A 70283-nucleotide genomic window follows, 5' to 3' on the forward strand; every position below is an offset into this window, starting at 1 on the left:
CATAGCCCGCTTGGCGAACATCGAGGAAGCGGCTCTGAAGAAGGCGGCGGAGACCACCGAGATCCTGCTGGACCACGAAAAGGAGTGGAAGCTGGCCAAGTGCATTCTGCGCTTCCCCGAGATCCTGCAGAAGATCATGGATGACCTTCTGCTGCACACGCTGTGTGATTACCTGTACGAGCTCGCCACCACCTTCACAGAGTTCTACGACAACTGCTACTGTGTGGAGAAGGACCGGAAGACAGGTAAGAAGGGACAAGTGGGGTGGGAGAAGAGGCGGAGCTAGAGAAAGAGAGAGGGAGAGAGAGAGAAGCAGAGAGCAGCGACATGACCGGTGTTGTCTTTGCCCGCCCCTTACAGCTGAGGTGGTGAAGGTGAACATGTGGAGGCTTCTGCTCTGCGAGGCCACTGCCTCCATCATGGCTCAGAGCTTCGCCATCCTGGGCATCAACCCCCTGGACAGGATGTGATGTCACCGCAGTAGCAGGGCTCCCTTTGAGCGACGACGAAGGTCCAATGTTAATCATGGGAAGCTGCCGCCCGCCAGTCATCTATGAACAACGTAGTCTCACAGATGCAACCGCAGCGAAATATCATGCTTCTTCACCCTTCTTTTCTTTTTTAAAATTAAAGAACCAAACTGAAAGCCAGACTCCACCCACTGTGTCTGTCATGTTATTTAAGGGGGGAATTTCTGTTTTAACTTTTTCCCAGTCATAAACTATTAAATATTCTATATCCTTCTCTCTCCCTGAAGGTGTTCAGCTGCTGAGTTTCCTAAATTCAGCTTCAGGAGTGTCATCACAGTCACAAGCATCACATCCTCAGTCTTAATTACATTGATCATTAAAAAAAGTTCATTTGTTATTCAGATAAAATCAATCATTGACTTGAGAGCTGCACATGTCTAGCAACCACAGCTGGTGTAAAAGTAGAACAATGTTTTTTGAAGTCGCATGGAGGCAGAAGACTCACAAATTATCACTAGGATGAACAACTCAATGTGACGGGAGCCTGGCTGCAGTGCAAGAGGTTGATGGTTCAACTCTTACCATGATGATTTCATTTCTAACCTCAAGGAGAGAAGACTCAAATGACGATGTGACTCCATCAGGACAAATAGAGGAAGCACTGAGAAGACCAGGAACAGAACCAGGGGCCTCAGGTACAAAAGATACTTACGCACGAAAACCCGACGTACGCACGGTTCCACGTTCACGTTCAGATGTACGAAACATTTTTTGACTGTGGAAATGTGCTGTGCTTCACGTCAAGTCTTCAACTTGCGTACGTACATTTATACCCTTGTTGGTCCGTTGGCGACACTTACTGGTTAAGTCGGGAAAGGACTTCTGAAGCGGTTTCCAATGGGCTTTGACAAACAACACTTCTTCAATTCATTTATATTGATCAGTACCAAAGCATGCGCGCACATGGTGGTGTGGAAAATTAAGCTAACAACGGCAGCATGGGCACTATGGAGGACGAGGTGAATAGAGCAGTTCGCCACCAAAGAAATTTAAGAGACCATCCGGACTTCACGAGCGGTGTCAAGTTCTGAAGGACTCTGCTCCGAGGCGCAGCCCTTCAGAACACCGTGTGACAAGGAGCCGCAGTGCCAACAGCTGGCGACCACGCTGGGGTTCCTTCCAAAGAGAGCTGGCAGACCGATTGGTACCAGTCGACCCAGTCCAACCATGCCAGCTGTGTGTTACAGAATCATCCTTGTGTCAACCAGGTAGATCAAATTCCCGACAGTTGATTAGATCGACGTTAAAGCACAATTTGCAGCGAGAGGCTGATTTCCAAACGTAATCGAAGCCATCGACTGCACAGACATTGCCATAAAGGCGCCATCACACAATAAAAAAAAAAGTCATTTAATTTTTTTTCCCCATTTCATTCCATGACTGTAGATCGTCAGTGGTGCACACATGTAGCTATTAATATTGCAGCGAGAGATGCTGTCTTCAACGAATGACTGAGTGAAGACGGTCTCCAGCTGGCATGGTGCGCGATGGTTGACTTATTGGTGAGTAAAAAGTGAATTAATTGTCTCGATGAATCCCCTGACAAAAGTAAAAGACTGTGAAGAATTTAATATTGGCCTAACTTATTTTCGATTTTCTTTTTGTTTTATATTTTATTTGTATTTGGTTTTATACTGTCTGACAATATTTTGTCTCTTAACAAAAAAGAGGCGGTTGTTGTTGCCCATTGCCTTTAGGTTTTTTACGATAACAAAAGTTGTCAGTAATTCATAGCTGTATTTGAAACATCTTCACAATAGTATTTTTCTTTTAAAAATGAATACAAAACAAATCAAAACTTGCTGGTGTGTGTGTGTGTGTGTGTGTGTGTGTGTGTGTGTGTGTGTGTGTGTGTGTGTGTGTGTGTGTGTGTGTGCACCCTAATTTCAGCCTTAACCCTAACCCTAATGCCATACAAGTCTATGGGGGTCAAAGTTCAACTTTGTTCTAGAGACATGGGGCCACTTGCTGCTTCACCAGGAGCCCTCAAGAAGCGCCCACGCTAAATTTTTTGGGCCTTTCAAGCACATGAGGAACCCCAAAACCATAACCCTAATAGCCTTAAGCGCAACCCTAATGCCATGCAAGTCTATGAGGGTCAAAGGTCAACTTTGTCCTAGAGACATGGGGCCACTTGCTTTTTCATCAGGAGCCCTCCAAAAGCGCCCACGCCAAATTTGGGGCTTCTAGCGCGAGGAACCACGATACTCTAACCCTAATTTCAGCCTGAAGCGTAACCCTAACCCTAATTTCAGCCTGAAGCATAACCCTATCTCTAATTTCAGCCTTAAAGGTGACCTATTATACTAATTTTTGGGCATTTGTATTCGATTTCTGGCCCCTCCAGAGCAGCAACACACGATTTTCCGCGCTGAAAGTTTTGTAGATTTGTTTCCTTGTATTTACTGCATCCCACGAAAACGGTCTGTTTTACTTCACTCCACCCCTGGGTACGCCTCCCGCCCAGCCCGCTCGCTGTGATTGGTCACACTCTTTGTCGCTGCCGAGCCTCACTTCCTCAGTTTGCCGGTGCGGTGCTGGAGTTGAGAGTAAACGGCAAACTTTACGAAACCGTCACAATTTAAACACTTACCGTCGGGAAGGCTTCACCCTTTAACAGCAGCTTACCGTTTGTATTTTTGCAAGACATTTTAATAGGGCTTAGAATGATTTTGTTTCATAGTGTTGACATTTATCAAAACACTGTCCTAGCAGAGAAAATATGGACGCTGAAATGATCACTTGAGTCATAGAGTCGTTTATTATTAGACAAGAATATCTGCACAACTTAAGTCCACACAAAGCACAAAGCAGGAAGAGCTCTATACAACCGATGTTAACATGCTGGCAGCGTGAAAATCACTATAAGGAGCGGAACTTGCGAGTCAGAATCGCTGCCTCTTCCGTTTCGCTGCCAGCGAACGCAACACACGAGCAGAGCACGGAGTTAGCGGTGGAGGCATTGACGTCAATGCGTTCCGGAAAAACACTCCGTCAAACAGAGTGTTTAGAACCATGCCCAACAACTTGCAGGGCTCACGTCCAAACACATAAACCTCATTATTTGACGATTTCGCATTGTTTGACACTAGTATTCAACATTGTACAAGTATTTAGAGCTCAGAAAAGTGGAAAAGCATCATAGGTGACCTTTAAGCGCAACCCTAATGCCATGCAAGTCTATGAGAGTCAAAGGTCAACTTTGTCCTAGAGACATGGGGCCACTTGCTTTTTCATCAGGAGCCCCCAAGAGACGCCCACGTCAAATTTGGGGCTTCTACCGTATGACAAACCCCATAGTTCTCAACCCTATTCCTACACCCAACCTTCACACAAACCCTAACCATTACCCTAACCCCAACCACAATCTTAGCCATCCCCAAACCCAACTTTGACCTGACTCTATCTATTTTCGCCCCCGTTTTTTGAAGTAAGCAGCACTAAGCGCTGCTTGCAAGGGCATTGCTGTTGCTCTGATTTGGCAATTTGCATGAATTTCCTTCTTCCTGCAGGGAGTCGTGGCAGTGGCGGCGTGACGTCCTCGCCTTGCCGACACAACTATTTTAACTTCGCCGCGTCGCTCCGGGTCTCCCGGCGTTTTATCGCAGGCGCTTGCATCTGATCTGCAGATGAATCAGCGAGATATGTAAATATGGCGCATGTAAATTAGACATCATTGAGACAGGGAGGCTGCGAGAGCTGATTTTGTGTGTGTTTTAATCTTTTGCTCTCCGCCGTCATACTTCCTGCAGAAAAAAAAGAGACAAGGAACCGATTCAGAGCCAGATAAACATTTTAATCTGGTGATCAAAATTAAATTAGTCTTCAGATGCATGAAGCCAATATGTTTAGACATTAAATTCAGTTAAATAATCTGAGATATGATGTTTACAGTCAGTCTGAAAGTGCTTGAAGAGGTGAGACTCCCAACAGGAAACAAATACTCTGAAATCCAGGAAGTCCAGGGGAAAAGATGTCCAGGAAGCTCAATGGAAGGCTTCCCGGGCTTGCCGCCCTGACGGGTCACATGGCCACTGCGGTGGAGTCCTGTGGAGAGGTAGATATACGACTCGGCCTTTCAAGTTCAGCCCTGCGTGTCCAAAACTAACTGTCCAAGACTCAAGCAGTCAAAAGACGAAGATTCCTAAAAGTTTCCTGCTGCTCCAGTGCTGTGGGGTGAAACTCCCAGGTGGGCAGCCTCCACGTGTTTCCTCTTCCTTGTGTGTGCTTGCTTTTTCCTTTTGGTTGGGGAGGGGGGAAGTATTCGTTCTGGTTTACCTTAGACGTTGAGTCTCGAAAAGCCATTTTTTTCCCAAGCTGCCGGCTGTCCTGAGGACTGAGGCCTGACGGATGCAGCTGAAAGTTACTAAAATTAAGGAGTCCCAAGAGAGTCTCCACTTCCCTCCTCGCTGGGCCTACTTCCGCTTGTGGTGGTCAGCTGACAGCTATAGTCTATCAGACACTGCTCTCTCTGAAGGAGTCCCGGATCGCCAGCAGACCGGCGGCGAGGAGATGTCCACCCTGTCTGCAGTGCCACTCCGGAGAGCGACCCCTAGAGGAGGAGGAGGAGGAGGCATCATCACATGACCGAGAGAAGAAATTAATTTCCTGTCCCCTGGTCCGTACGCTCTGGTTCGTACCTGGTGTCTGTGCGACAGACGTGTGTCAGTCGGGTCCTCCCGCCACTAGAGGGCTCCAGCAGGTAGAAGCATTGGTGGACGTGTGTCCGGACGCCCTCTTGTGGGAAGTCCTGGTGCTCCGTGGACATGGAGGACAGACATAGCGGGCCGGAGGATGGGTCTGCTTGCCAGGTCCTGACAGGAAGTGAACAGGAAGTGGTTGTAGATTTTGTCGCTCATCGGTCTCATTCACCTGCTGCTCAGAGGTTGTGATAGACTTTTTTGTTAACGGTCATTTTAACTGACAGCGTTACAACAATCCTGTCAAAATCTATTTTACGCAGTCATTTAAAATTATTAATCAAATAAAATTATTATAGTCATTGATAATTGATTTCAGCTCACTTTTAATCATTATTCAGTCCATACAAAAAAAGAGAGCGCTGAGACACGCAAAGAAGTCTCTGCGCCGTGTGTCAGAAGGGACAGTACAATACGGTCATTGCCACCAAGTGGTCAGGGGTGTGAATTGCAACCTGTCAAAATTACCGTTAACCTTCTGATTTTTTCGTCACTGATGAAAAAAAACAAACATCAATGACGGGCAATATTCCGTGAACACGACCTCTGCTGCTGCTGCTGCGCCTCCAGAACCTGAGGAGCGTCCGGAGGCTCCGCCCCCCCTGCTCACCTGAGCAGCAGCTGCTCCTGCGGAGGCCTGGCGCCCGGACCGCGGCACGAGTCCTGGTGGAGGGAGCGGTAGAGCTCGGCATGCTGGGACAGCGGCCGGACCACGGCGGCCTGGCGCAGGCTGCGGTCCCACAGCCGCTGCTCCCTCAGCAGACGCTGCAGCAGCTGCGTCGGCGGCGCCGCCACCTCCACGCAGCCACGCCACGCCCACAGCGGACAGCCGTCGTCCACCTGAGGGCAAGAGGACGTCAGCGAGGATGGACAGGATGGATGTGTCCTGATAAAGCCCAGACGGCGGCGCAGCCTCATTTCCTGCTGTCTCAGACTAATAACACGGCAGCAGATAACATCAGCACACATTTCTAAAGTTCCATTTTCCTCTTTTGTTTCATCTTTTTTTTTTTTTTTACTCTATCCGTGTTACATTTTTTTCCCGATCGTGCTTCTGATCTTAACCTCCATTACTTATTCCTTGGATGCTGAAAACTGGTTCTGGCGGGTTACTTTTTTTGTAGCGGCGCTCATTTCTCTCCGTTTGAACGGGAGTCGAGAAATCACCACAAGGGGGCGCTGTGTCACTGCTGCTCTTCTCCATCCTGCCTTCTCTGTGAAGAACTTCCTGTTTACCTTCTTGAACGCCAGCTCCACGTCCGGTGGAGCCGGGTGTTCCTCCCAGCCTCGGCTCTTCTCCAGCGCCTCCTTCAGGAGGAGCCGAGTGTCTCGCTGCAGCTTCCTCCAGGCCTCCTCCTGCTGCTCCTCTGCTCCTCCTCCTCCTCCTGCTGCTGCTTGCTCACAGGGGGATTCTGGGAAACCGCGCGCGGGCCAGAAAGATGGCAGCTGCAAACACACGAGCTCGTTACTGACGGAGAGTTACCTCTGACTCACAGGTTTCTGAGTTGCTTTTCAAAGCCCTCCCCACCTGAAAGAGCCTGTGGGCATCGCCGATCATGCAGGCCAGGCCCTGAGCGGCCGCCAGGTTCTCGCTCAGGTCCTGCTGGTCCGGTCGGCCCAGGCTGTATTTCCTGTGACCTGACCTGCCAAAATAAATGTGACAAACCAGGTTAACGGCGCTGAGTTTAGACAGACTGCCTCTAGTGGTTTTTCAGAGAACTGCAGCGCCTTTAAAAACGAACAAACAAAAAAACACTAACAACAATTTACTTATTTGGGTCAATCTGGGAGGTTTTTGTGTTGGAGTGGTGGGGGAATGGGGGCGGGGGGGTGCGTCACAGATTTACAGGAAATAGGTGCTGGACTAGCAGACCACCAGCAAGATGTTTCGACCTAATGTGCGACGGAGTGGCTTCTGCGAGAATGAACTAGAGGAAATGCAGTGGCGTGATGGGGGGAGTTGAGTCGTTTTCCGCAGTTATTGTTCCCGGATACAAAGAGCAGCGTGGTTTCTGCTCCGACTCATCTGTCACAAGGCGGGAGTGAGCTTGGAAAAAAAAAAGTGCTGATTGTGTTCCCAGCATCTCCGGCATCTCCTCCAATCCTGGAGGTCTGAAGGCGGAGGGGTGGGGGTATGGAGGGGAGGGGGGGGGACGACGACGACGACGGCCATGGAGTTGCAGGAGAGAGGAGGAGGAGGAGGGGGGGACATGAGGGATGAGCGGCAGACAACAGAAAGATGGAGGGGTAGAAGAAGAAGTGTTTAGGATGGAGAGAGAGAGAACACTTGCGCGCACACACACACACACACACACACACACACACACACACACACACACACACACACACACACACACACACACACACACACACACACACACACACACACACACAACAGGGACTATTTTCTTCTGGTGTCACTGTGCAGAAATAAACAACTCCTGTTGACAAAACAAATGACTGTCAGCAGTTCAGATAAGCTCCGCCCACTCCCCCTCCCCCACCCCTGTCCGCTCTACCGTTTGTTCTATGAATGGCCTCATTTCCTTTCACTCTGTAAATATAGAGGTGTTTTATATCTTTTATATTCTATATCTTATTTTCTGTAAATATTTATGTTCTATATTTCTATTAGAAAAAAAATGCATGTGTAATTCTAATTTCTTTCGTTTTCTTTATGTCTGTGAAGGTTCTCGGTCATCTTACAGTAGGAGGGTGAAGTTGGGGCAACTGGACGTTTAGGCTCTCATCCGAAAGGCCTCTTCAGTTCCGTTAAGTGCTGAAGAAGCCTTTCGAATGAGAGGTGAAACATCTTCAAGTCCAGTTGCCCCAACTTAACCATCCATCCATCCATCCATCCATTTTCAATACCCGCTTTTCCCTGCCCTCAGGGTTGTGGGGATCTACAGGTGCCTATCCCAGCTGTCATAGGGCGAAGGCAGGGTGACACCCGAACTGGGTGACGAACAAGCCCCAACTTAGCACTTCTACTTAATTTGTCTTTCTGCGTGAAAGCCACCAAATTTCCCGATGCTCTCATTATGACAATGAAAGACCCTGAGTCTTGAATCTACCTGTGCGGCGCCTCGCCGTCCCTCCTCAGCCCGCTGAGGTGGAAGAGGGAGGGCGCCAGGCAGACGGCCAGGTTGGTGGGGGTCATCTGGTTCTCGTCCATGCAGGCCACCACATCCTGCAGGAAGAGCAGCAGCATCCGCAGAGCCTCGCGGTTCTCGTCCGGCAGCAGCGACACGGCCGCCTGCGCCGCCGCCAGCTGCTGGTCTTTGGGCAAATCTGCCAGGGAGGGAAGAAAAGAGCCTCAGCGGGGGAAGCTCGCTGGCTTTCTTTTTTCACGGCTTCACCGTCGCTCTCACTCACACTGGTAGACGTGCAGGAAGGTGTCGCTCAGCCGGCTGCTGAAAACCGGTTCGGGCAGGTCCCTGAAGTACTGCTTGACCAGGTCGGCCACGTCGAAGGCCGACTGGTGGTCAAAGGAGACGCCGTCCGGGTCCGACTCCACCCGCTCGCGCAGGACCTGGATGCGGGACTTGACGCCCGACTTCCTGAACAGACCCACCTGGCGGGACAGGACAGCGGAAGTCAGGCGATCGGATGGAAAAGTCCCTGCTACTAGCTGGTTGGTTTTCGTTTGACGGCTGCTACACTTTTCTCACCTGGTCCAGACATTCGTCTCGCAGGTAGAGGAGCGCCCTCTGGATGCAGGGAGGAAGCGGCTGGCCCGTCTGTTGGGCGCTGACCAGCAGAGGGACGGCAAAGACACGGCGAGCCTTCGCCTCCGCTGGCTTGGTCTTCCGGGACACTTTCGGAACAGTCCTGCAGGTCAAAACACGACAGGCTTGTGGCTAACGGCTACTATGCTAACGTTGAAATTAAGGATATGCAAGAAAAAAACAAAAACTGGACCAGCCTTGGGCAAAAACAGGATAAAACACGTTTTTCCCGCAATCCATTTTTACGCTCAACATGATGTTCACAGAAAGGAACTGGTTTACACTTCAGAGGTTCCGCTTTGTATCAGGGAATGTGACCTCCAAGAGCTCTTCGTCTGGTTTGCTCCCTCCGGCCGAGGCCCTCATTTTCTGTTTGTTTGTTGTCCCCCCCGCCCCCGTGATAAGGCGGGAAATGCCGCGAAATGCCGAGAGTCACCTGAATTAGACAACGACTCTCCGGCTCTTTTCAACTTGACCAAGAAAACGCACGTTTGATGGTGAAATTTAAAGAGGAATGTGTGAAAGGAGTCATTCTGGCATTGTGGAGAATATAAATTGCTTTCCTCCCCGCGGAAAAAAAAACGTGTGTTTATCCAGACAAACGGTGCTGCGAATCTCAGAGGTTTTCTTTTCTTATGCTCCAAATTAATTTGTTTGCAAATTTGTGCAGTGCAGGAGGCGAAATCTCATTACACCCAAAATCAACAACAACAAAAAAAAAGAGTGAAAAAAAAACCCTCACAAAGTTTGACCTCAGATGCCTCCAATCTCGCTGGCTTCGGACACGTTAGCGCAGCAGGATTGAAAGGACAATCTGCACGTGAAATGCTAACAACAAAATGTGGCTGCAGCTCAGCGGCTCACAGCTAGCGGCTAGCAGCTAGCGGCTAGACAGGCGTCTCACCAGCTCCAGCCCTGCTTGCTGCAGGGCGAGTGGTTGTCCATCAGTGCTGTCAGTTTGAGCAGAGCCAGTTTCTGCAGCAGCCTGAACTCCGAGGCGGACAGACCCTCCACGCCTGGGCAAGTGGACGGGTCCTTCTGGCTGAGGCGGCGGCGGCGCTGGCTCCCACTGCTGGACGCACACAGAAACACAGGCTCTCAGCGCCAGGTGAACCATGCAGAGATTTTACCTCCGAGAGGGTCTTCACCTGCTCCGGGTTTGTTGAGATCTGGTCTCCCGCTCCTCAGCGTCGCCCAGACCCTTCTCACAGCTCCTCTCTTCCACTTCCTCCTCCTCTTCCTCCTCGTCTGGATATTGCACCTCCAGGTGCACCTGGCTGGGGGAGGAAGGGCGGAGCGAACCCATGGAGGAGGAGGTGGAGCCTCTCTGACAGTCGTCCTCGGACAGGTTCTCTGACCAGGAGGACACCAGCTGCTGCAGGTCGTTGATGCGCTCCAGGATGCCGTCCAGAGCCGAGAAGACGTCTTCACCTGCCAGCAGACGACCCACCTGGGCAGCAGACACACAGAGAGAAGGCAGCAGCTGAGTTTGGTGCTTGAGGGGCGTCGTCCACTGACTGCTCAAGTTCCATAAGTGTTTATTGAATTTCTCAGACAGAAAAGAACAATGACAAAAATTGTGTTTTTCTTGCAAATTATCCAATAGGGGGACACAAACAAGCAAACAAAACAGGACAAGATACAAATATTAATATCAAATTCTTTGTAGGTCAACCATCTTATACACATAGTCTAACTGGGCTGGTTGCAAGGCTGAAGCCAGGCTGCTGACAGCAGGCCATCCAGGTAACAGGACAATGGGGCAATTTTATCAATAAACAATATAGAAAGGAAATAAAACCCCAGTATGAAGTGAATGCAGTGGGGTGAAGCTTCTTTTACATGACATTTTAAGGAGGTTCTAGAGGGGATGCTCTCAGTGAACACCTATTTTTTCAAACGGGGGCCCTCGTAGCTTGATTTCCATCTGAGCAGAGTAAACCTCGCCAACGACGTAGCAAAAGCAAGAACATCCTCAGTCATCGTAATCAGTAGCGATGGAGGAGAGGAAGCTCCACAAGGTGAGACTGCAGAAGTTCAAACCCACCTCAGACTCCTCCCTCGTGCGTTCAGCATCGCTGTCGCCACCGTTGCCACCGCACGCCAACCGCCGCTCGTCCGGCACGTTGTCGTAGACGCTCATCCGGTGGTCTGGCGAGGCCAGCGGGCTGCGGGTGGCGCCGCCGCGCTGCCGCTGGCAGCCGCCGTGGAAGCTGCCGGTCCGCCAGTTGACGGCAGTGTCGTCCACCGGGTGGGGCAGGTGGGGCGGGTGGAGCAGGTGAGGCAGGAGCGGCAGGTGGGGCGGGTGGGCGTGGTTGCTGGCCAGGGAGGTGGGGAAGGTGCCCGGCTTATGTCCGTGGGGGATTTGAAAGTGGAGGCCGTTGTTGTTTCTGAAGACCTGGGGGGGCAGAGAGATGGAGACCTGGTGGGACCTACGGTCAAAGGTCGCTGATTCTATCAAGGGACTGTTTAGATCAGCGTTTCTCAACGTAGGGGTCAGTGGACCCCTTGTGGTCGGTGAAAGACTTTTGAAAAAATATCTTTTGACATTTATCGAAATATGACTATTGTATTTAAATGTGACCACAGAGGGTCACGTGACTTACTTTTTCTCTAATTCCGTCTGTTTCACCATCGTAAGTCATTGTATTTTAATAAAAGATCAAGAGCCACTTTCCATTGCATTCGCTGGGTGGGTGACCCGAGACTGACCTCCTGACCTCCCAGGCTGCCTGCAGCTCCCGGCCTGCTGTCGCTGTTGGAGCGTTTGCAGTTACTGCGAACCCTGGTCACGGGGCTGGGCGTGCTGACGATGCTGCTGCTCTCTGATTGGGCGTTGCTGCTGCTGCTGCTGCAGCCGCCGCTGTTGCTGCTGCTGCTGCCGCTGCTGCTGCTGAGGGTGTGAGGTGTGGAGGCGTCGCTCTGCACGCTGGACACACCAAGGACCAGCCGACGGGCAAATTGTAGGAAAAAACGTCAGAAGATACGGTGAGGAACCCACTGAAATGGATTATTCAGTTATTCGAATATTGTATTGGAAAACTTATACTTAAACACTGGAAATGTACATACCATCCTACATTATTAGATTGGAAAAAAGAGATGGGTTATTATTTGAATATGGAACGGTCAATAGCGACCGAAAAGAGTAGATTAACTCCATTTAAAACTATATAGGGAAAAAGAAGCGTGAAGTTTATAAAAACAAGACAACTTGGCCTTTTCTGTTTTATGCTGTTTTTGTTTCCTTTATTTATCTATTTTATTTATTTTTATTTCAACACAGGCGTATATGAGTTTACAATGATTGTATTTTGTATTGTATGGTGTGATGTAAAGATGTGGAGGTTGAACGAGACTGATTTTCCATCCATCCATCCATTTTCATTCCCAGCCTATACTGAGCTCAGGGTCACGGGGGTCGGCTGGACCCTATCCCAGCTGTTACGTTTTTATTTTTTAAGTGTACTTTTCGTGGTTGGTCGTACATGTTGTGGGTCTTTGTTTGATTTTGGTTTGGTGTCGTGTTGTTTTGTGGGTCGGAAAGTGTGTTGTTGTAAATGGTTAGAAATCTGAATAAAATCCTATGAAAAACAATCAGAGCAGAGCTGTGGATGGTCACCTTGGGGGTAAGTACGGCCGCTCGTCCCGCTCCTCCGCCTCCTGGACCAGTTTCTGGCTCCGACTCCTGCTGTGGGCGGAGCTCAGCAGGCTCGCGGTGCCTCGCAGTCTCCCCATCTTCCTCAGCAGGCCGGGGGTCTTCCTGCGGGGCGGGGATTTCTCCTGGGGGTCCGGACTCGGGTCGGACGACGCTCTGCTGGGCGAAGGCGGCCCGCTGTCCAGGGAGAGGGTCCGGTTGGAGGAGCAGCGGCTGGGGGAGGAGCCCCCGCTGGCCTCCCGCTGGTCTGTGACCCCGCGACCCCGGGGTCGGCGACCTTCGCTCTCGCTGCTGCTGGAGCTGATGACGGAGCAGACGTCATGGCGGTCGTCGCACGGGACGCTGTCCTCCTGGGAGGCGGCTCGGCTCTCCGACCACCGGGGGGCGTTGGCCTTGTCGCTGCTGAGGCGGAGCCATCGCCGCGTCCGCCGGTCGCAGCTCCAGTTGGGACTGATGGCGCAGAAGTCTTCGCAGTCGTCGGCTTCCTCTGCCTGGAGGCAACAGCACAGGTAGTGAGTGCGTTTGGCAGCGCATGTAACACACACACTCACACACACACGCACACGCACACACACACACACACACACACACACACGTACTCACCCTGTGTTTTGACCGTCGCAACTCGAGCTTCACTTCCGCACATTTGTTCAAAGTGTTCAATCTCCTGGAGGGCCAAACAAACAGGAAGTGGATGGTGGGTTGACAGGAAATCTACAGATACCTTCAGATTCAAGTTTTTCAGAACGATTCTTATTTTGAAAGTTGTCTGAAACACAGAAGTTGTGAACCAAGGAGCAGCACACTTTATTTCTGTTGTCCCCAATTTTTTTTTTTTTTTAGGACATTTGGGGAGTTATTATCTATAATTTTTTTTGAATGAATTTAAATTATCATGATTTATTATTAATTATTTTTTTATTAAATATATTGAAATTTTCTTTTAATAAATACATTTGATTGAAGTTTATTTTTTAATTTTAAGTATTAAAATCAGCGTCATCGTTGATCAAACCTGCACAGTGAGTCCAGCGAGTCCTTGTCCAGGAAGTCGTGATCCCGCTTGGCGTCCTCCAGGTTGACAGGGAATCTGCACTCTGGAAGACAACCAATCGTACGTCAGCTTTCCACTGAGTGCACCTTTTTTTACACAGGCGGCTTGGCTGTTTTTATTTATTTATTTATTTTTACCTCTGAACAGCTGCAGGTACTGTGGAAAGCCGGCGGCTCTCAGCCATTCACAGGCCTCTCTGACTTCAATCTCTGCAAACAGGCGACAGTGTTTGATTCAATTTGAAAATTATTTTCACGGCTTTGCTGGCGACAAAGTGGGCAAATATTTGCACTTCATTTGCATTCTGTTTCTAGAGTTTAATTGTGTTTTTCCCGAAGGACAAAGCAAAGAGAAACAGTGGCAGAAGAAAAGCAAAGCATCTAAGCGTCTGTTTTAATTAGCGCTAACCGCTAACCGCTGTGTAGCCGTCGCTCTTATGGGGCAAAGAAAAAAAACACTTTAAGTTTTTGTATCAGTTGTGCTCTTTTTCGCATGTATTTTCAATGCTAACAAAGGTACAGCTAATGTTGCTGCTGTGTCATTGTGAATTGCCAAATACCTGAGACACACGCAAACACGCGCACACACACACACACACACACACACACACACACACACACACACACACACACACACACACACACACACATGAGAAAAAATTGTTTTGGTCCAACAATGCCCAACTGATTTACTTGTGACCTGATTTCCAGCCGGACCCAGGACTCCAATCAGGAACTAAACCCTCCACACCTGTCAGAGGCAACAATACTTCGGCTAGCCAGTGGCAGTTGTGCTCACTTTACGTAAGTGTTTCCAGTGTGAGCGGCTGCTTCCCCTTCCTGCCCATTGCGTCCCTGAGGAGGAAGTCATGGTTTGGACCCCTCGAGGCTTCAGATAAGAGATCTGGAGCGAGAGAATAGCAGCGCAGCTCCGCCCTCTCAGTGGGGAAGCTCTGTTAGCGTGGATGCTAAAGGGACGCACGTTTGTGAAGGTACTTTAAAGGCTGGTCGGGTGTGTTTCAATAAAATTGGAAAAAAAAAAAAAATAATAAATTGAACTTGTTTGATTTGTATCTCTTCATTCTGTGAAAGACACCGTGTCACAGCTAACAGATACTTAGAACAAGGGATAAAAAAAAGCGCTAGCAGTGCTTCGTCTGAAGGCAAGAGATGTCTGATTTTCTCTACTCTGTCACCTCAATTCGTCTGACATTAGCCTCCCACCCCAACCTCTCCACTCCCCTCCTGTCACGTCCAACCATTTCTGTGTTTTTCCACGTCAGAGCTTCTGAACCATTTTTACGGCTCGCTTCACACGTAGTTTAGTGACTAACAGAAGGAAGAGACAAAGTGGCGGCGCTGCGGCGAGAGCATCTCAGAGGGTTTGGGCTGGTGTCAGAAGATCGGTGAGCTGTCAGAACAGAGGACAGCGTATTGCACTTTCCGCCCACGTCCCCCCCCCAACCGAAGGTTCTTACATGTCGCCAAGAGCCGAACGTGAAACTCGGGAGACTTGCTGGTGTTTGTAGCGTCGGTACGGACGTCTAATGGACTGGGTCCCCTGAAGAACCCTGAACAAACAGCTGGAGAAGCTGCAGGCGATTCGCTGAAAAATGTATTTTCGGATCGTCATAATACCACTGCTAAGTATTGATTATTCATACCACTTATACATACATATTCAAGTTTTAATCAGAAATAGCTAAACAATCAGTATTATGTGGGAGTTACAAAAAACTGGTTCTGTTTGGAAGAGAATACTCTCAAACTACAATTTAGTCTCTCCAGGAATAAATATAATGTATACATATGTGTATATATGAACTGTATGTATATGTATGAATATATATATATGAATACATATACATATATATATGTGTATATATATATATATATATATATATATATATATATATATATATATATATATATGTGTGTGTGTGTGTATATATATATATATATATATGAATATATATATGTGTGTGTATATATATATATATATATGAATATATATATATACATATGTATATATGATAATGTATGTCATGTTTTTTTTAATATATTCGTGGGAAACCAGCTGAACAGTGATATTACAATCAATGCAAAACGTGTCTGTTTAAAATGACAAATTGGCTTCAGCGGCGGGCTGTGGCTGCAAGTGTCGCTACTCGTGATGTTTAAATCATGAAGACTCTCCCAGGATGAAACACCTGCACGACAAAGAGATTGTAGGTCGTGTTCGCAGTCGCGACCCGTCGACGACCTTGCACACAAAGCGCCGACCCTCATTAATTATTCGTGAGCTAAAGTCGTCAGAAGCCGACCTGTGTGGAGCTGCTGGCATCCCAACAACACGGCGGGCACGACCAGCGGGGTGCGCTACAAACTATCAATTGACAAGATGCCCAGAAGAAAGCAGTGAACTTAGCCCCCTGTTTGCAGCTTCCAGCTGAAAACCAACTCTTTGCCGGTGCTTCCACATGTCCTGAAAAGGACAAAAGACACAACAACAAAAAAACAACAAAGAAGGTGGAGCAACCGCCTGGCTGGGGAGTCAGGGAGGTTAATAACTGGGGAGAGGGATCAGTGCCCTTTGTGACATCACAGATGGGACGGACATTTTCTTATTCCTAGAAGTTCATAGGAAGTGCCAAGACATTGATGAAAAAGGAAAAATGATTTGGACCGACTGTCTATAAGCTCACTGAGTTCAGATTAGAGACTCTAAATCTTCTCCAGAGGTGTTTTAAAGCTTACTACCAGGGATGTGGTCATGTGATCACATGCTGGAGAGACACCTACACACAGTCAGAGCCTCCACAAACACACTTTCCTCCAGAAGGAACGTTGTGTGGCCCAAGCCTTCCGACAATGTAGTGCTCAAGGACGGCGACAGACCGGCCCGGTTCCAACCGCTGGTGCCCCAGGATGATAAAGAACAACCTGTGATGGTAAAGTTGAGGAACACTGTCATGCAGTGGTGCCACTAGAGGACCAGTCTGGTACCTGTACACCTTCTGTCCCTCAAACCCTCCTCCAGGACCCATCCGAGGTCCCTGAACCTCACTTTGAACACCATTGGCTGCGGCTCCACACTTATACTCACTGCTGATCAACATGTTTCCCCAGAAAAAAACTTCAGCAGTCTTCCATCTCAGCAGGTTTGAAAAAACAACAAAAAAACAAGAAGAAAAAGAAAACAAAAGGTTGATTTCCAAATGTAATCCAGTGGTCTTTATGAATCCCGGCTGCTCTCAGAGTCCAGCGGCGCCCGTCATGACCACTGCCGTCCTAATGAAGTCATTGTTCAACACTTCCCCTGCAACGCCCCTTCCTGTCACCGCGGCTCCACCTACCCCCCAAGACAGGGGGAAGAGGGCGCTTCCTAAAAATAATCTGCTTGTCCGTCTGACCATCCATAAAATAAAGACATTATCATGCAACATTCCTCTCCATTCTGTTGACCTTGTGTGTTTGCTTACTGCATCTACGTCCTTTTTTTTTTCTATCCCCCAAACAGCCTCAGACTCTCTCTCTCTCTCTCTCTCTCTCTCTCTCTCTCACTCGTCATTGAAGAGTTTGGCTCATTTGACTGAAATAAAAGTCTTGTCATGAAATTAGTCTCTTGGCTCCAAAATTTGACGCGCTGACTGGTGGATGAAAGCAGAGCCCAGGGCCTGACCTCTGGCTCTGCAGACAGGGAGAGAGAGAGAGAGAGAGACAGAGAGTGCATGTGTGTGCGTGTGTGTGTGTGTTTCTTGCTGTGTACAAAGGTTACACAAGACTGCATTTCCTCTTCCCAGTCAAGAGCCTCGCAGGCGTCAGAGGAGGAAGAATCCAACAATACTCCCAGCGGATGGGAGTTTCAGCCTATGTGTGTGTGTGTGTGTGTGTGTGTGTGTGTGTCTTGCGTGCATGTGTGTTGGAGACTCTGTACTGGTATTTCCGATGCAGCAGGGCAGGAAGTGTCGGTGCGTTACTCCCTCACAGAGCAGCAACACAAGACACGGCAAGAAGAAAGCACTGCAAATCCTAAAGGAACACGTCCAAACTGTGAGTGACTCGCGGGGAGCCGGTCGATGCTGTTCGGTTCCAAGCGGCTCAGTTTGAGTCGCCTGCCGCCAAGACTCACTCTGCCAAGGAGGCAGAAAGACAGACAGAGAGAGAGAGAAAGTCATTTACCTGACGGACATATTTTTCCTGAACCCGCCTAATTGGGACTCCTAAACGAAATCAAGGAGAGACTTTGTGAAGTTCTCCTCAGGCGCCGACTTGTATCAATCAGCGAGTTGATCCGTCTGATCCAATAGGAGCCGTTCAGCTGCGGCGCCGCTCATGTAACAAGCAGCAATGGCTGCTGGGGGATTTCCCAGTGATGGATGAGCTTCTCTGCACCATCTTGTTATCTTCTCCTGGACTTGCTCCGTGTTTTTTTTTTTCTTTTCTGAGAGCCAGAAACATCGGCGCTCCAGCTCCCTCTGATGATACAGCCAGTTTGAGACGAGTGTTAAAACGGCTGCCCGCCAACGCACCTGTGTGCAAGGTGAGCAGCATTGGAAGGACACCGAACGTACTCAGGAGAGGTTGAGATCTGAAGGAGTGAGGATCGGCACAAGACATAAAAACAGCTCGGTGTGGTGAAGGAGAGGGCGGAAAAAATATGTGTGGCTCTCAGTCTTTTACTCTGATTTTCACAACAGGCTTTAGTCGCCCCACAGTGACCAGGACCTGGATAAGCAGTTTCAGTAGCCATGCTAACAAACACTCCAGCAAAATGTATGCCCCTTTTAAATATAATGAAGAAGATTTTTAGCTTCAGCAAAACATGAAACGACATCCAGGCAGCACCGGTACCAAGTTTGGTGCTGCTGAAACTAAGCATTGTGAAATTACATAACTGTCTTTTTTTCCCAACAAAGTCTGCTTGGTTTTGCAACATTAGCCTCTGCCGCAGTCAATCTCTTCAAGCTGCCTAACTTCTCCTTCTCGCTTAATGCTAATTGTCTCTTTATAATTGAACTGTTTCGCATTAGCAATGTCTCTTGGGCAGATGAGGCAAACACATTCATTTCGACCTTTGCGGCTGAAAGCCCACCGCTTCTTGATCTCAAGTTTTCTGGACCTGATGGTTACTGTGCCGGTGGTGTGTCCATGTGCTCTCACCTTGATGGGTTTCTGTTGTGGTTCTGTTGGGTTTAAAAACTTTAGTTCAGACTCCAACACCACACAGACTGCCATCGCGAGGTGAACAGCAAAATTGCAAAGTCAGCATGTTTGATTCAACACTGACTGGAGGGCCACAAGTTACAATTAGTTAGCGGGCCGCAGTTGGCCTGCAGGCCATAGTTTGGACATCCCTGGTATAAAACTTTTATTGAGCAGAGTGGCTGGGCTGCTCTGTTGTGTGGACAAACACTATAAATAAAGAGTTCTCTGTTGTTTTGTTCCGGGCTGGGGATGGAAAACTGGCAGATGCTGCCAAGGGTCAGCGGAGCCTCTGGCACCAGGACCGATGGCGTTAATAGCCGAATTTCAACATAATCATTGTTCCAAACCCCCCCCCCTCCCCCCGCACTCTGAAATTCCAAGTGTGACAGTCGGGCTGTTTGTCCGACATCACCCTCCCACAGGAGTCCAAGTGTCCAAAGAAACTGCACACATTTCAGCTTTGAGAGTTAATTTTTTGGACCCCAACAACTGAATATATTATCAGGCGTCTCTATATTTGCCAACTAATCCATCTGGTTTCGAGCTCATAGAAAGTGTTTGGAACAGGAGGCAAAACCTGGAAGGTGATTGGTTGATTGATTATCGCATTCACACAGACCACATGGAGCAGCAACAGCCCAGAAGCTAGCTGCTGCTTGCTGCGTACCTCAGCCGTTGGCTAAACTTCTTGCCAAAGCTCGCTGGCGGTAAAAAAAACAAATACTCCCCGTCAAGCGCAAAAACCTTCAGCCCCGTTTTTTCCCTGCTCTTCTTTTATTGTGAAAATGTCTTGCAGTTCGGATAAAACTGCTGCCAAAGTGGCAACCACGCTAATCTCTTTAGCGGCACCGTATACTGTTTACATCGCCTAGTGGCTTCTCCTGCCTGTTTCTTTATTTTTTTTTCTTGTAGGAGTTGCTTCTCTTTCACACTTCCCACTTCCCTATCTGTGGAGGAAGCTGATGGAATCCACCTGAAAGCTGTCTGGACTGTCACTTGGGTCGCGGATGCATAACCCTTGTACGTCGTCATCAACAACTTATCCAGGGTCTTTGTGGAAGTCGAGATTGCACTCTAACGTCGGGGGACGGTGGGGGTGGAACTAATGCATGTGGCTCAACAGTCAAGTTGAGTCTGTGTGCATTGCACTCCTGGAAATGGCGGTAATGTATAAATACAGTGAAAATGACAATCACTGAAGGCGGAGAACCTGGAGAGAACCCTAAGGCCCTGTTTGCACTTGGTCACTTGTAACTGTTTTGGGGGATTGGCTCACAAGAACGGATCTCGCAGCATCTGTTCGCACGTAGCATTAACATGCGTCTCGAGCGTGCCACTTGTGATCGCGTTACACCCCCCCGCCGAACCTATGCAAATGCAACATGCGTCATTTCCGTTTTTAACCACTAGGGGCAGTAAAGCGACGGCGAGTTTTACATGAGCGAATAAGCGAATAAGAATCAACTTCCTGTTTGCGGACTATATCAAGTCACTCATTTTAATTCTACTGCAGCTCGTGCGTATGGATCCGAACGAGGAGTTAACGACTGGTGGGACAGAGTGGTGACCACTTTATTTTCGGATCAACAGTGGCTGGCAAATTTTCGGATGCAACGTCGCACATTTAATCACATATGTGGGAAACTGCGACCGCTGCTCCGCTGACAAAATATGCTAATGCGGAATGAAATTTATTTGCATCCTAATAAACGAGTCTAACAAAAATGAATTGTTTTGGCTTCCTGTTTGTAACTTTATAATGACGACGCCGGGAGGTGGGGCGCCGACCAAGTACGTACACGGGAGAGGTGAGTGGAGTAGGCGGTCGTTAATGTGGACTGAGCTCGCATTCTGTTCACACGTCCGTGACGAATGCGTTTTTATGCGATGCGACAAAATTCAGATGACAAAACGGATTTGAACTATTTGCACTTGGTTACTTCGTGTGTTTTTTGCCGATCGGAATACGAAAAACGCATGAAATGACCAAGTGCAAACAGGGCCTAACAGACAGACAGGGAGGACATGCAAACTCCACACAGAAAGATCCCAGGCCCGGAATCAAACCATGACCTTTGTGCTGTGAAGCGGCAGCGCTAACCACTGCACCACTATCATCGCCCCTGATGATGTGATGTGACATGACGCATATTATGACTGTGACATTCCAGAGGCATGATAGGAAGCGACACTACTGCACATGCTCTGTGGGCCCCGTAATGTGGAAGTAACCTGGAAGTGATTTCAAAACAGTGGCAAATTAGCTAGCTAGCTTAGCCAGCAACTCCACTGAAATGAAGGGGCCATCATAATAGACGCTGGGGACGCTGGTCATACCTGGAACATCGCAACCCCTGACCCCCGGAGACATCCTAAATCCAAATTGCCCGAGCCGCTTGATCCAAGTCACATCATTCAGAACATCCCAGATGAGAATTCAGTCCAGGATTTTCACATTTTAACTCCAGCACAATTTCCGTTACCTCATTGGCCAGTGTGTGTGCTTTTTTTTTTTTTGGTCTTTCAGGAGATGAGGTGGATGAATCCAGCTCAGAGGGCAGGGCCACTCGGTCAACGTCCGTCTGCTCATCCGCCTTTCTTTCTTTCTTTTCCAGTTAATGTGTTTGCGGGGTTTCCAGAGCTGATCAGCGAGGGGTTCAGTTGTTGACTGGCTGGTCGCTGGTGAAGACTTACTGGCATCCAGTTGGCAGACAGAGTGGTGGGAGGAAAACCCCCCCATCAGAGGACGGAGCTGTGGGATTTCCTCCCTCTGTCTTTGTCTGGCAGCTGTGTGTGTGTTTTTCGGTGGAATTCTGAAGCTGACGGCGGCACTCTGAGGGTAAACAGCCTGGGTCTCATCTTGCTTTTTTATTGTCTTTTAATGTTTAAAACCCAACAACTTTTGGCTCCACTTGTTTGCATTCAGCTGTTTGCGACAGCAGCGACATCTCCAGCGAGCCGCTACCCTCGGGCACCGATGAAGCTCCACCCCTTCGTTAGGTGTTTCAGAGAGTGGCCTGGGAAGGAAATTCCTCCGTGATTAGCCGAGTCTTCCTGAATAGCTGCATGATTGCCTGTCTGGCTGTTTGGGAGTTTGTCTGAACTGCCGTCTGATTACCTGCTTGACTCACTTCCTGTCTGCTGCCTTTTAAAAATCGCCTCTTCTTTTTTTTTTTATCTTCCAGCCGCTGTTGCTGTTGGGAGACAGTGGGTAGCGAAATACTTATCTAAACATCCAGTAGGGGACACTCTTCCTACAACATGTTGAGACCAGCGGTGTTTCTAGCCATCTTCTTGGTGTCCTACACGAGATCCCAAAACATGGAAGGTACATGTGCAAGTAAACAACAATATACAATGCACTCAAATTTGCATTCCTTGTGCTATTACAACATCACAGTACATTATATAAGAGTCGCATCAAGAAGGTAAACAACACACAGTTCTGTTTTTGACTTCTCTCACACAGCTGCTGGCTTAGCCCTGGCCCCTTCGCCTCTCATCATCATTTGACTTACTGACTGACTCAATCCAAAATAAAAATTATATAAATAATCCATATGTTGCTTAATTTTTTATAATAATTTATTTAAAATAATATAGACAGAATAATTACACTCACACCCTCCCAAAATAACAACATGAGGATTAAAAAAAAAAAAAAGAATAGGGAGGGGGGGGGGGGGGTATGTTGCGCAAGTCTGGAATTGCCCCGGTTCAGACGCTCCAAGAGACCAAACAGGACAACCAACAGTCGTCCGACAACAAACTCACACTGAATGTTCAAATCTAAAAAACGACTTGGATGAACTGACTCGTGTGCGAAAAGCAACCCTTCAGTTCTGCTTTCACCGAACAAACGATGCCAAACTTCACGTGACGTAAATTTCCCTCAATGTTTTTTAATCTCACGGCCAGTCGGAGCGACGCAGACGGAACTCAAACCCTCTGGCGGGTTTAAAGCTTGCGAGGCGTTGCTTTGTTCTGCAATCGATCTCAGCCGACATAATGAGGTGCAGTGAGAGCCGATGGAAATGCAGAACTAATCCCCGCCACACGGCGGACCGCTCTCCGCTCTAATCTCTCTGACATTCTCCCTTAATGCCTGACTCGATGGTTCGGAAGCCTCGCAGCACACAGCCGGATCGATGCAAACAGCAGACTTCAAAAACTCTCCCAGTCCTTCCGTTAATTCTAACAAAGGCGTTGTTTCTTTCTTTTCCCTTTTCTGTCTTTTTCTCGTCCACCAGAGGTGATGAAAACCCAATAGTTTCAGTTCCCATTGGCTACCACGAGGGGGCGACGGTGAGAGCGGACAACAAACATGGCCAGTCCGGTCAAGCCTGTAAGGACGGGATTGATGGGCGGAGCCAGAATTCCTCCCGGCCCGTAGCGCATGAATTCATTGAATGTGGAAAAGGTTCAGTCTGGATTCCTGCCGCTCCGGTGATGAAACCTGAGCGGACCAATCAGCTGCCTTCCTCCGAAGAAAGGACAGAGGGCGGAATCATTGGTAGCAACTGGAACAACATTTATTCAGGAGAAGATGAGCCAAGAAGCAAAGGTTCTTTCTCCACTTCTGAGAAAATCAGATAAAATCCCAGAGGGATCTATTGCACATTGACAGACACAGGCTCGATTGGACTCTGAGGCGACACCCAGTGGTGGGAGGCTCACACTACAATCCCGAACAATAATCATCTGTTCAAAGATTTATGAAAAGATGAAGACCAGGTGGAGGGATGAGGCTGATCAGTGAGACTTCAAAAACTCTCCTAGTCGTTCCCTTAATTCTAACCAGGACGTTGTTTCTGATTTTTTTTTATTTTTTTTTAAGTCCACTAGGGGTCAGGATTGTCCAGAATTAAAAACTTTGAAACCGAAAGCTTGCTCTGTTTGCTTCATTTCAAATGATTGACATCAACGCAGGAGATTAAAAGGCATCAGAGTTTTCAGTACCCGTTGGCTGCCACAGGGGGGCGATGGTGACACTGGAAAACAGCGCCGCCAAGATGAAAGTTAGAGGCGGGATTCTGATTCAGATTCTGCAGCATCCTGCGAAAAAGGTCAGAACTTGTTTGAACGTTGAAAAAAAAATCATCTTGTCGAGATTCTGACATTGAAATGGTGCCGAGCTGAAGGCGAATGGAAGGAGGGTGGCGGGCATGGGGGTGGCGAGACGGATCAAAAAGTTTTAAGAGGACCTGAAACACGACTAAATTTGGAAAATATGAGAAAGAGAGTGAGAAAGAGAGATATAAAGAGAGCGTGTGAGAGAGAAAAGCAGCTTTTAAAGCTCAAACTAAGAAACATTTTGCCGTGAAATTGTCCGTCAACACGGCTGGAAACCAGGCCAACGCCCCCGACGGCGAGAAGCAAATCAGACACGCCGTATCTGGGCTAGCGCTTCGCTAACAGTGACTCGGTGGAACCGAGTGATTAGTGCAGTAGACGAAGCCTGCAGAGATGACTGTGTGTGTGTGTGTTACAGTGAGTGAACCAGATAAAAGCCTTCAGACAATGTTTTTTTTCTTCTTTTTTTTTTGCTCTGACGGCGTGTGTCAGCAATTCCTTCGCATTTTACGTGGCAGAAGAAAAAAAACAAACGTTGAGGATCGCTAAAAAACAAAGGGGACAGTTGCGTAAAGAGTAAAGAGTAAAGATGTTTCCCTCACTGGTCCAGTTGTGCACTGGAATCTCCAATCTTCCAGTCCAATCAGGTTTCAGCTCTGACTTGCCACCGCTGAGGGCGGGGCCTCCGTTGGTGACTCCGCCCGCTCATCGACCTCCCTTGAGTGCAAGCTCTTTACCTGACCCTTTGATTTTCTCACCAGCCGACTCGTCAATAAAACACCCGACTGGCTTCGATTGAACATCGTCTGCTTGGGTCGTCTCAACATGCGGACGCTACTTAACCTGCCAGGCATCAACTGAGATTATAATCTGAGCCTCTGATCTGAAACCGATCCGACGCTCTTCTGTATGTTTAGACTGATTGCACCCACCGACAACCTCCCAAAACAACATCAATAACATGTACAACAAGGAACTGGGGAAGGAGAATTTGGCACCCTCTCCACCAGGGGGCGACCTACGTAACCTCATATGCCACATTAGGTCTCGGAATGCCTCTCCCTATGGCAGTTGTAACCTAGATAAATATAATTGGTGAAACTGGGTTGATTAATAAGTGAAATAAACAAATGAATAATAAAAAGCACCAAAAATATCTTAAAGTAGTTTAAAATTATTATTATTATTATTTTTATATATATATATGTACTGTTGCCGGCATTTAAACTTATTTACTGGTCTGTGGTCTATTATTACTTAAATATCTTCCACAATCACTCACCCGAACCTGGAGCTAATAACCTGCTCATTCTGTGTGCATGTTACACAGTGGTCAGTGAGCCAACATTTTAAATTCAGACATAGTTGCACATTGATATCTATTGAAGAAAAAAAAAAAAAAAAAAAAAAAAAAATCGATTTTACAGTGAACCTTTTCATATGGTCCCAAACAAATTTTGCTTCAACCTGAATATGGAACAAGAAAAGCTTAATACTGTACAATGAACTTCAACTTAACATTGCACACATGCAAAATCAAATTTAAAACACAAAAAAAATTTCATTAAAATAAATACAATGTCAATAGAAATCGTGTCCCTCCTTTTATTTGCAGCCTTCTGATTAAAATGTCTACAGTAACCTCTTTTCAAGGCTAATAATCCAAAAATAACAATAATAAACCAATAAAGTAATAATATCCTCCAATGAACGTCCTGTCTTGAATGAGCGCGCAAAATACACAGCAGAGAATTCTGGGATTTGCGGTATATATGTGCTGTATGATGGCGCCGAGGCCAGCTCTAGTAGTGGGTTTGGTATCGCCTCACGGGCAAATATAACGATACTGCGGGCCAAATTTGCCCCGCGGGCCAGAGTTTGACACCTATGCCCTAAGGGGACGAGGGGACTGCGAGGCCGCTCATCCTTCATGTGAGAAATCTTCCCGCAGACACACACGCCCCAGTCACCAATTTGTAGAAGTTGGGGAGAAAAACATGGAAGGCGCCGCTGTCAGGTGACAGGTGGGAAGAACTGGCAGACACGACTCCGGCAGCTGGTGGAAACGCTGACGCACACGCACCGCTCCATCACTCGCGCCGCACAGGATCGAGACGGCGGCAGCAAACTGGATTCTGTCAATTGGCTGGAAGGCTGAGACTGATGGGCGGAGTCAGAACCCCAGTCCACTCCCCCACCTTGGAGTGCTGAAATTCATCGGATGTGGAAAAAGTTTCAATCGACTAAAATTCCAGAGGGATTGGTTACACGTTGACACACATCGAGTCTCGATTTGACTCTGAGGTGACACCTGGTGGTCGGCACCCAAACTGCAACCCCGAACTACACAATCATCTCTTCAAAGGTTTGGAAAAAGACAAAGAGCAGGTGGACGGATGAGGCTCATCAGCGAGACGCAGACAGTTCGTGATTCTCCCACAATTTTTTTTTTTTTTTTTACTTTTCAAAAATAAATATTTATTGCACTTATCTGCAAATGGAAATGTAACAAAAAGAAAAGGCTGCTTTTTTTTTTTTTTACAAGTTGGGCACACCATTCTTATGGGTCCACAATGGGAACAAAAAGACGGTTTTTAGCTTGACTGCAACATCTGACACTCAACATAAAAACAATAAACTTCAGTCTCTTGTCTTCTCTTATTCACACAACTTTTGAACAAGTATTTTTTCATGTCGCCTCTGCCAAGACCCCAGCAAAGTTTGTCGTGATGCATTTTGTGGCGACGTCTGAGGTGGTCACACAGATTTGTGTTGCTACCATGCGATTCCGCGACTGAGGCAAAAATAAATACTGTCTTTTGACTTTCACTCTCTCATTTTAATCACAAAAAAACTGAATGAATTCAGATTGCAATTTTAATCCCATGATTTGTGCAGTCCTGCCTCGCACCACTCTGCTGTAGACTCACTTTAAAGTTGTTTCTGCAGCTGAGACTTTCTAAAGATGCAGTTTCAGTCACCTGACCGAGCATCGCAGGAAGGGCTGCGTCTGCAAAACAGTGGCAGGGGGGGGGGACGCCTGATTAGACTCTGTCTCCTTGCTGGGACCTCTTGTGTTCCTTCTCCACCTGAGCAGGTGGCACGATGAAGCTCAGTCAGTCGGTCAGGGAAATTTACCGCCCAGGAGCAGCGGTCGCCGCCGCGCCTCTGAATACCGCTGAACAAGCATTGTATTGGTTTATTTTTTTTTTTGGAGCTGGCGTGAAAAAAAAAAAAAAAAAAAAAAACAGCTGACAAGAGGCAATATGGCGAGCAGCCGTCTGGCCGTTTGCAGATAAATGCATCTCCTCCTTTCACGGTGAAGCTTTTGGAAAGCCCTGAAGAAAATGAAAGTGGAGGAGAGGGGGGTTGATGAGGTGGAGGGGCCGGCCGGAGTCACTTTGGCTGAGTGGGATGATGAATGAGCGGAATTTGCTGCAGAAGTTTAGCGCGTTAGCTCGCGCACGTCTACAGCCACGTTGTTTCCAGCAGCAGTGACTCTCTGCGCCACCTGCTGACTGACGCCGAAACGGCAAACTCCTCAACTGCTTCCTTCTGTTTCTGTTGTCCGTGATGTCAGAAAGGGCTCTGCCAACTTCTTGCATCTCTGTGGACCAACTGACTCATGTTTAACAGCTGTTCACATACAACCGTTCCACCCTCTGTGACTGCTCCTCTTCCGAGCCATTCCACCAACGTGTCATTTTCCTCAGCAGGAGGTTGCAAACAGTTGAGTGAGAGTCGACGTCATCCGACTCAGAGACTCGGAGTTCAGGTGACAGCGGCGGGAGGAAATTAACTACCACGCGGTTTCCAGACAACTTTGCCGCGTGCACTTTTGAACTACACAAACAATTTGCGTCTGAAGCTTTGCCCCGACGCCACGACAAACAGCGCAAACAAACAACCCTCACACAAACGTCCCACCGGCCTGATAAACAACCGCCGGTGGACGCCAGCGTCCAGATCAGCTCCTCCTCGTTTTCATCTCCTCCGTCCGCACGCACAAACGACCGCCGGCGCCGCCGCAGTCGTCCGAAATAACGAGCTCGCCCGTTAGCCGCTAGCTCGTTTGTGCTTTTTGTGCGACGCTTTGAAAGGCAAAGTTCAGCCGCAGGCGGACAAAACAAATGATCCACCTCCTCGGGAGCCTCACGACGACGACTCAGCGGCTGAAACCAAACTGTGGCAGTGGGAGGATTTCGCTTTACTTGCTGCTTGCTACACTTTCTTCCACTGGACACCTGCCCTGTGATGTCCCATGGGGCCACTGATGACCTCATGCAGGTGCGTGACCTGTGCGCCCCCTGCTAGAGTGGTTTAGTAAACACACCACTGATTGGAAAGTTCACTTTTAGCGACTTTTAGCAGTGTATGAATCTACGCAATGTATGACTTTATGCTTAGCTTCGTACTGATCTGGGAGCTAAACGATTGACTGACTGATTGATGAGGGGCGGAAATAAATACTTCCTCCCCCTCCTTATCGTATATGTAAAAACTCATTACATTTTTTTTTCAAGTTTTTTGTCATTTTATTTTGATGTCTGTGTGATTATTAGTTTCATTTTTCTTTATTTTATGTATCTTAAACAAAATAAACTGAACTAAAACTAAACTAAATTTAAGATGATTTTTCTTTATATTTTATTTAGCTGCTTCCCGCCGAGCCACTCTTGACTCCACCCTGCTGTTATGTTAGATAACTGAATCCAAACTCTCCGTGTTAAGTTTTCCTCCTTGGGAACGGGAAGTGATTTATTTTGTCGGTGAGCTGCGACACGTCAAACTCGTCGCCGCCGCTCCGCCCCCGAGAGTCACCGACTTTACGCTTTTGATTTATCGGCCGCGGCTTCTCCTCCTCACGAGCGCGTGACATCAATTCAGCTTTACGGCGCCATCTATCACCACGTGGCATATCAACGATGAATCAGAGCGGCGGGTAATGAGGGGGCTGCTTACAGCCATTACAGCCTCGGCGGCTCCATTCGACCTCCGACCTCGTCTGGCTTCGCTAGGTCCGCCACTCGGCGACTCAATCACACGTTAATAGAGTTTAAATGTGCAGATCGAGAGGCGCCGCTTTAGTTTTGATTTAGGGGGCGTCGCTCCCGGGAGAGAACCGGCTGAAATACAACTTTATACTGGTGCTGCTTGAAATAAATCAACAGTGTAGCGTTTCTGTTCCTACACCTGTAGACCGGACGCCCAAGTCGATATTGCCAAACAGGGGTGGGATAAAAAAAAACTCTAAATAGATCAAAGAAATAGTCAGCTACTGGTCGATTCAGTACTTGGGTGCCCCCTTCTGACAAAAAAGGTTGACAAACTATTAGGGCGGAGCCTTTAAAGCAGTTTCTGAAGTTATGGCATTCAAACGCACACACACATTTTTTGAAAGCTTGATGATGATGGAAAAGCCGCAGACAGGCCGTGATGACTGTAATAAGTGCAACAATCAGCGCCATTATGAAACGTTCATTTAACAGCGAGCGAGCGAGCGACCGACACACACACACACACACACACACACACACACACACACACAAGCACAACGATCAGTTAAAGAACCCCTCCCCCACTAACCGCCGCCGTCGGAGCCTCGTGCACACGACTGAACCGGAGCGGGAGAAGAAAAACGTCCCGGTTGACAGCTACTCATTAGCAGCTTTTAGCGGCGACCTCGCACCACGGCTTCGCGTTATTAATAACGAGGGAATAAATGACACGCTGCCATCCGAAGGCCGTTCCAGGTATCGGCGTCGAGCTGAAGGGGTGTGACGGATGTTGAAACAGAGCGAAAAAAGATGCGGGCGCTAGCGAGCCGCTGAGAAAGAAGTCAAATCCACATCAGCCGCACTATCATGAACACAGGATCTAGAGGTAGTTCAGCAACAGGATGTTAGAACTGTTGAGTACTTGAGGGAAAGGCATCTGCAAAATCCAATTAACAAAGTCTTAATTTGGAGCAAAATCGTTTAAGAAAAAGAACATTTTGCCGTTGAATTACCTGAAATAAAAAAAATTTGCGTTGCAATTTATATCATCTGATGAGATTCAAAAACAGTCGCGTGACCTCGAAACGTGAGTTTGGAAACTGCTGCAGAGCAGAAAATGAACCGCCGCTCGTCGCCATAATTGGCTTTATGGTAATTCTGTTACTGACAGAAAGCGACGGCACCATCGACTCGGCAGCCCTTTTAACCGTTCTCAGTCTTTTTAACAGTGTCATTAGCCCGAAGCCACTTCTTTTTTTTTAATTAAAGGGCAGCAGTGCATAAAAAAACAAGACCTTCCACGATCTCAGTGCAGAATCATGGAGGGTTGAGAGCAGCAAGTAAGGTGAAGGCCATGTGACCACCAGGGGTCGCTGTTCAGTTTTACGATGTAAGTCTATCGAAAGTGGATTAAGCAGAAGTAGTAGAGGACGGACTTTTCTCATTCCTGCGGTGACTGACAGGTCAGAGAGGCTCATGATTTGTGGGGAACATTAGGAAACAACTTTATTTTGTGCATTAAAAAAATTATTGAATTGAACCTTTTTAGAATGCCCAAACTTTGGTTGGCGGGGAGAAGCTGCGTCTGGCTGGGCACTCAGCAGGACTCTCTCCCTGGACTCCCACAATGGGCCCATTAACTGCTAATAGAAAAGCAACTAACTGCAAATTGAGCGTTGGCCAACAGAAGGTTGAAGAGCGACAGACAGCGAGAACAAAAAAAAAAACTTGCTCAGTGATTTTAGTCTCTGAGGACACCAACCAGCACAGCAGAGTGACTCAGTAAGGTGTGGCAACAGGAGGTCTTAGTGCCTGTTGTGACATCACAGAGGGCTGATTTCCAGAATTGTGTTGGTTGTAGGTCTCAGCTTCTTCTTCTTCTTCTTCTGCTGCTGCTTGCTTTAGTTGATTAATTTCTAGGGAGTTGGGGGTTGGGGTGGTAGTGGTGACGGTAGTGGGATTCTGTAGAATGTGGGACCTTCACCAACAATTAGGTTTGCTCCGACCGCCAAAGCTCCTTTTTTCCAAGCAAAACATACATTTAGCTATATTTCCCCTTTATTTTTCACAGGTAAACCACTCGTCCCTCACTCGTCCCTCACTTTGGCATGTTGAAACAGCCCAGGTTGTTGATGTCGGTGGAGAAGTCCTGGAGCTTCTCGGCAATTTCGGCCTGCAGGTCATCGTACTCGCTGTTGGACATGTCGTCCAGCAGTGGCGTCAGGAAATTGATGAGGCTCTTGTTAATCTCCATCTGAAGTGTTTGGGAGATCCGGGCTTTGACGTCTTCAGATATCATTCTTTCTGGGCTGTTTTGAGTCTTCCTCTGCTGCCGGCTCCTGAAGTGTGTCGCCCGGTCCTGGGCCGTCCTGGCATCCTCCTTTACCTTCAGCACCTTCGCGGCATGGCGGACCATGGCGGTGATCTTCTGCGGGGACGTCATGTACTCGTCCACCACCGAATCCGAGGTCTGGAAGCCGGCGGAGAGGTCAGAGTCTCCTGCCAGGGAGCCCGGCAGGCTTTCGGAGCTGACCTGCTCCACCTGGTCCTGGAAGCACTGAGCCTGGAAGGAGATCTGGGACAGGACCTCCTCCAGGCTGGGAGGGAACTTGAGGCCTGAGTCCGGCTCGTGGATGTTCCTCAGAGCCGTCAGGACGCTGTTGGTGACCGATCGGATGGTGTCGAGAATCAGCTCTGACAGCAGCATCTGGGAGTCGTCGTCGGGAAAACCGGCTCTCAGCAGCTTCATCTGCTCCGCTGTGATCCTCTCAAAGAAGGACCTGATGAGCAGCTGACCTTTGTGTTTGAACTCGATGTACCGCTCGCCGCTTCCCTCCATCTTTTCACACTGGCTGCGGTCCGGAGATGAAATGGTCTGCCTTTGAGGTTCTGGTCCCACACTGTATTGGTCCAAACGTCCGCTGAGTCGCACATTTGAGCCAAAACTTCAAAGTCAGTGATGTCCGTTGGATTCCGCAGATTAAAAGCCCATTTTCTGCGAAAGAAAAAATAAGCACCGCCCACTCTCAGCTCCGACGGAACACCTTGATCTTCTGTAAATATCACTTGAGGAAAAGTGACGGCCTTTAATGTCTTTGATCCAAGGTAATTGGTGCTAAGCTCCGCCCCCTTGCCAGACGGATTTGCAAAAATTAGCATTTTTTTTCTTCCAGACAGCAGAAAAGAATGTGCCCAGCTGCCACAGCGGGTAACACACCAGATTATTATCACGTCCAATTTTAAAAACGTTGACATAGCCGACAGCAGTGTCACCCCATAGCAGGAAGGTTGTGAGTTTGATGCCCGGGTGCTGGGGCCTTCCTGAGTCTGCATGTTCTCCCTGGCTGTGTCCCCCTACTCACTACATTATGCACTATATTGGTGCTACGCCATTTTGTAGTGGTGTCCGACTTCGAAGTCAACGGTATTACTACACCACATACTCCACTCAGTGTATCCCACAATGCATTGCTTGAAGTAGTGTACAACCGATGGTCACTAACCCAGCAATATATTCCATCATGCATTGTGCTCACGTTGACCCAAAGGTAGAAAAGGCGACAGGAGCCTAGAGTTATTTTTTTTACAATATGCTTATTATAATGTGTACAAAATATGCATGTACAGTATGTGTAAATTAATTAATTAATTAATTAATTAATTAATTAATTTATTACCAATCTGCCGACCTGACATTTTAATAATGTGACAGTGATTACATTATTAATGGCACCAAGAGTAGTGTCTGAAAGCTTTTTTTTCATTTGGCCAATGAGTGCACTATATATATAGCCTTTGGCGACATATAACTAACTCCCTCTGGAGGGATGAAAAAGGAGGGAGCGCAGGAGTACTAGGTAGCTGTTGTAATGTCGGGAGATTCAGGAAAGACGTTCTTGCGTGTTTGCTATTTAAAGACCCAGTGATTTTGGCAGCATCCAGTGTTGAGAAAGGGTATTGCAGACAGATTCATGAGTCAGCTTTTATTTCCATCCATCCATTTTCAATACGCGCTTCTTCTTCCTGCACTCAGGGTCGTGGGGGTCTGCTGGAGCCTCTCCCAGCTGTCATAGGGCGAAGGCAGGGTGACACCGTGGACAAGTCGCCAGGTCATCGCAGAGCCACACAGAGACAAACAACCATTTGCTCTCACACACATCTACAGTCAATTTAGAGAGTTTCCCATTCACCTCACATGCCTGTTTTAGGACTGTGGGAGGAAGCCGGAGAACCCAGAGAGAACCCACGCAGACACGGGGAGAACATGCAAACTACCACACAGAAAGGCCCCAGGCCCCGGAATCAAACCCGCACCCTTCTTGCTTTGAGGCGAGAGTGCTGACCGCTACACTGCCGTCTTGCCCCGTTTTATTTCCATTGGCTTAAAACATCTCAACACATACACATGGACTTTATAGTCAAATTCGAAACCACATCAAAATCTCACAGTGCCCGACACTCATCCCCAGAACAACCATCACCTCCAGCAGAGTCCCAACTCTCTGCGACGGCGACAACTACGACCACGACAACGACTTGCTCGGCCGTCTCCCTCTCCCATTTGTGCACACTGCTCACACGCACAGTCAGATGTTTAATGGGAGCTGCAGGGGGAAATACCCAGCCTGGGGCTGATGGGTCATTTGGAGGGTGTTGTGTCCCGGATCAGTTCTTTTCAGGCTGTCAAATCGCAGGCAGGCAGGCAGGCAGGCAGACAGACGAGTAGGCAGACAGACAGACGAGTAGGCAGACAGACGCCTCCTCAGGCTCTATGACTCCGCTCTCAAACTGTCAACGGCCGAGCCGATGTCGAACGGTTCTCAGTGACACTCAGTGTCTATATTCACTCTGCTGTGTACTGCTGTGTGTGTGTGTTCATTCACGCACGTGCGCTCATCACAGAGCTCATGCGGCCAACCGAGCCCAGATCCTCCTGCAGGCCATAAAAGGACTTTGGTGGCGGCGTGAAGACAAACGTCTGGGCGGGATTCCATCAGCGTCCATCAGCTGGACGGTCCGCCGCCACCGGCGCCACTGCTACTGCTCAGAATTACGAGCCGCTCGCTGCCACCTTTACAGTCCACCTGGCACGCCTGTTAACAGCACGTCTGAATTTACAGGAAAGAGAAAACTGTTTTTTTTCTGCTTGGTGAAGGTGAGAGTGAGAGTTGAGAGTGAAGGTGAAGGTGGAGATGAAGGTGAAAATGTGGGTGAGGCGAAGATGAGGTGGAAGATGAAGGTGAGGGTGAAGGTGAAGATGATTTTGAAGGTGAAGCTAAAGCTGAAGGTGAAGATAAGGATGAAGGTGAAGATGAGGGTGAAGGTGAAGATTAGGGTGAAGATGAGGGCGAAGATGAGGGCGAAGATAAGGTGGATCTCTTCCTCGGAATGTTTCCGTCTCTGCCACGTGTTGTAACTCCTCCAGGCTGCAAAGTCACACGTTAGCCTGATTAACGCAGCAGATCCTCCTGAGGCCCAGTGTTCCTGGAATCAAGTGTCAGGTGTGATAAATCCCTGCTGTGTTCCAGGGTTTCAGGTGTTTCCAGGACTTCGGTGTTGGTGGAATATTAGTATTAGAGTTTGTCACGCAAGTGAAAATCATATGGCTTGATACGGCTGGCGTATCCTAATGAGTTTCTGAGAGCTGCTGAAATCCTGATCATGTCCCAGCAGTGGCTGTAAGTCTAGATTCACTTCATTCTACTTCATGCTTTTTTAAAGCCTGATAATGAGAAAACAAACCTCAATCTGAGGTCTGTAAATGATCTGCGGCGACACGCTAGTGTTTGTTTTCCAAAGTGCGATCACCAGCGATCCCTCCGAGACCCACTTCACGTTTTCTTTTTTTTTTTTTTCCAGACGCTCATTTCCTCCAGGTTACTTCACAACTGCATAGAAATCCCACAGCAGCTGTTTTCGAAGAAGCGGGGAGGTCAGCGAACTCATCACTCTGTGATAATGAGTTTGCAGGAGCCGATTTGTCTCGGCGAGATCAGAAGTTCCCGGTTTTCCCCCCGGGAGACCCGGAGTGTGCACCTGCCGTGTCCGGCTGATTCTCCCGGACAGGAAACAACACCCCGTCGGAGCGGAAGCCCCGCGGATGGCAGCGATCGCTTTAATGTGAGCATGTTAGCGTAGCGTCGTGCTAACGGCCTTCCAGGCTCCAGCAGCTCCTCTTTGTCCTGCATCACTTGCAATGCTCAACCTGTTGTTCCTGAACAAACAAGACAACAGGGCAGTTTCCTGTTGCTCTGACAACCGAAAAGTTACACACGCACACATAGACACACAAAAGAAAACAACAACCGTCAACAACAAACAAACCCAGAAACTGGAAACAACTCAACTCTCAAAGGTCCATTGATTGACGTTGGTTAGGCCACATGCCATAATACTGTAATGTTCAAAACAACAACAAAAAATATGTCATTTCCAATTTGACATAAATCAAAATCAATAGTTGAATCAAACAAAACGTGACTGCTCATCATGAATCGTCAGGGAGTGGGTTAAGAACACTTTTCTGTTGAAATATTTACACAAAGTACCACGAGGAAGAAGGAAAAAATGCATTTCAGGCAACACAGCTGCATTCGAGGTTCAGAACACAAAACACAAAATATAAAGTAAAGGATTAACATTCCCGAGGACGACATGTTATGATATCATAATATAATATTGTAGACCACTGCTGTAAGGCCAACATGAATCTCCAGGACCAGTACTCCAGACCAGACTCCTGGTCCAGACCGGTGGCTGACTGACAACAAAGCGCTAACACGCTTAGCCGGCTGCAGCCAATTGGCCGCCGCATTTGCGCAGAATCAATCTGAAAACTTTCAGAAATAGAAATGTTTTGGGTCTTTGTGCAATTCTTGTCCCGTCAGCGGCGTCATTTATGATTTATTAATAAAGCCACCAGGGTGCGCCAGGAGGCGCCAGCAGAGGAACGATAACGGCCTTTAATTTCACTGCTGCAACGGCGAAAAATGAGTGAATTCATCCAACTCCTCTTCTTTACGACGTAAAAAAAGAAAAAGAAGACATTCAGCCGGCTGGTCACGCAGCAGCTGTGCCGACCGGGTCGATTGAGGTCCGTTTGGTGGCAGCGTGACTTCCTGCCGGCCGTCTCGCCCACACACACACACAAAGCTCGGGCCCAGCATTGTCCCGGCTGATTCGCTGCCTCGGCGTTATCATGTGTCGGCCGAGCAGATTGGAAAAGAGGCGAGGAAGAAAATAAACAGCTTCCTCCCTCTTGGGACGCGGCTATATGGGGAGTTACTCAGATAAAATGAAGACCGGAGCTCTTATAGATATTGAAATGAGCATCGGCCAGGAGGATTCTCTCATTGCGAAACAAAAAGTGGCAGGAGGAAGAGGGTGATGGGCAGAGTGGAGGAGGGGCGGGGCATCCGAACTAAAGTTGGCCCGAAACAGGAAGTGGGCCGACGACACAGGAGGGACCAATTAAACACAACCAGACGAGCTAATCAGCTTAAAAAAGGCGCTTCGCGGTTCCGTCTGACAAGTCTGAAATAAAAGTGGGTTTTTAATTTCCCGGCGGCTGCAGCGGCATCGACGACGGCGGCGTCTGTTCTCCAACTTCACAGGCCGTCTGAGAGGAAGGCGGTGACGGCGGCGGCGCCCGGACCGGTGAGACGCTGCAATAAATTCATTTCCAACGGACAGCGGTGAGATCTAACACAGTCTAATGCCATCAGCTGCGTTTCTGGAGCTTCTCAAACAAACCAACCGACAGGCTGACAGCCGTGGCGCCTGTGGAGGCCTGCAGCCGCACAAGTGGATTTAAAGCTCCTGCATCATTCAAAACCACTTTATCAACGTTTTGAAGTCGACCCTTCCGCACTCGCTAGCTGCACTTTTCACAAAGACTTCGCTAACAACACCCATGACCGGCACCGACAGCACTTCCAGGTGGATGACTGCACCCCCCGGCCAGGTGTTGGCTCTGCTCTCTGGGTCTGGCCTTGGTTTTTGTTCCCTTTCTAAAAGGTGTGGAAGGTCCAACAGAGCAGCAGTTTTAGTAGGAGGCTGTAAACAGATGGCTGATGCTAATGTTATGCAGCTTTCTGGAGATCAAGAGAGGGTTTTTTTTTTTTATTATTTGGGATATTTGATCTTTCCTGCGAAGAGTCATGCAGCTCAGTACGTGGCTATAACTTGGGACTGTTAGATAACTTTAGATCACTTCCTGGTTCTCTCAGCTATCAACAATATCTACAAAAATAAAACGCAGATAATAATATATATATTTACCTTAACTTTTAATCCCTCACAGACCCGAAGTTGACATTTTTATTTCCTTTTACTGTAGATGTTTCTGCAAATCTTCTTCTTGAGGATGACATTTTAATTCTATTGCCCCCTACTGGCCGGATGCAGCCATACTTATTACACACTCATTTTCTTGCTCCTGTCATGATGAGTCTGTCCAGCCGCGGGGCCTGGATGGGTCTGTTTGCCGAACCGAGGCCCATATTTGGGCTGCAAGCTATGACAAGGTTTCAGGACGGAGGGTAAATATTAGGATGGCAGAGACGAGGCAGAGCGAGGAGAAAAGCAGAAGCTGCCGCGGAGCTTCACAGAGTGGGGAGACCAAGACGCTGATGGAAAGGACGGAATTCTCAGCCAGCCACAAGTATTATTATTAGTATTCCAGCACGGAGAACATGTCTCAGTGGAACACCTGGACCTGGTTCTCCAGACTCCAGGCTCTTTGAACAGCTTTTTAACAACATGGGTCGATGTAAATTTATTTTTTAAAAAGCGGTTCACACTGTTACAATTTGTTACCAGTTTTTATTTATTTATCTATTATTTTTTAAAACAGCTGTTACTTTCATACATATATGTAGTATAGTTGAAGCTTACATTGATAAGCTTCATCTATAGTTTTCATCCTGAAACTGCAGTGGAGCAACAACCAAGATCAATAACTATACTACTACTACTAATAATAATTATTATCCCCAAGAGGACCAAAAAAGCAGTACCGGTATGTTTAGCTCTGTCTATGTCTTTAGCCTCTTGCTGGAACTGACACTCTGTGTGGCCGTACCTCACGTCTTGGGTGGGAATGCAAAACCAACAACAGTCTGGCTGGGGGTGTGGTAACTCACCTTGAAGATGGTATGGGTGTCCTGCCCTTTGTGACCTCACAAAGGGGCTAATAACCAGAACTGGACTCACCGCACAGCCGCCGCTCCCTCACGCTCCTCCAGAAGGACGGCCGGTGGGGGGGCTCCCGCACCTGCTCGCTGAAGGACCTCTGCAGACCCGAGGTCTTCGCTGCCACCACTGCTGCTGCCATGTTCCATCCACTCAGGGTCACATGTTCCTGCCAAGAGGGGAGAGCTGTTGGCTCCTCACGGAGAGAATCCAGTGCAGAGTGATGAAGGTGGTGGAGGAGAGGGAGGCTGTGTATCGTGTTTATATTAGTGACACACATGGAATGTGTGTGTCTGTAGGAGAGAGGGAGAGAGAGAGAGGAATGTCTGTGTGTGTGTGTGTGTACGTGTGTCAGGAGTGGGAGTGGCCTCTAACTTGATCGGTAGACGTAACCAGCTCAACTTTGCGTGGTGACGTCATGTCGCTGCAACAAATATCTTGCAACTCCAAGCAACAGTTGAGCGGTTTTGTGACTCTCACCACCTCGAGTCCGTCAATCATCTCCGCGGCGCCGGAAGTGGTTTGTCCCAGGCGGACGCACACGCTCCTGCTACTCCCCCTGCTGGTGAGAGATCTTCAACGTGTTTGTTCTTCTCTGGTTATTAATTTAATAAACAACTGACTTTTGTCTTCCAGCTCTTTATCTTCCATCTCAGACTCCAGTGGGGAAGACTGACATGATTAGTTATTTAAAAAAAAAAAAAAATACAAATACAAACAAACCCCCTCTAGATGTGCAAACAGGTGGCTGGATAACCCAAATGGCACCAACAAAATAAAGTATGGGCCAATGAGAAATGTCCATGAAAACAATACAAGACACAAATGTGCTGGGACACAAGACACTTTTGTTTTTGTTTTTTTTTAATTCTCTTTGTACAAAAACTTAAATAAAACCTAACAGTTCTCCACAGCAGCACAGCTTTTTCTTCTTCTTTATACTGTGAAAATCTTCAAACGTAATTATTTTCATCATCATAACACAGAACTCAAATGACGAGAGATAACAGAGGCCACTCAACATTAACGGTAAGATCGACCCCCAAGTTTAGCGTCACGTTTCAACCAAATTAGTTGATCAAAACCAACAGACAATAAACGAGAGGTTTTCCGTGTCTGGGGACACACACAGCTTGAACATTAAAATGAATACACATCCATTTCTGTCATTCAACAAAATGTAATCACAAGACAACCGCCTACCATCAAGTTTAACACTTCTTTTTTATATCATAGTGAAAAAAGTTCATAGTGTTTTTTTTTTTCAAACATTTCTAAAGACACTCTACAGAAAAGAGTAAACAAGTACATGAAAAAAAAAATCAAGTTTATTACGTGAATTTCTTTTTTTCTTTTAAACAGACTTGATGAATTAGAATGTAGATACAGAGCTACAGTGAAATTGCCACAGAAGATAATATATGGTCCATACCATTGGCCACCACCAGGGGACGGTTTTGACCTCTTTACCTGTCGCCTGTCCCTGTTAGGTCCTCCTGTGGGAGGGAGGGGCCGGAGACCCCGCGCACTGGGTGAAGGCTGCGGTGTGACTGGGAGAACTGGTGTAGCGAGGTGGGACATCCAGTTCCGTCGGAGATCCGAGGCTGTTGCTGGACGAGTCGTCTGTGGTGGAGGGATCCTGCCAAGCCAGGGATCAGCTGACCGTTAGAAGGAAACACCAGCTCAAAGCGACATTGGCCAGTTTTTTTTTCTTTTACTTAAACTGACGGTTTAAAAAAAAAACAGTTTCATGGTTGGTTGACATGCAACAGGAGGTGTTTTGATGTCGTTGGTGTATAAAAAAGTGGACAGTTTTACCATAAAGTAACAACAGGTTACTGGGGCATACAATTAAAGTCTACTAATAGGCCACGTGGGGGCGCTGTGTCAATGGCAGGGATGCAACTCCACCTGTTCCGGGTATCTAATGCATACAAAAAGGTGTTTTAATGCATATGAGACCGATGCGTTGACGTGGGCGCCCCCTGATGGAGCCATTGATGTTATTTTTGGGAGGAGGGTAGGTGCAATTTAGTCAGGCAATGAAATGAAAATGTACGTGTAGCAGGAAGTTGCTTGACTTTTTGTGCATCGGGGAGGGGTGGGGTATGGTCTGGTGGGAAAGATCTGCTACTGTGTGAAAATAGTAATAAAACACTGCTGTACTTTCTGGCCGTTTGTACCTTCTGCTGCAGGATGTACAGCGATGTCACCGCATTTATCCCGTTGTGCTCTGACATCTTGGAGGGTGCGTCACCTGCATCCAAAGCGCAAAAGCGTGGAAGACGAGGTGACTGGCTCGTATATCTTAAACGACTCAACACATCTCTCTCTCTCTCTCAGTAAGCAACAACATACCTGGCCTTGGAATGACTGGCGAGGACTGGTAGCGGTGGTGAAACCTGGGGAGAGCTCCTCTCACTGGGCGACTGGGCCTAGTGACGGAGGTCACATGTTTTTGTGTTTTACTCTGCTCTTTATTTATTTTTATTTCCCTCAAACTAACCCTGGTCTAAAAAGGCTTCTTACTTCTTGGATGGCGTCCAACAGGCGCAGACGGTCACCAAGGTGATGAGGAGGAAGATGCCTCCCGTGGAGAGGATGATATAGAGGGAACTTCTTCCTGTGAAGGGGGATGAATTATAAAGCAAAATTTGAGACTAAAAGAGTCTAAGTTGCACTAACAATAATAAAAGATAAAAACAATATAAACTTTGTGTTGTGAGAAAAGAATCTTGTTGCCTCGAGCTCCTCCAGCGTGACTCACTATAGACGGTCAGTCTGACGGGCAGGCTGGTCACGCTCCCCAGCGGATTCTCCACCGTGCAGGTGTAGATGTCATCATCGGCCATCAGCACCCGGGTGATGGTCAGCAGCTTCTGGTCAGTCGACAGCAGGAACCTGGTGCTGTTGGCCAGGGGCTTGCCGCCTTTGAACCAGCGGTAGGTGGCCCTGGTTCCGTTGTGGTGGGAGCAGTTGAGGAGGACGTTCTCGCTGAGCTCCAGCACGGAGGAGGTCTCCACGTCGATGTAGGGTCGCGAGATGGTCTCTGCTCGCACACGCACGCACGCACGCACACGCTTAAGCTTGTAACGGTGTTACAATATGTGAAAAACAACCACCATAATTGTGTTTTCCTGTTTTTCCCTCTTCTAATGAGACCACAGTACTCCAGTGTCGGCAATGGCTGTGGTTAATATTCTATTTTTGGAATTCACATCATAGACTGAAAACAACTGAGACCCAAGTGATTAGATATGAAGGCGAACATGGCAAAGCTGCACAACTAGATGCCACATGGAAAGTCTGGTTAAGTGAAGTGAAGTGAAGTGAAGTAAGGCAAGAGCTTCCTGTTACATGGTGCCATCAGGTTTCAGATTATTTCCTAGCCTGGCAAATGTGCAGTTCACATTTGCTGATTGCGTATTTTACTACAATTCTACAATTTAAATCACTAGGTGATTTTATCCAAAGCAACGTACAACACAAGCAAAAATTTAGACTGGAGGCAAAACCTTAGTCAGTGCAAAAACGTGCTTCAAGTTTAATTGGTTGCCATATAGTGCCAGAAGAAGTGCCATTTTTTTTTTTTAAACATAATGTAGCCACAACTAACCGCAATTAACTAATTAATTCATGTTATTCAGGATGAGTTTGATTATTGTTCACTAATCCAAGGGAACAGACCCCAACCCCAACCCAGTGATTAAAGCAAACAGGCAATTTTCCATTAAAGTCTTGTAGATGTTCAGAAGTTGAAGCAGTTGAAAGATATTCAAGTGGAAAATCTGTCATCACTCTCTGTACTTGGTCACCTGAGAGAGGACTCATTTTTCCACCACCCTGATGTTCTTTCCCTGTCCGAGGGATCAAGGTGACCTGGGTGAGAGCATGTGTGTGTTTGTGGGCGAGGCTGATGCCACTCCACATTCTTTTATCGCATTGAACCGAGAGAGTGTGGGGGCAACTACTGGTGCAGACTGTGCAAGGTTTGAACAAGAAGCAAGACGTCTATATGACAAAGTTAAAGATAAGAGGGAAAGTCTGAGGTCAGAGTTTACAGAATGACCTCAGATGATGAAGTCTGGCAGTCTCATCATCAACCCCAAACCTCTGATTTTTATCATGGAAAAGATGGGATTAAAAGTGGCTCCTCCTATACGAGAAGCAAGTGTCTGCAGACCCAGAGACTGCAGATTGAGATAAGTTCTGGTCCCACATTTCTCGACGCCTCGTTTTTCTTGTTGCGACAGTGCCACCTCCCAAACCCCAACCTTAACCTTAACATCAAGCCAAACTCTGACCCTAACCCTAACCCCAACCTGAACCCTATCCCCTAAAACTAGACCCAACCTAAAGTTTAACTTCAACTGTAACCAAATTCTAATTTATTATGAGGATTTCAAAGAGTATCTTGTTCGACAAAAAGCGGTATTTGTGTGGGCTGCTGATGTAGTGGGAGCTTTACAGTTCACAAAAAAATGACAGGGGTCCTTAAATGCAGGACCAGAACAGTGGGTCTGAATGTTGGGTCTATTGGTTCCAAAGACACGGATCACTGCCCCTTACCGTCCACGCTCAGCGCGATGCTGCCCTCTCCCGTGAAGGTGTCGTCCGTGATGGAGATCTCCACATCGTACGTGCCGTCATCGGAGAGCCTCAGGTTGTGGAGGAGCAGGGTGCCATTTTCAAACACCAGGATCCGGTCTCGGTACTCGGGCCTCAGAGTCCCGATGATGTCGGTTCCGATGGACTGAACCACAGTGACGGACTTCTCTCTTCGCAGCTGCCACTTGATGACTGGCAGGTCGGGGCTGAAGCTGCTGTAGTGAACGGAGAGCAGAGCTTCCCCACCCACCGCTGCTCTGATCAGCGTGTTGGGGATGGTCATGTTCACCGCCAGGACACCCCCTACAGGAGACACGCACCTGGTAAATGTTTGCTTGCCACCACTACGCACGGGTAAATCAGCTGACTGTTATTTTGTTTCCTTTCCAAATAGGAAACAAATTGAGTCTGGACATTTGATAGCTGTTTGATAGTTTTTTCCCTGTGCTGCCCTCCTGCAGCTAATTGGGAAAAACGTGCTTACTGCACTTTTTTTTATTATGGTTAGAGGCTTTTTTCTGAAAGAGATTTTGTATTGTTATTTTTTAGTTTTGCAGGACATCACATTTTTCTTAGCTCCCCTATTGAGACATACTGACTGGTATCCTCCAGCCAAACTGACTTCTTTTTTAAAATTCAAAAAGAAGTCAGTGTCTTTCAAATGAACCGCGTCTATTTGAATGGCATCATTAAAATTATACAGCTTTGTGCGTGTGAGGATGCACTGAACGATTCGGTGAACAAATCTTTTGAACAAATCTTTTGGTGAACTGATTAGGTTTTTTCAAATGAACAGCTTTTGACGTCGCTATCCGCTACTGACACAATGTACAGGACATGACATAGATTCTGACAAGGCTTTTGTAAAATATGACTTTTGCAGTTCAGGTATAGCAATGCAAAGATTTCGACGCCACGAGAAGTCAAACTCTCATGGAGCTGCTTCTAGCATCACATGCTGGAGTTAATGTAGCAACTGTACTCTCTGCCACTAAGCAAAAGCATCTGACAGAAGCAAGAGCTGCGCTGATCATCAACGCACATCAGAGAGGTCTTTCTCGGACCTGCTCAAAACTTAAAACTTCTCTACTCGCATTGATGAGACAGGGAAGACTAAATCACAGGTCGAAATTGTGGTTTTGTCACAAACACATTACAAGGAGCTGAAACTTTGACGCCATGGCTGATGAGTTAGTCAGACGCACAACTGACTATTTCTTTAGTCAGTTGTTGCTGACTATTTCTTTAGAAATAGTAGTGCAATTAGTAATAGTGCAATTAGTCGGTCTAAAAACAAAACCAAACTTAAACTATTTCTTTAGAAATAGTCAGCAGCAGTGGGGAGTCACTGATATTTAATTTTTTCTTCCTTCAACAGTAGGATAGCGATTCAGAAAACGTGTTTTCTGAATGGATGTAATGTACTGGTAGTAACTGACTTACTATGCAGCTAAAATGAATTTGTGACACTCATCGCTTTGATGGAATTCATGATCTATGGTGGGTGTTGCAAGGCTGCAGTGACAGAGGGAACGTGCAGCCAGTTCGCCTGGCGTTGGCGTGTTACTGCGGCCAGGACGAGTCGACAACACTGGCGTCTTTGCAACCACTTCATGAACGGGACCCTGGGAAGAATCCAGACGAGGCTCAGCGGCTCTGCTGGAACAGAGCGGCTCAGACGGCCGGTGACGAGACGGCGCTGGAAACACACCAACATCATGAAGCATCGCTGCATGACAAAGCACACGGCTGTGGTGCGCTTCCCCCGACAACACACACACACACACACACACACACACACACACACACACACACACACACACACACACACACACACACACAAACACACCGCCTTTCACACATCAGACAAGTTTATCTTTGTCTTGTGATGTTGCATGGATAGTAATTATTAGACTTTGTTTGTTTTATTTTGAAAGTCCTTCGTCTCCATTGATGCTTGCTGAACATAAAACCAAACAAATCAGCTATTTATTATGATTACCTCTGTTTTTCTTTTCTGGTCAAAAGAAAAAATCTTTCAAGGACATGGAAACTCTGGCACACCCCGCTGATTGGCCTGTTTGATTCTTTGATTAAACTTAAACCAACCAACTTAACAACGACAGCTTTTTTTTGCACAGCATGAAAGCTGCACAAATGTTATCTATCTTCTCAGTGCAACGGTGCAACATGCAAGACAAACATCTGACTGTTGCTGTGCAAAACCGTGCAATTAGTCGGTCTAAAAACAAACAAACAAACAAACAAACAAACAAACAAACAAGCAGCGTGGTACCTGAGGTGTCTGCGGTGAAGTGCAGCAGCCAGAAAAGCAGAAAAGCGCTGCTGGCTCTGCCAGGATCTTCCCTCTGATCCTTCATCTTGCTTGTCCAGCTCTGTTTCCGCGGTGCTCGGGCAGCGTGGTCGGCGGCTCCGGGCGGCTCGGACAACGCCGCCATTCATTCGACGCCTCGCTGTGACTGAATGCGTGTTGTTCTCAAAGGGCCCGAGAGGAGTCAGCGAGCGCTACAGTGAGAGAGTCTGCAGGACAGTCAGTTTGGTTGGCAAAAACAAATAAACAAACAATCAAACAATGCAACAAATCTTGTGCAGCTTACTTTTCATTGCCAAAAAGTTTGAACTATCTATGCAAAGCGATGCTCAAAGCACTTTTTCTTTTTACAAGCAATAAATCATGTGTTCCTGCCTCCTCACTTGTCCAGCCAATCAGCTGTCTGTTACAAATTTTACATCTTAATTCCTTCCATAAAGGTTTATGGGAGGATATTATCTAATGTCCTTTGTGCGCTAAATGTACTTTGTATGTACTTGTACTGATCTTTTATTCATGTGACATGATGCCAGGCCAATGGGTTTATGCGCTATACCATAAGCCCCCACCAGGGGGAGGACGATTCCTTTTGGCAGTTTCTGTTTCGTTTTCAAGGTCTCAGATTCGCGGCCTTTGATGACTTGTTGCTGTTCTAATTTGTAAATGTTTTTCAAAAACCCAAAATCCAGCTGACATGACCTTGCTTGAAGACGCCTCCCCCACCAAAAAGAAAAAAGAAAGTCACATGTCCTTCCTGCTGATTAGCCCTCGTCTTGCTGATGCGATTGTCGGAATGTTGGATGTGTTTAGTATCGATCGGCGGGAGCATTAGTCCTCGAACAGCCCGTCGACAGGCGTCACAAGCAGTCGGTTCAAAGTCATGGTCTCCTACCATCAGCTATCGGCCCGGCCGCAGTTTGTCCCGGGAAACCGCCGCTCAAGTCTGGATCGCACGTCGAGGCTCCGTGACTGAACGTCCGAACTCGTGACACTGACGGCAGCCAGGTGGCGCAGCAACACGTGACAAGTGACTGCTTTTCACACCCAACTTGTCCTTTTTTCAGTTTGTGTTTCTATGTTTTTTTCCCCCACTGCTTCAAATCAACACAACCGCCTCCTGGCCAGCCGACCAATCAGCCGTCTGCAGCCGGTTTCTCTCTCTTGTTCATTCTGTTTGTCACTCTCTCGCTAAACACCTTCTCTCTCTCTTCTTACCCTCCATCTCACCCTCATCCTTCTTTCTCTCTCTCCCCCCGTCTGTCACTGCCCTTTAGGTGCGTTGCCCACTGTTTCACCTCCTCTTCCTCTTTCTTCACACCGTCTTCTTCCTCCTCTTCCTTATCCTCCTCTCCCTTCACTTCCTCCTCCTCACCTCACGCCTTTGCAGCCTGAGATTTTGTCTGACAACAGCGAGGTCAGGCGGACTCACACACACACAGGTTGAGGAGAGACCACAGAATTACAACGATAAAAAACAACTTCTGATCGGGGCCTTAAAGACCAACTAACCGGACAAAACCTCCTTGTAAAAACACAAAGTTCTGGAATCCAGTTCACTGTGACATCACAAAGGGCAAAGATACCTCTGTCAGGTTAGTGACCACACCCCCAGGCAGGAGTTGGCTCCGCCCTGTGACACCTGGCTGGTTTTGGTCTCCTTCCAAACGGGTGGAGGGTCGGTTGGTTTGTCAATAGGCTATAAACAGAGGGCTAAACACGCTGTTCTCAGGATGGCTGACTGTCGGGTTCTGGGCATTTGGCAGCTACATTTTGGCCCACGATGACAATAAAACAGTCAAATCTCACATCGTTTGGTTCAGAATCTGCTCGGAACTTGCGTTTCTCTCTCTCTCTCTGTCTCTAAAGGCCACATTTCACCTGTGAAGATTGTTAACAAGCTCATTTAAAGCTTAAAACCATCTACAGAGCTTGGCTACCTACCTCCTTGGGGTTCAGGTTGCCAGGTTTGTCTTGACTGACTGGGAGAACCGGGGAAAACTGGCGGGACTGGAGATCTGGAGAATCACTTTGTTTTCTCTTTCTTTCCTCGCTGCTGTCGAACAAAGTCAGACAGGTTTAAATTGACCTCTAACAAGTGTCATCAATACGGTGCGACAATGAAAAATGCTTGCGTTTTTTTCCTTTTCCACTCTCCAGCCGCCAGTCGTTCACGGCGATCGACGCTGAAAAATCAAAGCTGTTAAATGGCTCATTTGTTTTGTCAGATACACTGATGGAAACAGATGGAGTCGTTTTGTGCAATTTTCTGTTTTACAATCACATAAAATCACAAATACAAAAAAAACAAATGGTGCAGGATCATTAAAAATTAAGAACTTCTGTTGGCAGTGTTGAGCAGTGTGAGTCAAGTTGGTGAGACCTTTAGACCAGGGGCCTCGTGCGCAAAAGGTACGTGCACACAAAAACCCGTCGTTTGTCCGTTTTCCACGTTCACGTTCAGATGTACAAAAAGCTCAGGGCAAATTCTCAGTTTTCGTCTCACGCATTAAAAGCTCGGCGTTTTGCTCTCCGCAGATGGCAGGAAGACGAACATATTTATAGATATAAACAAACCTGTATGAAAACAAACCTGGAATAAGTTGCCGGCAGCCTGAGGAGTTCCACTGTGCACAGTGATACCATCACTGTTGGCCACTGTGGCCCTGTGTTGGCCATGTTGATGGGGATAAACTGCTGTCGCGTGGAAAGAACCCATAGAATTTGTTATCGCGTGAGCAGGTGATTGTTTTCTGCGCATGCTCAAGCATATTTCTCTCCTCTCAAGGTTTAAAAAAATTACGCAAGGGAGCGTAACCGCAGGTTACATTAAAGCTTGTGAGCACAATTTGCGCTCGCGGGACTTTTGGCCCTGTTCTAACTCCACACACGTCCCTTCGCTCAGATGTTTGCACCGGCACGAAGGAGCAGCTCTGCCGAGACTCCTTCTTCTCCCCACAACTGTGGCTTCACTAATGAGCTCAGAACCCAGAAGAGCCTCCAAGGGGCTGAAAATCTCTTCTCTCCAGTGAGTCCCAATAACAAGAAAGGTAAAAAAAAAGAAGAAGATATGTTTAAAAAATTCATTACTTTGGCACACAGAGGAGTTGTGAGCTTTCGCGGGACTGCTAACTGGTTTCGTATCGAGTGGTGCACCTGACGTTACACCACTTGGGCCTCTGTGGAAACAAAACGGATGCCAATCAGATTCCTGCCGATACGTCCGGAGTTTATGTGCTGACGGACGGAATGTTTTCCAGGCTGCTGGTGAGTCGTCCCGTCATTGAAAATTTGATAATGGGGCATTTTCCCGACATGATTGGATTTTTCTAATCGATGCGTCCGCGGCGCTAATGAAAAGGGGCGGGGTGGGGGAATGTGTATGGGGAAAGGGGTTATGTCTTAAAATGTGAATGACCCTTCCGCACTGCACTCCACACTGCAAACTTGGAACCACACACAATGAGTTGGAGATTTTTACTGTCACTTTTATCATTGCCTCTTGTTTGGTAACATATTTAGTCACCACAGGATTCTTGTAGTCCTGCTGCATGTCGCCTGTGTCTGTTGAGGCGGTTATGAAACGTTTAACATTTTTTCTGGAGAAAAGATACCTTGGCATTTGTGCTTCTGGCAAACAACAGAGCCTTTCATCCACCTCTCAGCCGGAGCAGCGCTCAGGAATTCTCATTGTCTTTTTTTTTTCAACAGATTGTGTAACAGAAGCGACGGCTCGCCAGTGAGACGTAAAGTATTAGACCTGCTAAAAGATGAAGATAAACGGCACAACTAACTGAAAACTGGGCCCAGACTCCGACTCAGGTGTAAATCTTCCCTCTTCCTCCTCATGCGCTCCTTTTTGTCTGTGATGTGGCGCTGGTGGTTAGCGTCGCCACCTGCAGGAACATCACTCTGGCTCCGCCCCCAGCAGGCTCTTCATTAGCTCCTGGCAGCAGCAGCCGCTCCTTCTTCTGTTTACACGCCAGTTTCAATGAATAATAATGAGCATCGTTGTTGTTGTTGTGTGTCGCTGATGACCTTCTCTTCTCTCTCCTGGCGCTACGATCCCACTGCCTGGCGGCGGCGGTGAGCAGCCGAGCCATGGCCAGGTTTAATGCATGGCTAATGGGCCTCCCTGTGTTTGACACCTGCCGCCTCCTCCCGGCTCCTCTGTCAACAGAGAGTCACGAGTCGCTGAGCAGCTGCAGAGGTGGCGTTGAAGTATTTAAATGACTCTTCTGCATCCTGCTACATCGCACAATTGTCTGCGAATTCTCCGCGTGCACGGTGGAAGTCAGAGGCTCCGCCTCAAGACTTGAAATCAAGGTCCAATTCCAATTCCTCCCTTAACTCCTCAATCTCAACCCTCGCCCTTAACCCTCAATCTTTGGCCCTCAATCTTGGCCCTCAAAAATAAGTGTAAGGGCTTAGAAATGGGACACCCCTTAAGTGCAGTTACATCTTCAGACTGTGGGGGGCGGCCTTACGCCAAAGCTACGTCCAGTCTGTCAAGAAGACGACAACGACGAAGAAGAAGGAGAAAAAGGGAAAAAGAAAAAGACGGCGAAAAAGGAAGAAGTCCTCCTTCGCTACACAACGAGGTACACAAGTAACGTGAAGCCGGGACCGCCGGTCCGGCTGACAAACCTCGTAAAGTAAAAAAGAAAATGTTACGCAACAACGATGTCAATAATCCATAAAAAAGTCTTAAACTAAGACAATACAAGGGTTTCGTAATATTTATATCTTTATTAACTAAGAAAATACTTCCATTTGTAGATCGCTTTTACATCGCAATCTTTTTCGAAGATGTCTTGGCGAAAATACGCAACGCCTTCTGGGTAGCCCTTACTGCCAAGGGTGGTGCCGGAGAATCTCAATATTGAGGGCGATACAGCCCTTGAACTTGTCCCTCAACTTGACGTTCTTAGAATCGGGACAGCACTTGCACCTCGCGGGAGAGCGCATTTTTGAGATTGAGGGTTGAGATTGAGGGTTGAGGGAGGAATTGGAATTCACCCCAAGACCATGAAATCTTTACTTTCCACTGGGCAGAAGATCATTGGGTGCTTTCAGTCGAGCCCTCCCTCGTCTCTCCATCGCTGATATAATGAGTCCAGTTGTTGTTGTGTTGACAATCAGCTGCCCAGTGTGTGACCGTGGGGCTGTGGCTGCTGCCCACATCAGAGGCGGAGCCACTGTTACATCATTAGGCCGACTTTATTTATCTCACATCTGCCTTGTTTGTGCACCGTGATGGATTTTTTGGAGGCTGCACGTGTTTCTGCAAATATTAAAACAACAACAACACGCCATCGCATTAAGACGAACATGGTTGCGAGCGCATTGCTTATCAACAGGCGTCGGATGAGATGATTTACGGCCGCAGTTGTTTTGTTTGCCGTTGTGGGCGTCCGTCACGGAGGGTGGGTGGTGGCCTCTTTGACAAACACAGAAGCAGCTAATTGCAGACAGACAAAAGGCAATACAGTCACACCAGTGTGTGTGTGTGTGTGTGTGTGTGTGTGTGTGTGTGTGTGTGTGTGTGTGTGTGTGTGAGAGAGAGAGAGACAGAGATAAAGAGATAGAGAGAGAGGAAGAGAAAGCTTGGTGTGTTTTCATGGAGGGAGACTGAAGAAAATGAAAAATCTAAATTCAGTTAATTAATACTGGAGTGACTTTGCAACAACGAATTAAAAAAACAAAAAACAAAAAAACAAAACTTGTGCTGACGCTGCTCTCCAGAAGGGGGCGCCTGGTCACATGCTGTGGATGTGCGTGGCCCCATTTCAACAGACGGTATAAATTGATTCTGAAATCACTGTGGTCGAAGCAGCTGATGAGCCTCCAGGTTGAGACTTGGAGTTGCGAGTCAGTCGATGGCCAGCAGGTCATTGAGTCACTGGCCCCCCCGACTCACTCGACTCGCCTTCTGAGACTCGTCTGACACCAGTTTCTGTCACGATCGATCCGGGAAGTGTTTCAAGGTTTGGATTGCAGGAGTGTTTAGTTGTGTTCCATTGGTGTTGTTCTGTTTTATTTGTGTTGTCCCAGCCTGGACTCTGTGATCTGGCAGTCGTCAGCGAGGAGTCTCGCTGTGAGCCAGTCTGAGTGGCAGGCGGTGTCCAAATGAAATGCAAATGAGCCGCTTCAGACGTTATGGGCAAAATAAGACGGATGTTTATATCAGAGCCTTGGATTCGGTCGGGATTCTGGATGCTTGAGGGAGGAAAAAACTCTGGATGTTTCCCAGAAGGTTTCCAGTCCAACTAAAAGCGAGTCTGTTTTTTTGTCCCCCTTTTTAGCTGCAGTTTATTTGAAGCTGCCGTGATTGCAGCTGGAACTGAACGGATGAATCAGTTGAGTTCTGAGTCCTGGCTCATCAAGTTTTCATCTCCGACGGTTTTAAAACTTTCATGTGAGAAGCGTCGCTGAACCAGGGACTCTCAAGGGGGGAAATGACCAATGAGAGTTTAGATGCTGAATCAGGCAAAGCTGCTTCACTTGAGTCCAGGACGAAAAGGATCAACATCCGAGTCCTGCGTCAGCCTGTCTGATATCTTCACACTTCTCATTGATGCTGACTAAAGGCAGTATGTCACTGGAGTCGGCAAGAGGTTAGCAGAGCAGAGGACAGTGCGGGGAAAAAAAACCCCTGACTCTAAAAGATTCTTTTAGCTGAAGAAGAAGCTGCAGCCTGCAGGTCCAACATGCAGCTCAAGACTTTGGACACACAAAGAAAAAAAAGACGAAGTTTTCAATTAAATTTGAATTTAGAGAACGCTGTTTGCCTTACGCACTTAGGTCTTCTTCTTTTTTTTCTTTTACACCAGCAGGTGTAAATGAGCTGATTCTAGTCTTGCAGTTCCGCTCTGTCTGCTTCCGATTCTGTTTCTTATTAAATGGCGGCAACAACAAGAACAAACTCCTTTTCTTTTGAGAAATTAATGAGGGATCATCATTCGACACCCCCGAGGCAGTAACACATCAGGTTAATTAATATGTTTGCTGCAGTAACAACCACCAGGGTGCGCTCCAGCGACAGTCAGCAGAGCTGCAAAGAAGAACAAGACAAACAGACTGGACTTGTCTGGGCACAACAATCGTCGACCAGAGCCGAAGTCCAATGAACTCAAAAGACCTCAAAATGTCTAAGAAGAAAAACGTGACATGAACATCGGAGTGTCGTCTGCGTATTGAATGAGGCGCAAAGGCGACGCAGCAAATTGTCTCGGCTCTTATCCTTGGATTCTTTCTGTCAAGATAATGAGACTTTCTGTCACTTCCTTTCAGTAGAACATCTACAAATTTGGGTCAGAACAAAAAAAAATCTCCAGTGACCCTCTTGTATGTTCTTCTTCTTCTTCTTCTTCTTCTTCTTCTTCTTCGGTGTCCTGGTGGCTTGAGGTCGAGGGCCTCAACTTTGGATAACTTTGGGATTTTTTTTCAATTTTTCATTTAATGCAGTTTCCTGCTCTTGGATGATGGTGAAGAGTTTGACGATCAAAAGATTTAAACTTTAAAATAATCACTGAGAACTGTTTTCTTTCATCTCACACCATGAGGACGACATGGACGTCCGTCAGGGAAGACTGGACGTCCATATCATTTGGTCATGTGACGTTCTCATCAGCGGCCAATCTAAGATCTGACGTGTTTGCCACAGCATTTGGATCTTAACAACAACAAAAACAACAACAACATCTTTAAAACACACCCATCAGGTTAATCCCAACTGTTAAAGTCTATGAGGAGTTTCATGGAACCTTCAGTGACGTCAGCCAGCCATTTTGAGCAAACGCTTTTTATTTTGGCATCTTTGAAAACAACTCCATGAATGGCAGTTTCAATCTGAACAATGAGCAAAAACCCACCCCAACACAAAATAATAATAACAATAATTAATTAATTAAAATGAATGGAACTCTTCCAAACAGATGCAAAGTCCAAGTGTGTAGCCAGAGGAGATCACAGATCCATCGTCAGCCAATCCTTCAATTTTTTTGGACTGAATTCTAACGCAGTGCCTCCTCTGCGGGATTTCGTACTACGACTGATGTCCTGATATAATAAATAACATGTTCATCTGCTGCTAATCTTCGTCCTGCATGGATCTAATGAAGCTTCCTGCTTCCTGTTGCTACACATTCAGACTTGCAGCGTCCTGTCAAGCAGATGACCTGACACACACACACACACACACACATGGACGCACACACACACACACACACACACACACACACACACACACACACACACGGACGCACATACACTCACACACACTTGCAGTGAGTGCAAAGACCTCCGGTCGTGACATCAGCTAGAGAGACGAGGACGTCTTTCACTCCATCTTTTCATGCTAGCTTTGAATTATCATTTTACAATTTTTCTATTTTGCCCTTCGAGGAAAAAAAAGAAAACTGAAACAGGTTTCCATTACAAAAGGGTTTCCACGTCGGCGCGTGTCCGTACGCTATTTACAACCTTATAAAAAAAAGACAAAAAAACACATGTTTTGCTGTGTGGGACAAAAAGCAAATACATGATGTTGAGTTGGTTGATCTGGCTGTAAAGGTTCCTTTAAGGTTCACTGACAGACAAGGTCGGAAAGAAAACACCTGACTGTGGAAGAGAATGCAAGACTTAGGAGACAGGAAATTAGCTAAACGCCATGTTTTTATCGCTGGGAAAAATACAAAAGAACTTTCCACATCTTAAAGGGTCAAAATCAGGAGCCTGGAACATCAAACAGACCTCTTTCTGCAAAAGATGTTTGTTTAGTGGTCAGTATATATTCAGTATATATGGGAACATTAGGATTAGCATGTCATTCTGCAGACGAAAAGCCCAGCGTTAGCATTTGACTGTCAATAAAAAAAACCCTGGATATTCAAACTATGACTTTAAGGCCTCCCTTCTCAAGGCTTTAGACACGATTTTCCTCAATTGGTTTAGATAATTAGGGGTCATTAGCTTTCACTTTTGCTAGCAGATGTTGCATTTTGAGTTACGAAACAACAACAACAAAACAAAAGAAAATGACAGCAAGTCGAAGCCATCGCAAGAAAAGCAGTTTCAGCTTAACTTGAAATAACTTGGAACAAACACGTGTGGACTTTTGTGAACCAAGTCACCAGATTTTAGACCCATTAAGAATAAAAAAGGGTAATGACGGTTTGAGGTCACGAAAATCTCGTGCGGCATCAAGTTGCAGAGTGGCAATGACAACTGGCGGTCGGAGAAGTCGGATGGATCCGCGGTTTCACCGTCGCAAGAGCACAAAGACATTAGCAAACAAACGCTCGAACTGAACATTTCAGATAAACGAAAGTTTCCTTTTGCAGACCCGGGTGGGTGTGCACTTTTGCAGACCCGGGTGGGTGTGCACGGCAGGGTGGGCGGAGCTGCAGTCTGATGTGGCTGAAGGTCTTTGCATTCAAGCTGAAGGGGAAAAACACCAGTGAGGAGACGGGAGGGAGGAACCGGAGGATCTTTTTTTTGGATGCCAAAGAAAGTCTGTGTGATGTGCTTCTTCTAGCCGCAAGTGCATCGACGTAAGGCACAGGCACAGTTCCCCTCCTCCAGCAGAGCGGCTCACGGTGGCTCATCCCGTTTGTTTTTTTATTTTTATTTTTTTAAATGTCCCAGTGCAAGAAACATGTAAGGTGAACACCGCCGACCTGCACCCAGCCCACACGGGACAGGAAATTCTACTGTTTCTTGGTTTCCACCGCAAAAACCCAAAGACCAAACACTCACACAAGGCGTTCGATTGGAGAAATCATCGATTTCGGCGGCGCTGACGTGGAAGGAAACTGTTTCTGCTGGTCACATCAGAAACTAATGTGGAAAAAGTTTCCAAAATTGGGACAATAGGGTGGGAAGTAAAAGTGACAGATTTAAAAAGGACAATTTGGCAAAAAAAAATAAAATAAATAAAAATACTGAGAAGACGATAAATTCAATTTGTTTGATAAAAATAAAGAAAAAAAATGTAATTTGGCAAATTTGAACAGTTTGTTCCGGCTGCTAGTGTCAGGAAGTAAATCTGGTGGGACTTTCAGAGTTGAACCAAAAGAATAAAAAGTGAAATTTATAGTTAATTAATTCAGTTAATATAGTTAATTTCTTGAAAATCCCCAAAGTTAAAAACAAACAAAATAAAAGTAATAAAAACTCTTCACAACCAAGCTGATAAACTCCACAAACAAAATAAGAACACTAGCTAATCTGAATGACTCAAATATGTAATAATAATAATAATGATAATAATAATAATGATAATCTTAAAAAAATAGCAATCCAACAAATTTTTTCTGCTGTTTTTCTTTTGCTTTCAAATACTGTTTGCGATAATGATCTTCCTGCCGACACTCGTTCAGAGAACTCTGCTAGCTGTCACCCTATGTGCCAGAGGAGGCGGGACCAGGGGAGTGGTGCCGTGGGTGGTCACCCCAGTGATTCTGGTACTGACTGGCTGTTTGCGGGACACTCTGAAAAAAAAAAAAACGTGACTCCTGTGTGGATGCAGATAATTCACCTACACGGTCGTCAGTTTTTCTGATTTACACCAGAAACAAACAAAAAAAAAAAGTTGTACAGACCTGCAGTGTGATAAATGGTTTGGCACCTAATCCCATGATGCTTTGCTGTTCGTCCGAAGACTTTACACTCTGAGACATATAAAATTAAGGGAGAAAATACTTTTCGTTTTGTTTTGTTTTTGTTTTTGAGTAAGCGTTGAAATGTCAGCAGCTTCAATCCCAAAGTTTCTGGCAGAGTGACAGTATCGCTAGATAAGCTGCTTCCATCTGTCCACCTGTCTTCGCTGTCCTTCAGGGCGGGGGGGTTGGGGTGGAGGTGTGTGGGTCGGGGCGAGCGGGAGGGGCGTCCACAGCATCATCTCGTCCGTATGTGTGCACAGCGCCCCTAGAGGCAGACGTTGTTGCTGATCTGGCAGGTGGAGCCAGTGCCGGCTTGCGACAGGAACAGCCGACCGTTGGCGCAAACGCAAACCTCGTAGACGGTCTGGCGGGTCCCGGAGGACGAGGAGCTGCTGGAGGCCTTCCCTTCGGGCAGCCGCATCAGGCGAATCCTGCGAGCGTCCAGCGAGATCTGTAAGGGATGAGGGGCGGGGGTCGGGGGCGGGGATTGGGGGGTAGGAGAGAGGTCAGAAGTCAGGGCCGGGTGGGGGGGTGGGGGGGAGGAGATGACAGACACATCGGTTCGTCTACAAGTTCCAAATAGTTTCTTGTTGTTGATTTGAACATCCACGAACTGTCGAACTGTGGATCCCTGAAATTTCGGGTCTGAATTCTGGCACAAGAATTCTTGCAGCATCTTGACAAAAAAAACAGAAAAAAAAACAGAGGCTGGGTTGTTGTCAGTGGGGCATCGTGCTAAAAAGCAGGAAACAGCAGAAACACTGCCAGTGTCGTCCTGTGCTTGACTGGCTCACTGTCAGTTCTGAAGAAAAAAACAAAACCAGCTCGTCGTCGAGTTGGATGTCAAACGAAGCGTAAATCTTCGACTTTTCCGCACCGACCGCCTTCCCTTCATCTGCTTTTTGAAAGGATTAGAAACATTTGGTTCAATGGAAAACGATGCGATATGTGTTGAGCTCAGGATTTAACCGCAGACAGGCCTGTGAAAAAGTGGAGCCTCAGCTAAGAATTCATCTACCGGTGACTGACACTGTCCACTAAGGGTTGCGCATATTGATCTAAATATCATAGCGTCACTACCAAGGTGAGTATCGGTATTGGATCGATACTTTTTGTTGCGGTTTCTCTCAGCAACCGACTCCAACTACCTCACAGATTCTTTCCAAGCCAGGGTAAGTAAACAGGAGCTCTTTTACTCTCTCTCTCTCTCCCTCTCTCGCTCTGGTTGTGAAGAACCTACAATCTGATGTTATTTTTCTCATGGGATACTAGTCCTGCATTTACTTGGTAATGGATCTATACCAAAAAAAACCCAGTATGCCCCCTGATCCTCCCAGGGTCCACTGACGGTCCAGTTTTATCTCTTCAGTCCACATTTTGCTCAGCAAAGTTTCCGAACCTGCAGGGAGCCGGTTTGTTTCAGTGCAAAAACCCCGACATCTAGTGGCGGAAAGTCTGTGTGTCCGGCCCTTTTAAGAGTCCTAAGAGGAATAACGCAGGAAAACTGAAGTGTTGGTACTGTGTTGCCAGAGAATCACAGGGCGGCCTCTTCCACTGGTGATGAGACTCTGATTGGATTGATCCTAATCCCCCAGAACAGAGGCAGGAAGGGGAAGAATTGCATCTGGGAGCCATTTGAAACCATCAATGGATCTTGTTAATGAAGCGAGACCCTCCAGTGGCACAACATCCCAGCAGCGTTCGGTCTGCGCGTAGCTCAGTTTGATCCCCCTGCCGCTCATCGCCCTCCTCTCAAGGAAACAACGAGAACAGAAGCCACAAAACACATCATCTCTGCTCGCCACCTGCTGTCTCCAGTCGGCCACTCTGGTTAGGGGAGGGAGGGAGGGAGGTGGAGGGGGAGGGGGAGCCCTCGGGCCATCAAAAGGTAAAGGAACCATTAGAGGGCGCCTCAGGGAGGAAGTGCCACCAAATGACCCGGAACACTTTGAAAACAGTCTCAGTGGAGTCCCTGGGAAATCACAAACCTCTGGCTGAGAGGGAGGAGATGGTATGTGTGTGTGTGTGTTTGTGTGTGTGTGTGTGTGTGGGTCGGCTGCCCAGGAAAGTGTAAAGTTCTCAGATGTAATCGAAATTTCAACTTTCAATTTTTAGTTTTGACTGAATATGTAAATGTATATATATATGTATATGTATATGTGTATATATATACACACATATACACACATATACATATATATATATATATATGTATATATATATATATATATATGTATATATATATATATATATATATATGTATATGTATATATCTCCGTATATCCGTATCTTGTGCTGAGTTCATCCAACACTGAAAAATCGACTCAGCAGCGGATAAGGCAGAGTGGGCGTGGCCTCCGCTTGGTGCTGTTCTCTTTTCTGATTGGACAGAAGTGAATCCAAGGGCACCTTCCCCTCTTCCATCCGCCTGGTATCAGCAGACACTGCCACTGTACCAGTGTGTGTCAGTGTGTGTGTGTGTATGTGTGTTTTTGTGTGGGAAACTTTTGAAACACTTTCCTTCGCCCCTAATCCTCCTCGTCTGATTCGGGCAGATCTGACACGACACGACTGGAGCAACCTGAGGTGGGAAATCCTTTTATCAGCGCGGCTGGCCGTGATGAAGGCGAGGCCTGATGGCTGTAACGAATCAGGCGGATGGTCGGGAAGGAGAAGCGGGGCGAGGACGAGGGCGGGATGACTGAGGAGGAAGTCAGATAAGGAGGGTGGGAGACAGAAGGAGGACGGGGGCGAGGATAAACGGGATGGGGAGGGGCCGGAGATTTAGAGCTCTTTCTCTCTGAGGCAGCGGCAGATGAGGAAGAGGAGAAGGGGGGGCACCAGCCAGCCAGCCAGCCCAACGCTCGCTGGCGTAAAGGGAGGCGGCTATTGTCTGGAGCCAGACGGCAGCGGCGTGACGGGATTTAGACCAAGCCCTGACAGAGTAGACGTGACTTTGACTTTGCACTGTGAGCAGGAAGTTAATTAGCTCACTTCCTGGACGGGGGAACCAGGAGCTGAGGAGGATTTGGATTTGAGGCAGAGTTCGAAGAACCAGACTGAACCGGAGCGGATCGGATTGGACCAGAATGGGCCGGACTGGACTGGACAGGACTGGATCAGACTATAATGGAATGGACTGGACTGAACCGGGCAGAACTAGACTGGAACGGACCAGTATCTGCAAGCGGTTCATGAACACGTTGACAAAGACAAAAAACAAAAAAACAAACAAAAACAAAAAAACAGATTCTTCGGAGGAATTTAGGTTTTAGCAGGAGGCTGACAACAGCAGGCTTAATACACTGTTTTACTGACATCTTGGACTCTGTGTCTAAACAAACAGTGCGGGGCTATCATGAGTATAACAGCTGTGATTGGTTGGTCTGTCGGTCGACTCACCTCTCCGTCCTTGGACTCCAGTCGCAGCTCGTTCCTGCAGATGGCCTGGATGTCTCCGGCCTCAGCCAGAATCTGGATCCCTTTAGGAGCCTCCATCAGGAGGGAGCGTGTGGGAGACTCCAGCCTGCCAAAGCACAACCACAGCAACCACAACAACAACGTTAACAACGGCAGGGGAAGTCCTTGCTGGCCACCAGAGCTACAGAGGATCATCGTGGTCGAAATGTCACTTTTTCTACATTTCAGCAGCAGCCTCGTGAGAATCCAACGGCCGATGTGACTGTGATGCTGTTGTTTGTTAATGAGACCGTTGGTCAGGCTCTTTGTTCATCACACTGTTGTCTGACAGATCTTTATCTTCTACTTCTCTCCTGCCGCTGGGTCTCAGCCAATCACGCGGCTCCCCCCTCTCTTTCATTTCCTCTTTAAACCTGCTGAAATGTAAAATATTTTCCACCCTGTCTCCTCCTCTGCCTCCAATAAAACCGGCTACTCATATTTCATCGTTTCTTTTACTGTATTTGGGTTGGAAGAAAAATCCAGAGTTACTGCAGGAATGAGGGAATGTTTGAATAGATGGTGGACATGCAACTGCCACAATCTTCTTTTCATATATTAGATGTGGAGAGGGCAAAAAAGATTTTTAAAATCTGAAGTCAGATATTATTGTTGAAGTTTGTTGGTTACAAACGTTGTAATCTTTGAGTTATTTACATGATTAAAAGCTCCTTGAATCATAATTATCCATTTTCCCCCAGCACTTTCTGCTTTCCCTGGTCACAACCTGATTTTCCATCTTGTTTATCCTCCTACTCTCCATCTTCCTCCTCACCCGCCCTCCCTCTGTTCCCCGGCAGTGTTTCCTATCTGCGACGGTGATCGGAGGTTAATAACTTTCTCACGTCCTCCTTCGTATCGCCAAAACGTTAAGATAGCGGCGGAAATGAGCTCAGGTGCCTGACATGGCAGGATGAGAGCCGCAGGGAAGCTTTTCTTCTCCCTCTTGGCTCCTCGCGGAAGAAGATCCCAGTGAGTGTCTGAGTGTCAACAAAGAAGCCGAGTCGAGTGAGCTGGCGAGAGTCACAGGTTAAAGGTCACGCATCGTGCAAAATTCCCCTTCGCTTGTGGTTTTCCAGGATGGTCACAGAAAAAAGAGGGAATATCCAGAGAGTGGCAGCTGTTAGATGCCAGAGGTCCGAGGTCAGACTGGTCCCATGACATAACCCATAGTGATGTCACAAAGGGAAGGAATGCTTCTGCCAGGTTAGTGACCCCACCCCCGCCCAGAGACAGTTGGGAGAGGCTGCAGTTGTCTGGACAGACGGACGGATGGAAGGACAGATGGATGGATGGAAAGTGAATGGCTTTATTCTGTAAATATATTTGGAAACTGTAACGCTGTCAAGAAAGAAATAACTTTTTTTTTCTGTCTTTTTCAGTCTCGGTGGCGTTTGTGTGTATTCTTCTGGAATAGCAACAAGATTTTAGCGTTTTACGACATTTCACCACTAGATTTATGCAACAAGTTTAGTTCTAATTCATTGCATGACCTTAGAAACCTCAACCAAGCAAGCAAGCAAGCAAGCAGCCAAGCCACTCCTGAATAGCTTACGTTTTGCATCAGGAACAAATTATAATTAAATCCACAGCTTTTTAAACAATTTTTTGCAAAGAAATATTCAGATTCATATTCATATTCAGACAACTTTATTGATGCGACTAGCCTCTGCCAGGTTACTGGCCCAGCCCCACAAGGAGACAGCTGGGAGAGGCTCTAGTCTCCCTGGATGGATGGAAAATATAGGTTTTTACGATTTTGTACACTGTAACGCTTCCAAGCAAGAAACTAACAACTTCCTGCTTCCTGCTGCTGGTAAAAGCACATGAATCTGGTTCAACGTGTGCTGGTTGTCTTCATGGTTGCTCTGCCCTCCAATTTTCTCTGTCATTTCTCCACCTCTCTGTCAGACGTAAGGTGTAAGGAACAAAATAAAAAATAAATACCCACTTCAGTCGGTGTGACGTGTGACGGGTTTGATACAGGAAGAAGATCAGAATCCCAGCTTGGTAGCTGCTACCTGGGCGCTCAGCGGAGATTAGAGCCAGATAAGATATTAGCCATGTGGTGGGCGAGGCTACGCCATGGTTCACGTCCAATCGCCTGCTTGTCATTGGAGGAGTGTCACCGTCCCGGGAGAAGATGATTGGAAGGAGGAGCTGCAAGCGACGGAAATCGGAGTCCTTGGTCGTCCGACCACAGGAAGCTTCTCTCTCTCTCTTTCTCTCACCCTCCGACAGAGTTTCTCTCTCTGACTCTGTTGTTCCGTCCTGCTCCGACTCTTATTCCCTGTTTAGTTTCATCATCTCTCTTCTCTTCTGCCTTCCTTTTCTTCAAGTTCAGATCAATAGTGTGCAGAAGCACCTCGGGGCCAATATCTCCTCTAAGCTCTCATGCGCCGCCGACGTTTTCACAGAGGATTTTTCTTTTTTTTTTTTTTTTCTTCCTTTCTCTTCTAAGCTTCTGATGAAATAAACAGATGGTGTGAAAGGAGGAGGCGTGACAACGAGTGTGGACATGAAGGGAGGTTTTCAATCAGCGTTAATGACGGGTTTGTTTACATCTGGGTGACTTTCGGTGGAATGGTGAAAAAAAGGAACGCTTGACGAATCAAAAAATTATCTGAAGTAAAAAAATTAAATGAATGCAGCAACAATTAAAATATTCGTCACCACAAAAATGATCCAAACAGGAGGTGTAATCTGCAGGATTAGCTCAGAATAAAAGTTGCTACAAAGTCAAGCTCTTTGTCGAGGCTCCGGAAAGTTTTGGTGGATTTTTGTTCTCCTTTATTCTTTGTTCTCGTGCTTTTGATCTTCGTCATATTTGATTCGCACCAGTGAGAGAGAGTTCCCGCTCTGACTGAGAAAAAAAAGTTTCCCGGAGAACTTTTATCTCGTCGATCGGCGTTGATGATTGATCTTCTTGTGTAGTGACGTTGTCTGAAGGTGGTGGTTTGCTATCAATCCATCCACTCAGCTTGACCTGGTCCCGCCTGGTGTGTGAAGGCATTTAAAAAAAACAAAAAAAACAAGCATTCATCCACACTCTGCCGCTGTGCCTGTCTGTGGACTGCGGGGGCAGTCGGACATCCTGGACAGGAAGTTCTTTCTGCTGCTGCTGCTGCTTGAGGAGATAAAGTCCGAGATGCACTGCGACTCTTGGTGGTTTGGGTCTCTGTGTGGCCCTGTGACGTGTCCAAGGTGAAACCCTGCCTTCAGACAGGCGTGGATGAGACCTCGGTTCTGGAAAACCCAACAGATGTTTCATGTTTTTTTATTTTCTACTGCCTCTGCTGTGTTGCAGCAACCAGAGCAGTAGCGCTTTGATGGAGCTGTCAATCACTGCAACGTGAGCCCGCCCACTGGGCCCTGAGAGCAGCTGTGGCTGCGGCTGCGGCTGCGGCGGAGCTCCTCTCACTGGCCAACTTGACTCGTCCTCTCACTCCTACTCCTCCTCCTCCTCATTCTGTCTTTCTTTCTCTCTCTATCTTCCTCCGTCCTGTTAGACTGATCCACCGTCTGATTGACTGTCATCACATCTGACAGCGCCGGCAGCAGTGAGATGATAAACAAGACATTTACACAGGGGAGACACTGGGCCGGCCACACACACACACACACACACACACACACACACACACACACACACACACACACACACACACACACACACACACACACACACACACACACACACACAAGGAAACACTATATATATTTTCTTTCAGTCTTTGTGGCATCTGAGTGAGTGTACTTTTCTCCTGGAATGTCAACCAGACTGCAGTGTTTTACCTCCTCTCCTGGGTGACATCACGCCGCCAGAGTTACGCAACAACTCTCAATGCATTTTTTTTTTTTTAATTCTGGTTAATATCCTCTTCTCGAAGTGACTCATTACATTTGCATAACATTTCAACCAACCAATCAACCAACCAACCCGCTGCTGATTAACAGATGTGAACATTTTGCAGCTACTGCTGTTTTTTTTTTAAATAAAAGCAAACCCTTATTGTCCTTGGAGGAATATTTTTCAGAGGAATGATGACCACATGCCGACTTTCTGGGATTCTTTCTGGGATACCACCAAAAACCACCAAGTGTCCCTACAATCCCATCAGCATAGACAACATTTTTAGACGCAAGTTTTTTTTTTTTTTTTTCATCCCCCGAATGCTGGTGCAAAAATGTTTGGCTTGCATGCCACCATCTATTTGTGTGGTTGCCTTCTCACCCAGCAGGACAGTGTCTGCAGACAAATGGACTCACCTCAGCTCCTTGAAGGGTTCGGCCCGGACGTGCGGCGTCTCCACCGACTTGCTGAACACGGCCCCCTCCGCCCCTGAAATCAAGACGGCACGTCATCAAACACAAGGACAGGACGGCGATCCGTCAGTGCACCTAATCCCATAGAGCCAAGCCGACCCGTATCAACACAACACAACACAACAACACAGACGGGTCGGAAAAGGACGAAAGTTTGCAGAGACAGTGGTCCATTTCTGGACTCTTTGGTTTGGGTTTCCTGCTAAGCGTCCATCTTGCCAGTGTTTGAGAGAGAGAGAGAGAGAGAGAGAGAGAGAGAGAGAGAGAAGCTTCCTGTGGTCGGACGAGAGTTTTTCAGCTGGACTTTGGACTAATTCCACAGCCAATCAAGGTGTTGTGATTGAAAAGTGACAGTTTCAAGCTAGGGCGATCAAACGTCCTGTTTTCCCTGGACATGTCCTGGTTTCACACACTGCCCTGTTTTCCATAAAGTTAGGGTTAGGGTTAGGTTTATCCCTACCGCTGACTCTGCTGACAAAACCACAGTGCAAGCAACACAAAGAGGAAGCTACTTGAGGTGGCAAACAACAGCAGCGGCTGTTAAAGAGATTAGCGCTTCGAAAGAGCTTTTGCCAGAACTGTCTGGAATTTTCAAAGTAAAAGAAAAAGCTGAAAAAAACAGCGCTGATGGTTTTTCATGGTGCTAGTTTGTTGAGTGAAGTTTACTGGAGTTAAACACACACCAACAGGAAGCCCTGAGCTGTGGTGTCACGGCTGGAACGGCAGGGGCAAATCTGATTGGTCAGCTTGAATGTGGCAGGCAGACAATTTAACCGATCAGCCTCCATGACTCCAGCAGGGGGAGCAGTTTGGTTTGAAAATGTTTCAGTTTCCCCATGGTGTTTGGATAAAACAACCATGGTGATGTCACAGCCTGTTGCAAGCTGCTGATTGGCTGAATCAACACATCGGCTGCAGCTCAGTGACTGTGACTAAATGTGTTTTCTGAAGTGCTGCTGTGGCGTCAATGTGTGTGTTTTTAATTGACTGTGTGTGTGTGTGTGTGCGGGTGTGTGTATGTGTGTGCTAACAGGTAAGGGAGACCCAAGTGTAACCTTCCACCTGGCTGGTGGAACGGCTAAATAAACCCATTGAAATTAAATTTTAACACACTCAAGGCGCTCCAGACGTTACCAATAAGAATGTAGCAGAAACTTTAGAACCAAAACTTAACTACTAACATCCTCCAAAACAAGCAAATCCTTTTTTTTTTTTTTATTTTTTTTTATTTTTTTGATAAAGAAAAAAAACCCCCACACGTGTCTCAGAGAAAAAAAATGGCCTTTTATGGAAGGAACAACCTGAAACGACCCAGACAGGTGCTGCAGTGATTTGAGTGTGACGTTTTTTTTTCTTCACGGCTGCGCTTTATGTCGGGGAATTTTTTTTAATTTTTTTACGGCCGTTATGTTTCCCAGGAGAGCTCTTCACACCACAGCTCCACCTGTCAGGGAATCTTGAGGGAGCGACCACGACTCTCTGCTCTTTTAACGACTCCACAGGAATGAGATTTCATCTGATTTTCGTTGCGTGCCCAGAGGAATGATACATATGTGTGTATATACATATATATATATATATGTATATACACACACACACACACACACAGCGCCTTGGAAAAGTATTCACCCCCCTTTGCTTTTATCTATTTTGTTAAGATTTCAGCCTGTAATTGAAGTCAGTACTTTGTCGAGCCACCTTTTACAGCAATTACTGCTGTGAGTCTCTTCTGATAGGTCTCTGTGAGCTTGCCACATCTTTCAACTGGGATTTTTGCCCATTCCTCATGGCAAAACTTCTCCAGCTCCTCCAAGTTGGCTGGTTTCCGCTTGTGAACGGCAGTCTTCAAGTCAAACCAGAGATTTTCAATCGGATTGAGGTCCGGGCTTTGACTAGGCCATTCTAGCACATTTAACTTCTTCTCCTTAAACCATTCTTGCGTAGCTTTAGCAGTATGCTTCGGGTCATTGTCCTGCTGGAAAGTGAACCTCCGTCCCAGTTGCAAATCACAGGTGGACTGAAACAGGTTTTGCTCCAGAATGTCCCTGTATTTAGTACCATCCATCTTCCTCTCTATGCGGACCAATTTCCCCGTCCCTGCTGCTGCAGTCCTGACTTGTATCCCTCTATAACTTTGTCCCTGACTTGTTTGGAGAGCTCTTTGGTCTTCATGATGTGATTCTTCTTGCTAAGTAGAATTGCAGCCCATTGGGGCCTCTCAGAGAAGGTGTGTTTATACTGACACATCATGTGACACTTAGATTGAACACAAGTGGACTTCATTGAACTAATTCTGTGACTTGTGAAGGTAATGGATTGCACCAGCACTTTTTAAGGGGCTTCATAGCAAAGGGGGTGAATACATATGCACATGCCAATTTCCACTTTTATTTCTTTAAATTATTCTTTTATATATTTTTTTCTCATTTCACTTCACCAACTTAGATTACATTGTGCAGATCCATCTCACGAAATATTCAGATGAAAAACATTTAAATTACAGGCTGAAATCCAACAAAATAGATAAAAGCAAAGGGGGGGGGGGTGACTACTTTTGCAAGGCGCTGTATATATAAATATGTATATATATGACTGTATGTATTCCAAGATCTGGGAAAAAAAGCAAGCAGCGTAAGGGCTGACACTTAAAAAGCCGCGGCTGGTTTGTTGTGGAGGCGAGGCAGCAGGAAGGAGAGCACGGCGGGGAAGCCTCGCTGCGCGTCGCCGCCACCTTCCTGCAGGAGAAGAAATGATGGAGAATTCGGTCTCGTCTCTCGGTCGACTGCTCATTTCGTCCAGACGGCTCGCTGCTTCCCAGGATGAAAAGTAGCCTTGCACATGTACCGGGAGTTTCACACCCAGTGACGGGGCTGATGGGTACCTTTTGTCCTTTTTCTTTGCTACTCAGAGCCACTTTAAATTTTTATTCTCACTGATACGGCGAGGTGGAAGTGTTCCTTACATCGAGAGAGTTCCTCACAGGCAAAGCTTGATGAGGTGGTGGTGCTGTGCAGCCCATGAGGGATGACTGCTGTCGCTGGATACAATGAAGTTTCACCAGTTGAAAGTGGACTCCGTGAGTGGACAGTGTCAGTCCAGAACATCTCCGCCAGGTGATGGCGCTCTCTTCGTGTTCCTGTTTGTTTTATAGTTGAGGCTCCACTTTCACAGGCCTGCCTGCCGTTAAATCCTGAGCTCAACACATATCACATCGTTTTTCACGTTGAACCAAAAGTTTCTAATCCTTTCAAAGAGCAGCTTAAGGGAAGGTGGTCGAGGTGAAAAAGAAGAAGATTAACGCTTCATCTGACATCCAACTGGATGACTGGTTGTTTCTTTTTTTTAGAGCTAAGGTAGAAAAGTAGAGCAAAAATTGTTTCCACTTTTGCCGTTCAGTTTGATAATTTACTCATTTTTACAACTTAAATATTTAAAAATCTGGACTCCAGTGCCCCAGCAACCTGTCTCCATGTCTACAGAGGTAGACCTGCTTAGCCCTGTGTTTGCAGCCTCCTGATAAAACCCACACTTTGTCGGCGCTTTCGTGCGTGTGAGAGGGGACAAAACAAAGATGGCGTAGCTAGCGTGATCGAGTCGAAGGGCTCTGAGGAACTTCAGACCTTTCAATTACAGCACAGTTGTAGGATAGTGCAAATATGCACTCTCAAAAGTCTGCATGAGGAAGTGAAGCTCTTTGAATTTAACAGGAAACATGGACTCTATTTTATTTAAAACGACGCCTCTTTCCTTAAAAGCTCAGTTAAGGCAATTCCGCCGTTATTTCTGAGCGCGGCGCCGTGGAGGTCGGACCACTCCACTCCACCCCTCCCCTCCCCTCCCCTCTCCTCACCTCTCCTTTCTTCTCCTCTCCTCTCATCTGCATCCTCAGAGCAGGAAGTTCAGTTTCAACTCTTATTATATTCTCAGCGCCCTGGCCTCTGATTTAATTCCTCTCCATCTCCCATATTTCTCTGCTGCTCATAACATACTCCTCTCACCTTTGGGGCATTTTTTTTTTTTTTTTTTTAGTGGGAGTGGGGGTGCTCTTCCGCTCCCTTTTCTTCTTCTTCTCCTCTCGCCGGCTTTGCTGAGATGTCAGCGGCGAGAGTTTTTTAAAAAAATGGGGCCAATCCTCGGTGCCGCGTCTGGGCTGTCAGAGCGTGTCCGCAGATTAGGGGGGGGTAGAGCGAGAGAGGCAGCCGGATCAAAGTGCTGAACATGGAAGCAGGAGGAGGAGGAGGAGGAATGAGGGCGGAGTGGATGTGGAGAAAAGTGGGGTAGAAGAAGAAGAAGAAGAAGAAGAAGAAGAAGAGGGGGAGGAGACGTACTCGACCAGGCCACATGGGGTCAGATGGATTACAACCTGGCCACTTCCTGCCGTGCTGCAGGTGCATGAAGCTCCAGGTGCCGCCTCCCTCCGCTGCTCCTCCTCCTCCGCCTCCTCCTGCGACTTCTGCTCCAGCACAGCGGAGGAGCAGCGAAGCGACGCTGTCAGACTAACGGGCCGCCTCGCCGCTCTGCCTCCACAACTGTTTGTTTGTTTGCTTCATCTTTTCCTCGTCGGATTAGCGTCTCTTGATCTGGAGTCTGTCGGCGCTCGGTGGGGACGCCGCTAAAAATACAGTCCAAAATCCGAGGCGGGGATTTACGACGGCGGCCCCGCCGAGCGTTTAGAGAGACAGGAAGTAGATTTCCATCATAAGATACACCGCAGTGACTCCTGCGTTGCTGTTCTTGTGCTTTTTTGAAAATGCTGGAGCCAAATTGTGTGATTTCGATGATCCTGCATTGTTCATGAAGTCTTGCAGCTGTTTGTGCGTGCGTGCGTTTGTGTGTGTGTGTGTGTGTGTGTGCGCGTGTCTTTCCTTTCATGTTCTTCCAACCTGTGGCTCCGTCGATGGATCGATCTCAGTCCGCCTGCTGCTGGCTCCTCCCCCTGCCCCGTGTGTAAACAGCGGCGGCTCACGAGGGATCGATTAAATCTGGCCCTCGGGGTCTTTTCTTTGTTTCCAGTGTGACTTTCTTCACAAACATCTCCTCCTTCTCCATCGCGGCTCCAGCCTCCGTCTTCCTGCTTCCCTTGGGCTGATTCCTCCTCTCCTCTCCTCCGTCGCTCCATCACCCTCTCCCTGTATTCACTCCTCCCCGCTTGCTTTCCTTCGTCTCTCCGACTCCTCCACATTTCCTGGCAGGATTTACTCTCGCTCCGCTCCGTCGTTACATCCTCCTGTTTACCACTTTCTCTCCTGTTTGGCCTCCTTCTCGGGCGTCTGATCTCGCCTTCACTGCAGGTGAGGAGCCACCGCAACTTCCCGCTCTTCGTCTTCGGTCGGTGGTTCCTCACCGCAGCTCGGAGCCGTGCTTCCTGTCTCGTCCCTTTGCCTCCTCCTCTTCTGCACATCATTTAACTTCCATCCCAGCCGTCTGCGTCGTCTTCCACACCCCATTTCCTGTCACGTATCCTCCTGCTCCTCCTTCACCGCACCTTCCCTCTCCTTCATTTCCTGACGCCGTCTCTTCTCCTTGCCCTCGTCTCTTTTTTGCATTCCCACTTTTTTCATTTCCTACTTTTTTCCCCTGCCACTGCAGATTTTCCACCTCGCCAGGATGACACTTCCTCTGTCTCCACTCCTCTGGGCTTCTTCTTCTTCTTCTTCTTCTTCTTCTCCTTCTTCTTCTACCTTCCACTCCTTCTTTTTGTTCTTCTTTTTAATAAGTGCGTCATTCAGCAGGTCTCATGGCTTAAGGACTAAACACCAGATGTTGGAAAGATGAAATGAGGGGAGGTGTGCACCAGGGAGGAACCTGGGGGAAGGTCATGAAGGGAGCGAATGAAAGTAAAAAATAGAGGAGAATTATTTATCTACTTGAGGGAGAAAAAAAAAACTAAATGGAGAGTCTCGGTCCATCTGCCACTGAGGTAATTTAGCTCGTTCACACAACAATTACAGGGCCCTCTGAATTATGGTTATTATGGATCCTCGGAGCAAAGACTGTGAAGGTCTCACATTATGCAAAAATCTCACCACAACTGTTTTTCCTGCCAGTGAACTCCAGGACAGAGAAAATCTCATTGTTTGCAGCCGTGGCTGCTTGACAGAGATTCAGAAATATGTGCATTAAAAACAGAAATTGGCCTTTTGTGATGTCCCAACGGGCACCGTATACATACTTTTGGCATATATTTGGCTCTGCCCACCAATACCGCCTTGTTTTTTTTCCCCTTCCTACCATGTGTAAGGTCCAACAAAGTCTCAGTGTTAGCAGGAAGCTGTAAACAGAGGGCTAAAATTGCTGTTTTCTAGATTTGCATGGATTGTTTTTTATTTTTTAAATGAATGATAACTTATTGTTGAGGTTAATAGCAGGATGAAATTCAAGAGCCTGTGAGGAGGCGGGCAGTGCGAGGTGGACTCTAAACTTCTGAGGCGGAATCACAAGTTCTCCCAACGTCCCCACAGGTGTAGCAGCGCTCACGTCTTCTTTTAGAGGCGGCTGCTAAAACTGCCACTGCGGCACAGAGTTGCTTGCCTCCGCGAGGCTAAAAATAAATAAATGAATAAATAAAGAAAAACTGTGGATTATAATGTATTTTGCAGCTCAGGTTTTCAGGTTTTCCTCTCGTGTGCTATTTGGGAACGCTGCATTTATTTATGCATCCCAAGGGATTGAGTAAAAATGTATGGTTGTGCAAAAAAATCTTTTTCCACTCCTGTATGTAGGTCGAAGGAACACAACAGCCAACTGGCCGCCGCCCT

General features: G+C 47.2%; 4 protein-coding genes across 7 annotated transcripts in view; 1 reads left to right on the forward strand and 3 right to left on the reverse strand.

The window, feature by feature from the left end:
• The window catches only part of rars1 (arginyl-tRNA synthetase 1), a 6604-nt gene extending 5947 nt beyond the window's left edge, over positions 1–657 (forward strand). The window contains exons 14-15 of the mRNA XM_076022409.1: positions 1–245; positions 361–657. The exon at positions 1–245 is cut by the window's left edge and continues 3 nt beyond it. Of these exons, the coding sequence (XP_075878524.1) occupies positions 1–245; positions 361–470 (355 nt within the window). The 3' untranslated portion in view covers positions 471–657. The remainder of the gene's footprint in view (positions 246–360) is intronic.
• Positions 658–3272: 2615 nt separating this feature from the next.
• Positions 3273–16977, reverse strand: LOC142885696 (rho GTPase-activating protein 7). Of its 2 annotated transcripts, none has more exons than XM_076022411.1 (17): positions 16776–16977; positions 13808–13879; positions 13632–13713; positions 13220–13283; positions 12581–13107; positions 11671–11887; positions 11006–11356; positions 10107–10408; positions 9863–10027; positions 8902–9061; positions 8606–8804; positions 8305–8521; positions 6759–6873; positions 6467–6676; positions 5841–6070; positions 5171–5344; positions 3273–5082 (listed from the first exon to the last, which is right to left on the reverse strand). In XM_076022411.1, exons 1-17 carry the CDS (start codon positions 16786–16788, stop codon positions 4986–4988), a joined length of 3195 nt encoding a protein of 1064 aa, XP_075878526.1. In that variant the 5' UTR covers positions 16789–16977; the 3' UTR covers positions 3273–4985. The 2 variants fall into 2 exon arrangements, with proteins under 2 accessions (XP_075878526.1, XP_075878525.1); XM_076022410.1 differs by having other exon boundaries at positions 9863–10030; positions 16776–16976.
• A 22014-nt stretch (positions 16978–38991) lies between these two features.
• On the reverse strand, positions 38992–45528 carry LOC142884256 (hepatic and glial cell adhesion molecule-like). The gene is made up of 7 exons (XM_076019768.1): positions 45044–45528; positions 42709–43050; positions 40907–41188; positions 40669–40762; positions 40498–40574; positions 40323–40396; positions 38992–39778 (listed from the first exon to the last, which is right to left on the reverse strand). The coding sequence occupies exons 1-7, from the start codon at positions 45204–45206 to the stop codon at positions 39626–39628; spliced, it is 1185 nt and encodes a 394-aa protein (XP_075875883.1). The 5' UTR covers positions 45207–45528; the 3' UTR covers positions 38992–39625.
• An 8915-nt stretch (positions 45529–54443) lies between these two features.
• The window catches only part of sgcd (sarcoglycan, delta (dystrophin-associated glycoprotein)), a 130658-nt gene continuing 114818 nt past the window's right edge, over positions 54444–70283 (reverse strand). For all 3 annotated transcript variants that reach the window (XM_076022424.1, XM_076022425.1, XM_076022426.1), the window contains 3 exons: positions 63469–63541; positions 59143–59266; positions 54444–56191 (listed from right to left, as the gene is read on the reverse strand). In XM_076022424.1, coding sequence (XP_075878539.1) covers positions 56006–56191; positions 59143–59266; positions 63469–63541 — 383 coding nt within the window. In that variant the 3' untranslated portion in view covers positions 54444–56005. The remainder of the gene's footprint in view (positions 56192–59142; positions 59267–63468; positions 63542–70283) is intronic.

Source organism: Nelusetta ayraudi, unplaced genomic scaffold (genome assembly GCF_046127955.1).
Source record: "Nelusetta ayraudi isolate G7.1 ecotype Tasmania unplaced genomic scaffold, CSIRO-AGI_Nayr_v1 ptg000011l, whole genome shotgun sequence".
In the NCBI taxonomy this organism is placed as follows: domain Eukaryota; kingdom Metazoa; phylum Chordata; class Actinopteri; order Tetraodontiformes; family Monacanthidae; genus Nelusetta; species Nelusetta ayraudi.

What these genes read in the sequence shown, in the direction of transcription:
- LOC142884256 (XM_076019768.1), bottom strand. Translation starts at nt 45,206, where the DNA reads ATGGCGGCGTTGTCCGAGCCGCCCGGAGCCGCCGACCACGCTGCCCGA. An exon ending in TGTTGGACGCCATCCAAGAA is followed by an intron (nt 40,575 to 40,668) that starts GTAAGAAGCCTT and finishes CTCCGTCACTAG; the next exon opens with GCCCAGTCGCCCAGTGAGAG. An exon ending in GCCAGTCATTCCAAGGCCAG is followed by an intron (nt 40,397 to 40,497) that starts GTATGTTGTTGC and finishes CTTTGGATGCAG; the next exon opens with GTGACGCACCCTCCAAGATG.
- LOC142885696 (XM_076022410.1), bottom strand. An exon ending in CGGCCGTACTTACCCCCAAG is followed by an intron (nt 11,888 to 12,580) that starts GTGACCATCCAC and finishes TGGTGTGTCCAG; the next exon opens with CGTGCAGAGCGACGCCTCCA. An exon ending in TGGAGCTGGCGTTCAAGAAG is followed by an intron (nt 6,071 to 6,466) that starts GTAAACAGGAAG and finishes TCTTGCCCTCAG; the next exon opens with GTGGACGACGGCTGTCCGCT.